Raw genomic sequence first — 72,089 nt, 5'->3', positions numbered from 1 at the left:
AAGTCACCCATTTCTGACGAGATAGTTTGGCGCTCGAACGAAGTGAGAGAGAGTGTTTCAGCCCTTGGTTAACAATCTACTATTGTAATAGCGGCCACGGGACCCTACACTGAGCAAATGCAAACTTTCAATCGCTTATATGTAATACATATATCACTTTCTTGGTTCCATGTAGGTACATAGTTGATCGGATCACAGATTTAATTTCTATCTTATTTTTCCCGTACTTCCCTAAAAGCTCAGGATAATGGTGAAATAAATATGTTCACAATTTTGGTAGGGTTCATTGACTTCTGTACTGATTTAGATTACTGTATTTTTTACATGTGTTTATCATCATATTTTAAGGTCATCTTAGGTCACAGGTAGGGCAAGGTTTCAGGTTAACCAGGGAGCCTAGCCTAGAATCGTGTGTAGAAAATCCCAACAGAAACTTGCTAATGTATGGAAATGATTAGGTACGTGTTAGATATATTAAAACGAGTAAACAGGGTAAGTCGAAGCGAGCGAAACATGTCGAGCAATCTTAATTATATTTAATATGTCTGACTGTCTGTGTCTCATGGAGGTATAGTTGTTAAATGATTACGTGACTTCGTTCGTTTCTGTTATTCCAATATATTTTTACTTTTCAATGGGGAATATTACGCGAAACTCTACGTAGGGGGCGCTACCACCACAATCCATCACAATCTGGGGGTCTACCGCGAAACAAGAAAATCGAAATATCGTTATCTATCACTCTTGCATATTCGAGCGATAAAGAGGCAGATAACTAAATTTCAATTTTCGCGTTTCCGGGTAGGCCCTTGTTAACAATTCGCCTTTATGCATCAATGTCATATTTTACTGTCTGTGAAAACTTGTCAAACAACAATTTAAGGCACAGTATGTATAAGTTACTCTATGGTTTACTTGCTAGCTTAGCGCTGCACTCTGGCGGCAGAACATTGCAGTAATACCCTCTATTGGCGTGTGTCGATAAACAATTCTGCCGTGCTAAAAACATATCCAGTAATCGCAGTTGAAATGTCATGCAATTTTTTTTATCTTATTCTCTTTGAATAAGTTCTTCATTTAAACGATGTTTTTCATGCAAGTACTGCACGTACGATAAACAGGGCAGAATTGACGTCTTGGCTACGGACCCAGAACTTCAGGCTACCCTGAAAACTTGCCCTGCCACGCCATCGCTTGCGCAAGCAATGGCAATACCTTCAGCCCTTTGCATAAATTGTTAAATAAAATGTATGTCGGCGGGCCTTGTAGGCACGCGATTGTTGTTTAAAACGCATGTTTACTCTGACTATGAATGGTACATTTCCATTTTGAAACGGATAATGAGCGAGTGCTTTTGATATTTTGACAATAGGCTATTAATAATACTTACGAGTCATTAATCGTAAAAGTATTGACGTAAACTAATTTTTGTCAAGCAGAATACGTCTGTCCGTCTGCGTATGCGCCTCCAATGAAAATAACCCGGAAAAATACGGGAAAATTTCAAAACGGCTCGTCTTTTTTCAAAATAAAAACAATGCACATTTCAGTTAAAAAGTACAATATTTCCGAAAAAAACGTATAAAGGCGAAAAAACCAAGTTTTTTTGGACTTGTGATTTTATTAGTATTCTGTAGTAGGTTAAGGTTGCATGTCTAATGTGTTAGTTTCTGGGCTTTCTGGCATCCTATGGGCTTTAACACTATCATCACTCATCAGTGGCATTGTGTATGACGTATTTAATTTTTCTGAATAAAACTGTAAAAATCCCAAAAAAAAAACGAAATTTTGTAAAATTCCCGAAAAAAAGATTATATTTTTTCCGGAATTTTCATGCGTCTAATTAGGCATGTAAAAAAAAAGAGAAGGCATGGAGAGATTTGCATACTTCTGGTTGCTTCTGGTAAGCTTCCGTAGCTCACTTGGCCTTGGCCTTCATAATAGTAGTTTATGTGACTGCTACCTATACATAATGAAAGACATTAAAATAAGAGTGTGAGTTTAAAACCTCACACGAGTGTTTTAATGCCTAATTATGTACGTTTACATAAACTCATACATATTTCGAGTTCTCTGTGATGTGTTCAAAAACCGCATGCTACGACTGCCACTGCGGCATTTGATCCCACTGATCTCGACTGACTCTAGAAATTATGTTCGAAGTTTGAATGTCAATATAAATCGATATCGTCGCTGTTTGTATAACACAATAACATTTTCACAGATAAGAAATATGTTGTAACAAAACAGTTTATCTCTATGGTTACGATTTTTGAACGCATCTTAGATGGTTTATGATATGTGTGTAATTAAACATGTAAACAAGTGTCTACTTTTATAAAAACCGGCCAAGTGCGAGTCGAACTCGCGTACGAAATGTTCCGTACCATTACGTAAAAACGGCAAAATAAATCAAAAACGGCAATCAATCAAATACTTGTTGTATGGGAGCCCTACTTAAATATTTATTATATTCTGTTTTTAGTATTTGTTGTTATAGCGGCAACAGAAATACACCATCTGTGAAAATTTCAACTGCCTAGCTTCATGAGACTCAACGGTTCATGAGATACAGCCTGGTGACAGACAGAGAGACAGACGGACAGCAGAGTCTTTAGGGTCCCGTTTTTACCCTTTGGATACGGAACTCTAATAAATCAATGTATTCATATTTACGTAACAAAAGTGAGGTAATAATACAAAAGTAAAAATACATTTTAACTTAAAATGAGTGATAAACAATCTGAAAATACCTCACAAGTTACGACTGCTGAACAGCCCCGATGCCCAACTTTCCAAACTCAATTAAAAAAGCAGGAAAAGTATTACCGAGTTGAAAGCAACAGGCGAGCTGTGGCTGCTATTTCTATTACTACTATAACACTCTTCTTCTTCCTCGCGTTATCCCGGCATTTTGCCACGGCTCACATAGGAGCCTAGGGTCCGCTTGACAACTAATCCCATTAAAACCAAAATATTATTTTGCTAATCCGCGAAAAGATAACGTGCTAGTCAATCAGTGCTAACCCGTTATACTTACTTGCGTATTTTTACATGCAATTAATATTCCCACCCTCCCACCGCAAAAATAAATACGCAAATAAATATAACAAACCACCACCAAAAGAATAAACCTCGACACGTGTTTCGCCTCTCTACGAGGCATCCTCAGGAGTTGTTGACGGTCTGACGCCCGGCAACGGAATGACCTGTCTAGAATGGTCGGCCATATTTATACCTTGACCACTCCCCCTACCGTGCAAGTGTGAGTGAGATGGAAAAATTCGTAATAACGGCGATGACGCAACATTCAATTGTTCGTTAAGAATCATGCCCCTATTGTTGTACCTAATTATTTCCAGTTGTTCCAGAACACCCAAACGCAATCCCTTTTCGCAAACATGTAAAATATCAAAAGAATGATTCTCAGATAAAGTGTGACCTGTATCTAATACACAAAACAACAAAATTTACAAAATTTTGAAGTCTAACGACATTCCTGTGGCCTTTAAGACAAATAATACTTTGCCTCGTAGAGAGGCGAAACACGTGTCGAGGTTTATTCTTTTGGTGGTGGTTTGTTATATTTATTTGCGTATTTATTTTTGCGGTGGGAGGGTGGGAATATTAATTGCATGTAAAAATACGCAAGTAAGTATAACGGGTTAGCACTGATTGACTAGCACGTTATCTTTTCGCGGATTAGCAAAATAATATTTTGGTTTTAATTAGTATGGATTTCCGCAAAGTAACGCCTGATTCTATTCACTAACTAATCCCATGATTTGACGTAGGCACTAGTTTTTACGAAAGCGACTGCCATCTGACCTTCCAACCCAGAGGGGAAACTAGGCCTTATTGGGATTAGTCCGGTTTCCTCACGATGTTTTCCTTCACCGAAAAGCGACTAGTAAATATCAAATGATATTTCGTACATAAGTTCCGAAAAACTCATTGGTACGAGCTGGGGTTTGAACCCGCGGCCTCCGGATTGCAAGTCGCAAGCTCTTACCGCTAGGCCACCAGCGCTTTTTACTACTATACCACTATTACTACTATAACACTAAATAATAAAAATAAAATTAAATAAAGAATTAAGGGGGCGACCATACAGGAAAAAATTCTTTGTTTTTTCTATCAATATTATTATCACTCTTAAGCTTGGTACGATAGTACTCATATATAGAAAGATATCTACCACATAGTACTTTTCTTTTTTGAAAAACTTTTACTTAACTTGGCTTTGAGAGCGTTAGTGAATGTCTCCGTTTCAGCTTGGGCAATAATGCTTTTGTATGTCCGGATGTTCCCTTCTGCAGGTCACAATTCTCAACCGATTTTCGTAAAATTTTGAGAGCAGAATCGATGATTAAATATAAAGTTTTCGTCGTTATTTTTTTTTGAAATCTATTTAGTTTTAAGTTACGAGTAGGTACCTAAATATGCTCGCGACGCGAGGTTTACACCCAACATAGCCACTAGTTATTATTTTCCTCAAGTATCATAGATTGAATACTAGGTATATAAGTGTTAATATAATAACCCTATCAATGTTATATACCGCACAATTAGTTATACATACTCGAATATGGCACATTGTTTCAATTTGGAATTAATATTCCTTACATACATAATACATAATTGTGAAACTTGTGCATTACCTACTTTGTTTAAGATAAATGTCATTTAATAATAAATACTCAATCGGTCAGGGTCTCCGTCTCCGGCGTGTCTTCGTCGGTCGGAGTGGACCCCAAGGGGACCCGCAGGACTCTCAGCTCTGGCTTGCCTTCATTGGCCGTCCAGAGAGGAGTCGCTAGAGCTATATGCTCCAGGGGTGGAAGTGAAAGATGCATAAGACGCGAGTTGGCACAGTGGCTGGTAACAGCCACTGGGTAGAAAGCGGCGCACACCTCTCGACACCCCTGAGCCGCTCACACCGATGTTGCTCCTGGTCGTCTTTACGACGGCAGTTTCAGGGGCCCATCTAGTCAGCGGCGAGTCACCGCCTGCCTCGATGACAGTGTTAACATTGTTATGGCAGGTGTCCGGACCTCTTTTACAATAGCCCAATCTCATTGTCCACCCAAACATCAATCCATAGACCGGCATACTGTTCACTTTTTCTACAATAGTCCCAATGCCTGCTGAGACCGGTTCATGGGTGTCTATTGTTGCGCCTGTGAACGGGTTCCAGCAGGCGTTCTACATGACATTAAAGCTCTCCAAAGGGCCTCTACGTGTTGGATCTATATCCCCACGCAAGCCTATCAAAAGACCGGGATTTATAGGCCCGTGATATCTAAGGAGATACAAGTAATAATACTCAATGTAAAATAAATGCAAACATCGTTTCCACAAAAAGGTTCTCTTTTAAGTTGTATAACACTAACCAACTAACCAATCAACAATGCCGCTCCAAATCAACAACTCACTGCACTTAACTATTCAGTTTACTTAAAGAATACCTACTCGCGCTCAATTCAATAAAGTGTATAAACATTAACAATGATTACGAGTCTCGATAAATAAAATAAATAAAGACACTTTGGGCGTAAAGTAAATAGTAAAAGTTTAGGTGTCGGTTGGGCGGCGGCGGGCGTAGGGCGGGCGGCTGGCTCGCCGCGCGAAGTCGCACTGCCGAGCTTTCATCGCTTTCATTAGGTTCTCACAACCATTCGAGCACAAAACGTAGAATACAATATCGGGGTGAATAGGGACCAAACCTAAAACGTGTATTTCCCTGACATTTTTTTTAATAAATACCCACACAAATTGTATCACACAAAATCTACTATTCCAATCGAATGATACAATTTGTGTGGGTACTTTCTAAGAAACTGTCAGGGAAATCACATTTTAAGTTTTGTCTCTTTCACCCCAGACCTCCCTATTCACCCCGGTTGACGGTACATTTAATTTTAACAATGCTCGTTACATTTACCGGGTTTCATACGAGACAGAAATATATAATTTATAGGTACATTATGTTTATTTCTCAACAATAATAATAATTAGTACACGGGGGGTATAATAATTTCGTGCAGCAAGCGGAAATATTTGGCAGGTCACTGAATCTATTAATCCATGTATTTTCATCAAAAAGCCAACCGAGTGCTTCAACAGTTATTTTCATAACATCTACATTTAATTTACCTATCCATCACAGATCACAGTTTATTATCATAGAGGGGAAGGCTTTGTGAGAAACATAATAAGATTTCGGGATACACGGACTCGAAAAGGAGACACCTAACTATATTTGTATACATACTTTGATCTCCGCTAACGGCGTATTTTGATACGATTATAGTAATAAAGAAATAACTAAGTTACTTAAGTTCAGCGCTCTTACGATTTAGCCCCACATAATATAACCTAACTGGTTTTTAACTTACGTTAAAAGACTATAAGCTACAAAAAAAGCGCTACGACTTTTTTTTTATCCGTTTTCTGAACCTACTGCACCTTAACTAGGGAAAATGCGTTTTAACTTAGAATGGGTTTTTACGGTAACATACCTATGTATATACATGCTGATTATTATTTAAACTGAAACAATACCTATACTGTATTGCGTGCACTTAATAACTTTTATCATTTTTGAACGTGACTATTACGTTTTAGGTCCCATTTCAATTTATATAATTAATGAAAATCGTGTTAATTTAAATTAAATTAGAGAACATTTTTATGATTTCACACGCACCCATTACCTAATCATTTATATTTTATCGGGTTTGAGCCATTTGGCATTCACCGCTCAGCTCTTGATTTGAACACGTATTCAAACAACACTACATTGAACATTTGTACAATAGGGTATTTAACTACTAGTCAAATCAGTTTCATTTTTCGAACTGTCAAAACGATTTTGCTACTATGGAATTTAAATATGAAACACTAGAATGTGACGTCCCAATCAAATTACCTACTCTTTATAGTTTTATACGGGTTTTAAAATAGAAATTATGTCTAAAAATAACTGCTATTTACGTTTCTCTATTAATCCCCTGGTGCTTTATTTCATGCATGGTGTAAAATAGTTTATTTTAAATACAGTTAAATACCCTATTGTAGGTACATATCGCGTAAACACAAGGAAATCGGTGTGTTTTGAAATTAGCCACCGCCGCCTACCTTTTAACTTTGTAGTGAAAACCAATAAGTATTTCAATGCCGCAGAGTTGCAGATTTCAAGGGCGCACTTCAGACATGTTCAAGATGGTCTCTCGTGTGAAGGTGCCAAGTTGCTAACAATCGAGCTGGTTGAATCTAAAAGCTCCACTAAATTGCACACTTCACAACAGTTTCTTCAGCGGCAGAAGAGTGGATAATAGTAACTATATTGAGTTTTTAATCATTTATTTACATACAATATATATACAGTGGTACTACTAAACTAAATTAATAACTAGCTTAAATCTAAAATAGGCCCTTGAGGCATTGTACCAAGGATGCTGGCAGCATTTCCTCGCTGTATCGCAATGCTGATACGTTGTGCGAGGTAGCCGCCAGCTCTTCGGTCACCAGTTACGTCAACCAGACGCTTCGCGATTTCTGCGAACAACTTAGATTGAGTTTTAGATTTTTTTATGTGTTACACATTAAATTACATTTGAGACAATTTTTAATATCCCATATTTTGATTGTTAACAAATTACATAATAAATAGTAATATTAAACACCTTTCTAATAAAATAAAAAAATACATTCCAGTACAAAAGAATAAAAAATGTTAACGTACAGTATGGTGGCCCCTAAAGGTGAACAACCCTGGAAGATGAAACATTAAAATCCAATAAATTAAATCCTCCTGATGTAGGTACTTTACACGCTTATGTGTATTTTTATATTGGCGCGAGCGAGATACACGATGTTACCTTTTACAATTAAACCGCAGAATTTAATTTAGTTAAGACTGGTAAGTGATAGTTATATACAAACGAGCAGACGAATCGCTTGATGGTAAGCGATTACCCTGGCCCATGGACTGCAACACCAGATGGGTTGTAAGTGCGTTGACGGCATTTAAGATGGGAGTACGCTCTTTTCGTGAAGGTTTATTTTAGTTATACTTATAGTGGTATTCAATTTATTTTAAATAATAATTTTATTTAAACATATGGATCTTCAGGAATCTGAAATAAATGTGTTTTGATTTCATTATGTACATAACTACTAACAGTACCTATGTGTTGTGCGATGTAATAGTGCGAACAGAAATTCACGCTCTGAAATTGTTACACTTGTATCTTAATTTCGACAAAAGATCAGCAGCGGCTTAGCAACAGAGTGCCTCTTATCACCGGGCACGGAACCCTGAAAACAACTACGTCAGTGCACTTACAGGCAACAAAAACATGTCTATTATTTAAGGCGCTTACAACCTTGGCTACGCGACACTTGAGTACCGGAATATATTAACCTTTTTAAGGAAACCGAAAGCGTTTCATTTAACACATTGCTTGTACGGGCTATGAGCGTAACCGATATTTTACACGGGAAAACCTGTAGGTACATAAGTACGGCTACCACCAGTTTTGACATTGACATAACGCTCACGTTTACGTAATTTACTTTCTGTACATCTCGCTTGCACTAATATGCCAGTACGGGCGAGATGCATAGAAAGTAAGTTACGTAAACGTGAGCGTCATGTCAATGTCAAAACTGGTGGTAGCCGTAAAGGTAAACGTAATTGTAGTTTCAAGATGACATGTACTGGGACCGCATCGAGCTCCAGTACGTTTACCTTATGTAGCGAAATTATCAAATTACGAAACCAATTAAGTTGAGCTACGCATAAATGTATTTAAGTCTGTGTCAAAGACGAGACGGGCGTACCTACGATCGGCGGGTAACGTAAACAAATGAATTTTAAACATACTTTTGGGGGTAAATGAGAAAGTTAAAAAAAGGTTTGCAAACTATTTCGTGTTATACTTATATCAAAGAAAAGGGCTCATTGTGAAAATGGAATTTTAAAAGTGAATACTTTAAAGATTTATTGGATACAATAATACATTATAAATTCGCTATTCTAAATATTCTCAAATTAATAAATTACATTAAAATTAACTTAAACTAAACTAGATATTACTAGAATTAAAAATTAAATAAATAAATTAGTACTAATTTAAACTACCTATAAATACAGTATAAAAAACCTATAAAGGACCCAATCATAAGAGAAATGCCCCGTCTAAAAGTTCGGCCTGCGGCATGGACCCCATTACACTGGCGGCGTTACCTCTCTGTGCCGCTAGGGCGATACGCTGAGAGAGGTACGCGCCAGCCCTACGGTCCCCTGTGGAGTCGACCAGCCGCGCCGACAAAGCCTTCATGAATGCCTTCATGTCGGATGACCAAGGTCTCAACTGCGAGCGCCGCAATAATTAGTTTAGAAGTCATTAAAAAAATAGGGTATAAATGACCTTACTGGGACCCTTTCGGATACAACTGAAAAACGGGAGAAGGATGATGATGATATTATTTTCATGCCATTTCAATAACAAGTATTTTTTGCTGCTGAGCCAATTTGAGATTATTTAAACTCTTCCGCTTTTAGATAGAAAGATTTTGCGAACTAGTCGTTTTGATACGAAGCCATTAATGAATGCCTTCTGCTTAGTGGTCGTTTTACTACCATGTCATTTTGAGATATAAAGTTTCTGGTATTGTGGTCGTTTTGCGATCTAGTCCTTATACATAACAGGCCATGTCGTTCAGGCCAGGTCATTTGATTCAGTCGTTCCGACCCAGAAAATGGTATAAGTATGGAACCCTCGGGCCGCAAGTCCGACTCGCACTTGCCCGGTTTTTCATGTCAAGCTGCCCAGCGACCCAGCCATAAAAAAGTCGACTTAATAATTTGTAATCGATACCTTGAAGACTATAATAAGTGGTCGTGTTTACACGCATCCAGGGTCGACGTTAACTATTTGTGAAGGGCGAGCGGCCATCATTTACCCTTTCACTAAGAATATAATATTGACACAAATCAAAGATAATGATGACAGCCTTGCTTTGTAATGCTATCTAGTACTTCAATATATTATAAGTTTATTTTGTTTGCTGTAGGTACCTGTCTCGTACTTTGCTGTAAATGTGGATTAGGCTTACTTTTAACGTACTTATACTATTGTATCGGAAAGGTTACCTACCAGCTACCGGTAACAAATCGCTGGCCCAATATTACAGGGTTCTATGTAACATTTTCCAGATAGTTGAAATTCGACTTAATGTCACTATGACAATGTTCAAATTTCAGTTCGATAAAAGTGAAACATAGAACCCTGTAATATTGGGCTAGCGAAATGTGTCACAAAATTAATTAAATAGTTGTCGCTAAAAGCAAACAATTTTATTACCAGTGTCCCCCCAATTCGCATAACAACCGTATGTCACATTGGTTAACTCGTTCAATTATAAACCGTACCCTGTGTGCTGAGCCGCGTAACGTGCATTTTGCTCACTAAGGATGTATTGTTCAGAGCTTAATGCTTCGAAACAACTGTGGCATCGCATCGCATCGCATTTGAGAGCTAAATGTTGAATTCGCCCAGTTGTATACGCAACCTGTATTAGGTAGTTCACTTCTTTTAGCTTTTATTCTTTCGAAAATGCTTGCACTTAAAATTCCTCGTGATTATAATTATTAAAAAAAACTTCTTCTTGGGTAGGATAATTGTGTTCTTCAAAAAACGGAAATTCCCTTTTGTGAAATATGTATATCTTTATGAATACGCATGACTATGAGTGAATATTCATTGGTAAAAAAACTAAATATATAAGTAAATTAATGACATACATTATATATTTTCATTTCTACTCACAATCACGAAAATAATTAATTAATTTAATGGTATATAAAACTACCTAAATTAAGATACATCTAAATAAGGCCTCCTGTGCCAAAGATGCTGGCAGCATTCCCTCGCTAAATGGCAATACATGGACACCGGTAGTAGCGACGAGCTATTTGCTTAGTTCCTTAAATAGAACAAGTGCGCTTGGACCCCACGGCCCAAGTGTGTCGATACCTAATGCCACAAAGTGGTATTGGGGGCCGAGACCTCGATATTTGGCAAACTTTTTGCTTTCAGCCACCTCGGCAGCTGGTATACCTATTATATACAACACAACACAACATTACAGCCAATGCGCTGTATAATAAAAAAAAAACACTTTGAAATGAAATGAAATGAATGAAATGAAATGAAATGAAATGAAATGAAATGAAATGAAATGAAATGAAATGAAATGAATGAAATGAAATGAAATGAATGAAATGAAATGAAATGAAATTGTTTTATTCCAGAAAACTTCCATAGAATTACAATAAAATTAAATTAAAATTAAACTATTCGACTGTACAATAAAATTAAAATTAAAATATTCACGTCTATAAATAATACCTAAATACAAATTAAAACTTAATATTAACTAGCCCAAGGGGCGTATCACCCCGACCCTATGGTGACCGGTTTGTGGTAGGTCCTCCAGCGCTCATGAAGCGGGCTACCGTCCCACTCCCTCACTGCGGACAGCAGCGTATTGGCGGATGCATTTATCGCCTTTCTGGCGGCGGCGCTCTTCGCTCTCAGCAGCGCGCCCCAGCCCGGCGCGCGCCCCTTCGCGAACATGGCGCTCGCGCTGCACCAGCGCGGCAGCCGGAACAACGCCCGCCATGCGTTATTATACTGTACGCGCATGTCTCCCACTGCTGCACAGGTGTAATCTGACCACAACTCCACTGTGTAGACACAAGTACAAAAACTTAGGAACAGCTGCCGTTTCACGTCGTCGCTGCATTTGGCGAATCTTCTGGCTAGCATGTTCGCTCGTACTGCAATAGCTCGTCTTTGCCTTTCAATGTCCCTGTGGTCTTTCAAACTAGACAGCAGGATGTGGCCTAGGTATTTAACCTCGTAGACTCTCCGCAGTTGAACTCCATCAAGTAACAGTGGCGGTACGCTCAACGGCATATTTGCCGCTTCCATGACCATAAACTCTGACTTGTCCGGATTATACTTCATGTTGTGCAGGCTGGCGTATTTTCCGCATTCCGCAAGTAAGTCTCGCATAGCGGCTACTGATGGAGCAAGCAGGACCATATCATCGGCATACGCTAGGTGGTTGGCCATTATGCCGTTGATGGAGCAGCCGACCCCGGTTTTAGTCAAGGCCTGTGAGAGCCCATCCATGAAGACACTGAAGAGTGCTGGTGACATGCATCCATTTACCTAACTAGTATTAAGCAGGTGTTTCGCAGAACCGTGACGTTAAGTTTGTTGGGTTTATTATCCGCAAACAAATATATGAAACCCGCTCCCTATCTACCTTTTGATCAGATTTCTGATGGGCCGGAACATCAGGTAATCGGCATCGGATGTGGGCGAGGTCGCGGTCGGGCCCGCGGCATTATTGACTTGTACCGAATAAACAACTACCAGATCGGCTATCATTATTTTATAATATCTGGGAGACCGAGCTTTGCTCGGAAAACAAATAAAAACTCAAAAATGCGTGTTTTCCCTGAGATGAGACCTAGATCGATTTTTCGCCTCCAAAACCCCCATATAGCAAAATTCATCGAAATCGTTAGAGCCGTTTCCGAGATCTCCGAAATATATATATATATAAATAAATAAAGGATTACACATCGTTTCGTTCAGAAACCCCTATTTCTTGCATATCGTAACATTAAAATATAAAAAAAGGATTTTCTCAAACATGCAATGAAATATTGATGTTATGTTCCTTATAATAGGCTGCGAAGTATGACGTTTCAGGTGCGGCTAGGACAAAAGGTCGTTAATGGAATTTCATACACATCTTGCAGGCCTAGGCCGGCAAAGTCCTCTTTTTTAATTTTCATTTCACAGATATTAGTGACACAGCATCGTGGCATTCATCCATTAAAAAAAATTAGAGGCAGTATTTGCTTTAAGGTTCGTAATGACACTCTGCCACTACGCCTATAAAAAAAAAAAACAAAAAACAATGTTTGCTATAATTTGCAGTTTTATTTGTATAAAATCAACATGAACTTAATAAATAATACATTCTATAATTTTAAATTATAAATTTAACTACACAAATAAAAACATTTAAAATATTTCATCTAAACGTTAGCGGTAAAAAGGTCTACTCAAACACGCGTAGTTATATTTTTTAAATTGTTATGGAGGTAAAGTTAAAAAATATTCATTCTGTTTTATTGGATTTATGGTGCGTTGTTGATTTTTTGACTTTAATATGAGTTCCGACGAAATAATGAAATTAATATTAATTGTAATCGTAGGCGTTGGAATTGGCAGCGTAAGCAGAATTGATTTTAATAATAGACCGGGAGATAGTGACACATTTTACTGGGTCATTTGTACCAGTATGGCGGTTCGTCAGGGGTCTAAGCATGTAATGAAGGAAAGAAAAATGATGGTCATAGCGCTGGTACCGGCGGCCCAATCGCATGGGCGTTAGTCGAACGTGTCGGATAAAATACGAGTGTCGAACGATTTGTTCCACAAAAATCCTCGTATATTCCGATAGTCCATAAAAAAGAAGTAGGCGGTAGCGTAATGCCATACTTCTCCGGTGTGACTTACAGGACGCCATACTGAGGCGAACACATTAATTAAAAAAAAACAATTCAACCATTTGTGCCAAGCTAATTTTTGCACAGGTGATCATCGTCGAGCAGCCATTCATGGACATCACCATGCCATACTCTTCGGACGGTTCCAAATGGTCGCTATACCGCCGCAAGGGAGTTAATTTTTTTTTTTTTTGTTAAACAATTGTACCAGTATTGCATTTAAATTTTTGGAAAGTATTTGATAAAATGTGACCGTTATTATAATTGCCATACTTATAGTAGGGGGATAAAGTGCTGCCATACTTGAAAAACTTATTTAATCGCCACGTTTCAAAAATATGACTATGTATACGTAAAATATTTTTTTACAGCATGGCATCATCATATTCTGTTTGTTTGGATACAATTGTACCTAAAAAAATATATTTCAGATTATAACTACGGGGCGGACGACTGTGAGACTTAAGCCAAGACTTAAAACAAAAAACAATTTTTTGACGATTTGTACCAGTATGGCATTTGGATTTTTGGAAATTATATGATGCAATGTGACCATTATTATATTTGCCATACTTCTAATAGGGGGAAAAAGGGGCACCATACTTGAAATAAAAAAAAAATATTGTACACATTTGCCACCTCCTACAGGTATGGCATTATGAGATTTCCATTTATGATCACACAGAGAGTCTTGAAAAAAAATTACAAGATGGTACAAATCGTTTAGCAATAAAAAAAAAAATAACTCCTTTGCGGCGGTATGGCGGCCATTTGGAACCATCCGAAAAGTATGGCATGGTGATGTCCATGAATGGCTGCTCGACGATGATCACCTGTGCAAAAATTAGCTTGGCACAAATGATTGAATTGTTTTTTTTTAATTAATGTGTTCGCCTCAGTATGGCGGGCTGTAAGTCACACCGGAGAAGTATGGCATTACGCTACCGTCTACTTCTTTTTTATGGACTATCGAATAATACGAGGATTTTTGTGGAACAAATCGTTCGACACTCGTATTTTATTCGACACGTTCGACTAACGCCCACGCGATTGGGCCGCCGGTACCAGCGCTATGACCATCATTTTTATTTCGTTCTTTACGTACTTAGACCCCTGACGAACCGCCATACTGGTACAAATGACCCAGTAAAATGTGTCACTATCTCCCGGTCTATAACTTGCTGCCTCTGCCGCCAAGTCAAAGACGAAGTATGTATATGGTTGCTTATGGCAATTTTATTATTTGAGAAACTAAGAAAAATGGCTTACAGTTTATTAGAAACAGTTTTGTGGCATATTTTAAATGGATGTAACTACAAATTCGTCAACACTGTGGAAATTATACTTATTTATTCCGTGCATAAAGCAACGATGTATGTGAAACATGATATCAACATGAAAGACTATGTAAACTTATGTGACGAAAACGACAGTCAGACGGATACAAGGCGAAAAAATCAAAGATACATGAAAATATACGGTTAGTAAAAATACACGACTCGTGTAAAACATACGCGTGATAATGATATAGGTACCTACGTGTTGGTTATATTTTGGGTGTACTTTACTTTTAGTTTTTTCTATAAATAAAACTTGGGTTTCGTGGATTTTTTATTTTATTTATTTCATTGCATGTTTGAGAAAAGCACTATACATACCTCGGCGGGAAATGGGGTTGCCCGCGCTCAATGTCTTCGGCCGGCAACCCCTTTCGTCCCGGCCTCTGTAGTAATGTACTATTAATCAACAAATTAAATAACAAAACTTAGGTATAAACTATTATTAAAATTCTATATCATTCATTTATTATTATTGGAGCGTTCGTTCGTAATGTTGCAGGCAGTAGGTTGTAGCTCTACTAAATATGTAATTGTTACCGGAAATGCCATCTAAATATACCAACATAAGTAAGGAGTCTTCGCGGCACGTGTATTCTTTGCACGTGGAGGTGTGTATTATTTAATTTGTGATTGAACAATGTGTTTAAGTTCATCAATATCACTAACTGCCGTATTCGAACTACAAGATATTCACAAGAGACGACACGTACTAGATCCATTCTATATAGATACGTTATAGTTTAGATATCAACTAGTTCTCTTTTGCAGCGCAATTCGGGCAACCAATGTCACTTTTACGTTAGATAGTATAAGATATCTATTAATAAACATTTATTTACATACAATATATATACAGTAGTACTACTAAACGAAATTAATAACTAGATGTGAATTGGAACTCTAAGTCATATGCTGTGGAAATCGTTCAAGAGTATCTCCAGAATCGTGCAAATGTCAAATTTGACAGGTTAGATCTTAAACATATCGTTATCGTATCTTGGTGATGTCTAAAAGATATCTATTTCAAAATCCGAATCGGGCCCAATGTATATTGTAAATGAAGGAATAAATGAATCGAAATGAATGAGCAAGACTTATAGGCCAATTCGAACGTACACTGAAATCAGAATGATATTTGAATCATGTTATTTTTTCTCGTACGCTTCGGCCCGCTTCAAAACATGTACGGACAAGTACGAGCGACATGCACGATAACTGAATGACATCAGTTAGATGTGATTCTGATATCACTGCAATATCTGTACAGAGTAATCTTGGTCCGAGACTAAAGGTCGGTTGCACCAAACTGTTCGTATCGTTAAAGAGTTCGCTAAATTTTTATGTATGGAAAGTTTCATAGTAAAGTGCCGGGGGCGCGCCGGCTGACGTTGATCAGTCTGTCAAATGTGGTTGGTGCAACTGGCCCTAACGGCTCGATTCGGAAAATGAATTAGATTTCTACTAGACTTCAACAAGTTACGATACGGATAATTTAAAGATATTTGTAAGATAGATATGTCCTAGTCGATATCTAATGTAGATCTAGCTGATCTCTAAATCGTCTCAAGATCTTGTGATTATCTCGAAATCCGAATAGGCCTGTTAGATATCCAAGTCACATCTAGTCGATATCTAATGTAGATCTAGTTGATCTCTAAATCGTCTCAAGATCTTGTGATTATCTCGAAATCCGAATAGGCCTGTAAGGGTCGGTTGCACCAAACTGTTCGTATCGTTAAAGAGTTCGCTAAATTTTTATGTATGGAAAGTTTCATAGTAAAGTGTCGGGGCGCGCCGGCTGACGTTGATCAGTCTGTCAAATGTGGTTGGTGCAACTGGCCCTAAGTTACGGGATCTACCTACTCGTACCAGCTACGGGCTACGGCGTAGCGTTTCGTAGCGAAGCTACATTCGTAGCCGCCGTTAACGAAAATAAGTACTTAACTGTAACTTAACACATTCAATACCACTAAGTGCTACGGGTTACGCTCGTAGCGCGTAGCCACGGTTTCGTCGTATGTAGCGCGTAGTCGCTACGAACAGTGTACCCGACAGTCGGGTTCTTGGTGTTGAATGTGTTAAGGGCGGTATTCCACCTGTCCAATAGGTACTTGATCAACAGGCCTATTCGGATTTCGAGATAATCACAAGATCTTGAGACGATTTAGAGATCAACTAGATTTACATTAGATATCGACTAGATGTGACTTGGATATCTAAGTCATAACTTGTCGAAATCGTTCAGGATGACCTCCAGAATCGCGGAAACATAAAATTTGACATATCTATCTTACAAATATCTTTAAATTATCCGTATCGTAACTTGTTGAAGTCTAGTAGAAATCTAATTCATTTTCCGAATCGAGTCGCAAATGTGCATTGCATCTCACTCTCTCATTAAGCAAAACGTGAGACGCAAATACACATTGGACCAGTTTATTGGACAGATGGAATACCACTCTAAGGAACAAGTAAAATTATTTAATTAAACATTTAAATTTATGTTTCTTAAGTAGTCTCCGGCCGGCCAGACTGTAGTGGCCGGGTAGTCTAGATTTCTAGGGCATTAGCCGAATACGCGGGTTGGAATCCGGCCTCCGCCACTGGCCTTTGTCACTTTTTCTTTTATAGCAGTAATAAATCTCATACTTTACGATGACCAGTAATAGCTCACGTGTTCTGATTATGTGGAAAACTCCTCAACTGCCTATTGTGACTAGAGTCTGTGCGGAAAGAGAAGAGTCGTGGAATGTATTGGGCTCCATACATTCCACAACTCTTCTCTTTCCGCACAGACCTTAAAGTCTGAAAATATATACACGGTGGCCTAAAAATAAGTGCATTCCCGTTGCCAGGGAGGTTTTGGAATTATATTGAGCAACTTTTACTATGGGACCACCCCGAAATCGCGAAATTTTAAGTCCATATATTTTTGACATTGGAAATGTCTTTTCGTTCGCTCCAGTCTAGGGTCCGATTTCACGAAAAAGTGCGATCCCCTTATATCTCGGAAAGTTGTGAAGATATGATATTAAAAAAAGGCTCAAAAGACGCATAATCACGAGAGCTGTAAGTTGCAAAAATAATTATTCGAGAAAGTCAAAAACAAAAAAAGTTATGGTCGAAATAGTGAAAATAAAATTATTTTTTTTCCGAATTTTTGATTTTGGTGCTCGATAATTTGGAAACAAAGAATGATATCAAAAATTTGAGAAAAACGGCTCTGGACAATTTAGTCAGCTACAATTTGAGCCTAAAACAAAGACGATCGGGTTAAGGGTTTGCCCTGTAGCCTAACCTTAAAATAGTCAAAAAGTCAGAAGAACGACATTTTTCACATGACATTTATGACTTCATGTTTCGCAGAGTTCGTTGTCGGTGTTTGTTGTGAATTATCGGGATTATGACGGCAGAATAACACTTGCACTGCGTGGGCTATCAAAATCGCTGCAGATTTTTCTTGGTCTAACTCTATCTATCCTGTTTGAGACGGGCGTAGATAACGTGTTCACTATTCGACAATCTATGCATTCTTGTGGTGGTGGAAATAGAAATAGAGATAGAGGTAGAGGTAGAGGTAGAGGTAGAGGTAGAGGTAGAGGTAGAGGTAGAGGTAGAGGTAGAGGTAGAGGTAGAGGTAGAGGTAGAGGTAGAGGTAGAGATAGAAATAGAAATAGAAATAATTTTATTCGTGAGCACAAACACAAAATAAAAACTTATACAGAGAGACATAAAAAAGAGAAAGTGCCACGAAATGGTCTCACCTCAGCATGTTGCTAGCGGCTGCTAGCAGATAGCTGATGCTGAACCCTGGCAGTACCTAGTGGAGCTCGGGTTTAATACAACATAAGCACACGCTGTTTTGGTCATCGGACTCGTCTCGATGAGCACTTAGGAGAGTAGTACCCAAGATAGAGCTGATGCTGAACCCTGGTTGTACCTAGCGGAACTCAGGTTTGGTGCAACATAGGCACGCGCCGTTTTGGACATCCGATTCGTCATGATGATCACATGGTAGAGCATTATCCAAGATAGCTGATGCTGAACCCTGGTAGTACCTATTGGAACTCAGGTTTGGTGCAACATAGACAAACGCTGCTATGGTCATCTCTCGTCGCGTCAAACTGCTGTCAAGAAAATTTCATATCTTGCAGCAAATGGGCCGCTGCCGATCAAGACTCGAGTGACGATAACGGCGATGTGGCTACCACTTCTCGAGTTGACTACGGATTTGCCGTGTAATAATTTTCTTGTACTTTGAACATTAATATATTCTGCTTATTAATCGAAAAATGAAATATGTACCTATACTTATGCGCCACGGCGACAATTATTCAAACTTCGATACGCGTGTGGGAATTTTGCAATTTGTTTGTTCACATGCGTTATGTCCAGGATACTTGTGTTAATTTAAGAATAAAATAATTATCATTCAACGTTGTAGTTTTATTTTGTAACTTTTTCCTTATCCAGACTTTCTCGTCGCTCAGCGACAATATTTTTTCGAATTCCATAGATTCATTTCCAATGTGATCGATAGTCGTGTGAGGCACGAAATCTGTGAATTTTTTCTACTAGTCGACTGTAATTCTTGAATTAAGATTTCTTATACCAAACTGCAATTGGGTATTTTTAATGTATGGGCTCCCAACTCAACTATAATATTCATTTTGATACAGTTTAGTCAACTATAATGAAATTGACCAATCACAGCTCGCCGCGATCAAGAGGACGAAACAAAACCATAGCTCAAATTAATTATTTTAGGTTGTATAGTAGAAACAATTGGTTCATAAGTCAGAAACGGGCATGTGACACCCTTAATATAGCAACATCCATAGACTAGGAAAACCACTTAGTGTTGCTTGTTAGTCTCCATCATGGTCTAATAAAACATGGTCTTCTATTCCCAGAGTGACACGGGCCTACGTCACAATAACATTGCCACTTTATTTCAACATAACATGTTACATGGGTACATTATAGCTATGGTTAATAAGTTAAAATATTTCTTTATAATTTTATAATTTTCATTTATAATGTATTTTATCTTAAATTTTACAATAACGTCATTTTTAATTATTCGTTAGCAATATCTTCCGATTCACGAAAGAAATTTCAGACGTTCGGGTAATTCTGTTTACATTACTGGCAACACAGGATAGCGCTGTCACATTTGACAATTCGGATCTAGATAACTTCATGCCCTGATCGTCATCCTTGTCGAACGCGTGTTAATTGTTATTTCCTTCTCGCTCAGTGTCAGCAGTCGCAGTGTTTTCCAAACTTTTCACGTCGTAAGCTTGGTAATTAATGTGTAACTGTGAATTAGTTTTTTAAACGTTTGTCTTGTATAGATCAATAAAGTTTAATTTAATACATTAGATTTGTTTTATTTTACTATGTTTCTACATGAATAACTTAAAATTAATGCCGTTAAAATAATTTTCACCGTTGGTTAAAATTCTCCCACATTTTAAAGTTTGAGAACCTGTAAACAGCATGATGACGTAGGCCCGTGTCAGTTAGGTCATACGCGAATCTCGGAATAGAGTACCAGGCGGAGTATATTATTATACCATGGTCTCCATAGGCTACGGTGGCCAAAATGGAGAAAACAACTGTCTAAAAATTGAATTTAGCGCGGAGCAAGTACCAGGGCACCATAAGTTACGAGAAGGTGTTGACCAACCCGCCGGGCCACGGCGGCCGGGGCGGGGGCGCGGACGAGTATGAAGGTATCTCGCGTATCTTAGATGTATACTTTTGGTTTGTTTACCTAAATGATTCTACTAGTTTAAAGAATTATTTTTGTTAACTCGTAGAAAAAGTATTGTATACAATAGTGATATAATCAAGCTTTTCAATCTCGTACCTTACTTAGGCAACTCAGCAAGCTTCGTTGCCTAAACACGGTACTCGACTGAAAAACTCACTATTATATCACGATTGTATAAAATACTTGTTCACTGAATATTATAATATAATATGCTGTATAACTCAATAAAAAGTTCCTCAATTGACGTTCAAATGGTTTGTCAGATATCTACTTCAGTTCTTTATCGAACATAATTCATTATACACTTAATAATTGGCCAAGAGCATGTCGGGCCATGCTCAGTGTAGGATTTCGTAGTTACCATTCTGTGAAAATAGGCCAAACGTGGGATATTAGTAAGTATCATAAGGGAGTACCTTTGCAGCGCTTTGTACTTACGTCTTTTTACTAAGAAAAAAAGATTTTTTGCAATAACTCAAAAACGACTAGACCGATCATGTTTGCTATAGTTTTCATTGAAAGTATTTATTAACACATTCAATACCACTAAGTGCTACGGGTTACGCTCGTAGCGCGTAGCCACGGTTTCGTCGTATGTAGCGCGTAGTCGCTACGAACAGTGTACCCGACAGTCGGGTTCTTGGTGTTGAATGTGTTAAGCTCTTGTTTCACGATTTTTGTCATATTTTTTGGACTAGTAGTTCACAAGTTAGAGGAGGGGGGGACATATGTTTTTTCTTTCGGAGCGCATATTTCTGAAAATATTAAAGAATGGTTTTAGGAGACCCTTATTCGTTTTGAAAGACAAAGGGACAAAGAAAAAAAAAATCAAAAAAATATTTTGCATGGGAGGTACCCTAAAAAATTTTTTTTTTATTAGTACTTTTTATTTTACCGTTCTGTCGCAATGCATGATTTATGTATTCATGCTAAATTGCAGCTTTCTAGCGCTAACGATCACGGAGCAAAGCCTCAGACAGACAGACACAGCGAAACTATAAGGGTTTCTAGGTGACTACGAAACCCTAAAAGGGTCCCGACAGAATCAAAACGTTTTTCTTTTTTAATTCGGCTTAAAATAATAGACATCAGTAAGTCGCACCGAACCTACTCATTATAGCTTGGCATTATAATGGAAATAAAACTATACGACCCACCTCTTTGCCTTCACATTTATCATTCATTCACTCATTCAGGACAAGGTCGGGGAGCGTCGAAAAATTTACCTTTTCTGTTTAGTTAAATAATAAGGCTTTTATCGTTTTTATACGTTTACTAGTGTTCTTTTTTACCTCGACCAAAAATTATACGTTTAGCACTAATTGATTAACGGTATAACTAGTAATTTGGTACACAAACAGAAATATTAAATACTAGTAGTTCGCCCCGAACTGAGAACTCGCAGTTAACCAAAAATTATTATAGAGCGATTGACTTTGTTGCACCTTTACTTAGGTATCGTATAGTGCGTCATAAAATAGTAGAAAATCTCGGAGTAATTAACAATGGAGCCGCCATTAACAGGCGTTCCCCTCTGTCGAAAATAGGCGGCCAATGGTCAACCACATGTCAACCATATGTATGGACTGACGTTTATCTGACATGACGTACCTATACATTTGATGTGCCCCTCCCCCGCAAAAAACGGCAGACTATTTTGTACCGAAAATTTTAGACATGGCGTCTCCGTTGGTTATATCCTCTAAGTAGAAAATAAATGAGAGCACCACTTTCTACGTAACTGTCACATTTTTGACGTAAAATGCTTACACATGGCAACAATTTAGTATGGACATTTTTGAGTTCCATTTTATTCAATTTCTACTATTTCATGTCGCACTATAGGCTGCAATGGATCAAAAATCGCCTGGATTTATTGCAAGGTCTGTGGAGCCCTTAACTGATAGATTTAAGCAAAGAGTAGTATGTATAATATATAGGACAAAGAGAGCCCTCTCGTGGAACTTTGCATCCATTTTGAAGTGCCATCTGTAATTCTTAACCAGAAATATCAACGTCAATATCAGGGGGGGAGAGGCATAAATAGCGTCTATGTATGTTGCGAACGTAAAAAACTTTGACTTTGAAGAAAGGCTTCAGGATATTTATTAATACACGAAAACAGATTAGATACTTTTAACTTGACTGTTGATGTAAATAAATTATCTATCATACACGGCTGGAATAAAGCCCCCTCCTCACTCGTGCGCGAATCGCGGCGCAAAGCCGCGAACGCGAGTGTGGCGTCGATTTTCGCAGACAGCGAAATCAACTCCACACTCGCGTTCGCGGCTTCGCCCGCGATTCACGCGCATAGTCTGGAGGGGGCTTAACACACAATAGACCACGAAACACAATTACACGCAGCAGGTTGTGAATCTACCCGCCATAATTTTTCAAAATTTTTTGGTAATAAAGTACTCAGCAACTGTGATGGCGTATGAAAACTTTGTTTCTTTTAACATTGTAAAACTGAAAGTATTTTTACTCATCTGAATTATGTCGTAGTACAGACAATAAATGGGGTGTTTTAATAACTAAACTTCCGTGAGTGACCCGTATTAATATATTTAATAAATGGGGTGTTATAATATTTTGAGTTTTATTTGACAAAGTTGTTTTTTGTGACAATCGCCTCCATGGCAACCATTTCCATAAATAATCTGTTCTAACAGATGTTTTTTTGTTTGATCCATGCCTTAGATACAAGACTTTTAAGACGTTCTGAAGAATTAAGTGAAGCGATATTTAAAAAAAGTTTAGCGTTAAGTAATATAGATGTCGCTATTTTTTTGAATAAAGTGCTTTATATACGACTGTCCCTCCCCTGGATTTAAGTCATTTTAGAATCATAGAGATTAAAATAAACTGTATCTGTGCTAAGCCGAAATATTTCCTGTCAAATGTCAAATACCTATAGTATGTTTATATGATTTTATTTTTATCTTGCTAATTATTTCAAAAAGGTAAATTTAAAAACGATATTATAAAAGTGCAAACCGAGCACTTTCATTTGATACTAAATTCGACCATGTTTTTTGCAAATAAAATGACCAGAATAGCTAGGCCTCTCACAAACAGCTTTTTGGCCTTCTAAGCTCTTCTACCTCAATAATCCTTTAATCGAGCCTAATCATAATTTAATCACTAAAATATAATGCCCTCAACTACACGTTTACCCAATTTCATTTAAATTAGAACAAATTTACTTAAGTTCTTGAGTATCAAACTATCTTCTGACAGTTCAGCTTAAAAACATCGAAATGCCGGGACGTGCCGCTAGCCAGCCGCGTGATCCAAGTCGAATGTAAGAACTTCGCTTCGCTTCGCTCGCTCGTTCGATTAATACAGTAGAACAAGAGATAGTCCCGAAAAATGGTTAATGATTTTACTTCTTTATCGTACCTACTCTTATTCTTGTGACGACTGTGCTGTGTCCCGGCCAGGGAGGTTTTGGGATTATACTGAGCAACTTTTACTATGTGAACAACTCCGAAATTACGAAAAAAATACTAAAACAAGACCGAAGTGATCCCATAAGTGTTCCGTGAACAAAGTTTTGTACGGAACACTAAAAATACCTCCCGTAGATAATGGACCAGCCAAAATGTATGAAACAACCAAGAATATTCCTGGCAACGGGAATGCAGTTATTTTTTTAGCCACCCTGTATCTTAGGTACAGTCGGCGTCATATAGTAGGTAGCATCCAAAGTATTCAAATAGTAGTAGTATAGGTAGTATGTAGTAGGTACACCATATAATATGCTACCTATTATATGACGCTGTCTGTACTTACCTACCTCAGTGTGGCTACTTAAAAACACAAATCAAAGTAAAAGTTAATAAAAGTTGCAGGACAAGGCATACTAGTTTTACCACGCGTAGGTGCCTGTATTAACATGACCATTATACGCGCACATTATACGGCTTATAAAGATGAAGTGGTTTTGCGACCTTTACAACAAGCCTTGATATTTTCTGACATTCAGAAAAATTGGACGTAACTTCGTTTATTCCCTGTCGCGTTGTCAAGGACCGTTGCTCACAACCATGGCTATTATGGCAAACGTACATATAATGCATTGTCTCTTTATGAAGTCGAGGGTATATGTGCTTGTGTATAGTGTAGGTAATCTACCCCTTTATCTAGTAGAGAATGTTTTTTGGCAAATAGGTGAATTGCAAAAACACATGCTTAAGAATATAATTACTTAGTCTTAATTTCATTGATTACATTGTGTTATGTATGAAAATTCGTCAGTGTTAATATGAGTTACATGTAATTAGTAAACTAATGTATAAGTCGTACATAAATGCAATAGAATATAATTTACGTTATGATAGGTTAGGTCTTAAGTAGTTTTTTTGCTATTTATATGTAAACGGGCTTCTCTTAACAAGAAAGTTGTGTTCAGATCATGTTCGCCCACTCAGCTACTTTTGCTCCTGTCTATATCTAGTTACATTATGTATTAAAATACTTATTGCGTTTTTAATTGATCTCATAGGTACTTAGATATTGCCGCGTCCTAGCACTCTTACCAAAATACGAGTAGATACATGAACTTATTATAAAAAACAGGCCCAGTGCATGTCGGGCGTGTAGTACTTACATTATTATAATAAAAAGAGAAGATTTTGGAAAAAACACTTTTTTGTACCTACGCCCGGTTCAAAAGATACAGAGGGCGGGGGAAAAGGATTAATATGGTGTATATGTCGTAGTCAGATCGTATAATCCGCCGTATTACATTACGGCTAGCCGTTATCAAAAACAGGGGCGTTTTGAAATGCGGCGGTTCGACGATTAGCCGGATTGTCATTGCGATACGTTCTTCAATAAGGCGGCCAACGTTTAGCCGCATCGTACTACTATTTTAGATTGTAGAGTGACCAGTTCTTTCGGTCGCCTACGTAACCGGAGTTTGACAATGTTTGCAATTTAATTTATTTTTACCATGGTCCCACCGCACTACAGGTGTTTATTTTCCAAAACATTTCCTTCGCAACTTAAATAGACGGAGCCCCGCAAGCGGGGCTCCTATTTCTGGGCGGTTTGCCCTTCGGGCATCTGAAGCTACCTAACGAACCTAACCTACTTACCTACCTACGCTTTTTTCCCCAAAGTGTAATGTTTTCACGGACGTCTCACTAAATCAATAGGTAGGTAGGTTAGGTTCGTTAGGTAGCTTCAGATGCCCGAAGGGCAAACCGCTCAGAAATAGGAGCCCCGCGAAGCGGGGCTCCGTCTAGTTAAGTTGCGAAAGAAATGTTTTTTGAAAAGAAACAGTCCGACAACTCCAGATTTGATGGACACCCCAGCGTTTGTCAGGCAGCGCCACGGGTGTTAAAAATGGGAACTAAAAACTGTCAAAGCGGCGGCTAATGACTCGCTGTATTACATTACGGCTAGCCGTGTTGAAGAACGTATGGCGCCGAATACATTCCGGCGGATTCTCATTCAGCCGCATTCAATCCGGCTAATCGTTAAACCGCCGCATTTCAAAACGCCCCTGTTTTTGAAAACGGCTAGCCGTAATGTAATACGGCGGATTATACGATCCGACTGCGACATATATTTCTAGACGACGTGACCAGCTTTCAATGCTTATGAGCGTATTTTTCCCGTTATTCAATTCAATTCACGATATATTCAACGTTTTTCAATGAACGCCGTCAAAAGTTTTTTCTAGGAACGAGTGGACCCCGTTTCGCAGAATACAGTGTGCGTATGTGATTCAAATGAAGGAGATTTAGATTAATTAGAGTAAATGTGTGCTTCCATATTTTAATTCGCGTGACTAATTAGAGTAATTAGCATAAAAGCTTTAGAAATATTCCTAACCTGGTCACAAAATTCCACGATAATCGGTTCAGAACTGCGACCGGTAGAGGAGAATATCCGAACATAATACGAAAGCAGGTTTTCCCAGGTTAAAACGGAGACCTTTGCTGACGCTTGGGCAATAAATGTCTTTTTAAGTATGTAAAAATATTGCTACCTTAAAAAGCATTTTCTTTCCTTTTTCTTACCAAATAGAGGTAGGCTAGGCTTTTTAAGTGAGCTAGTACCTACTGATTATAGTAAATGCCGGAACGACGGAAAATAAATTCCACTCTTTTAAAGAAAACAATCCAACCGATAAATGAAACTGTATTAAGCAGAAGGGGTAAGTAAACATTGGTCCGGCGCGTGTCATTGGGGACGACGTTTGGCGACGCCTGGCGGAAGCTTTTAATAGCGTTTACACTGAGATTAACGAAGGCTTGTCATTAAAATACGGTTTTTTAGGGTTCCGTACTACTAAGACTCCGCTGTCCGTTCGTCCGTCCGTCCGTCCGTCTGTCACCAGGCTGTATCTTACGGACCGTGATAGCTAGACAGTTGAAATTTTCACAGATGTATTTCTGTTGCCGCTATAACAACAAATACTAAAAAGTACGGAACCCTCGGTGGGCGAGTCCGACTCGCACTTGTCCGGTTTTTTATACAATGGGTTAGTGATACCAGAGTCTAGTAAATAAAGAATATTTACGGCCTCATACTACGCCGCGAGAATCGACAATGTTGTCAATAATAAACTTAGGGTCGGTTGCACCAAACCGTACTTATTTCATCGTAGTACCTAGTGTTTGCAAAATTTTATTGTATGAGAAGTTTCATAGTTCACTGCTGACTGATGTTGATCAGTCCGCTCATTGCCGTTAATATGCACCTGGCCCTTAGTCTATAGGTTTACTAGGTACTTATCTCAGGCGAGGCGGTTGGTTAAGTAAAATTTCTAGTTCTAGTAGGTACTTCTAGCGGCGCCTAGTGACATTGAAGGCCTTGCTACACGGTCGCCGACAAGCCTTCTAACCGTCTGACCTTGGTCAGTTTTGGTCAAATTTTGTTGGAAACAACTGTACACGGTCCGGGACGGACCAAGGCCACGCGGTCTGGGGGCTTGTCGGCGACCGTGTAGCAAGGGCTTTACCGTAACACAAGGGCCGGTACAGACGGACCGCAACTTGTATGGGAACTGCACGACAACTGCAACGTCAGCGTGCAGTTCCCAAACAAGTTGCAGTCCGTTTGTACCGGCCATTAGAGTGCTGTAAGAGACTAGTATCCAGAAGTCGCGAGTTGAAATCCCGCTGAGTCAGTGATTTTTTTCACTTTTCCCTCATTTAAATATTGTAGTTTCGTTTACAGAAGTTACAATATTAGTTTATATATTGTTTATCGTATGACTGTGTGTATGTACCTATGCCTTCTGGGCGAGCTCGCTCCATCGTAGGCCACGTCTACGCCTCGGCTAGTCGGTGGCCATGAGTAAGCCCATTTATAATAAAAAAATGTAAACAAAACAAACTAACCTTTAATCACTTGGTACTCGCTGCAGCAGCCCCTCCATCGCAGGAACGACGCCGTAAGCGCTTCACAAATACACTTGCACTCACGTTTCGTCCACATTGCAAATCCAAAGCTTTTATGCGGTGGCATTCCTCGGTAACATGTAGGTAGGCACAGTTACCATCATAGAACAACGCACCAAGCATATGACATCCTATTGTACACAAAACACAATATACAATATTTTTTTAATTTTTACAAAGTTAGAGTAAAATCAGATAATTTTAGTCCACAACTTACAACTATGGTCCAAATTCAAGTTCCAGTAAAATAATATGTATAAGTATTTTTCAAACGATGTTGAGTATACAGGGTGATCAATCCAAATGGGTCAGTAGGGAGAAGTCAGAAACTATAAGAGATACCGAAATCTGTTCTTAGGAACCATGGCGTCGATTTTAGATTTAATAATAATGGCATTCAATTTTTTTTTTAATCTATCATACATAACCGGGATTCGAACCTGGTCAATATTTTTGTTGTTTGTTTGTATGGCAACTTTTAAACGATGCGTGATAGGTGGGGGGTGCTCGACCAAATATCATAGAGGGCCCCGAGACAAAACAAACTACATTAAAAAAAATCAAAATGGCCTACTTTTTTTTTATTTTTTCAAGTTGGTCCGAGCGCGCTGAGATTTGGCATGCGGCGAGCCTGGGGGCCCAAAATTACCATGTCAAAAAAAAAATTGGAAAAATCCAAAATGGCGGCGGACACGGGCAACGTCAAATTTCCAAGTAGGTTAAGCGAGCCCGTAGGGCGAGCTTCAGGCCGGGAGGCCGAAGGCCGACCCCGGTGGAAGGCCCGGAGCCTCCACCCCGACTCCCAAAACGCGAGGCCGAAGGCCGAGCTGCGCGAATGCGGTGCTTCCAAGCGTTCTACCAAGTCAACTGTCTTGATGAGCGAAGCCGGCGGGCCGAATGCCCGACGGCGAACCATCGAGGCTTGCGAAGGCCGAAGGCCGAGCTCCGCGTAGGGCCGAAGGCCCGAAGCGTCACACGAGAGGGGGAAGTTGGAGCCTAAACATGACCCAACACTTTTCCTATTGGGAGTCCCTCCCGGCCCTCCGCCGGGGTCGGCCTTCGGCCTCCCGGCCTGAAGCTCGCTCTTCGGGCTCGTTTAACCTACTTGGAAATTTGACTTTGCCCGTATCCGCCGCCGTTTGGGATTCTTCCAAAAAAAATTTTTGACATGACAATCATGGGCCCCCAGGCTCGTCGCATGCCAAATCTCAGCGCGCTCGGACCAACTTGAAAAAATAAAAAAAAAGTCGGCCATTTTGATTTTTTTTTAATGTAGTTTGTTTTGTCTTGGGGCCCTCTATGATATTTGGTCGAGCACCCCCCACCTATCACGCATTGTTTAAAAGTTGCCATACAAACAAACAACAAGAATATTGACCAGGTTCGAATCCCGGTTATGTGTGATAGATTTAAAAAAAAATTGAATGCCATTATTATTAAATCTAAAATCGAAGCCATGGTTCCTAAGAACAGATTTCGCTATCTCTCATAGTTTCTGACTTCTCCATACTGACCCATTTGGATTGATCATCCTGTATAATACCTATAGAAAGAGCATTCGTGAATCAAGGCTCCAAAATAAATGATACAAATCATAAAGGCTCGAATCAACGTTAAAAACTGGCCCATAGTTGTACTTAAGGATTATAGATATCTGGATTTACGGTACAAATATATCCTCTCCTCAATAGTAAAAAATCACCTAATTATTCTCTACAGCTCACGTTCAAAAGTACTGTTTTTTGTTTTGAGAGATCTCATTTTATTTGTTATCGATATGTAAAAAATATTATGACTACGCGGGGATGTAGGTACCTACTGCAAATATGCTAGTTATCATACTTAACAATTACCTACAAAGTACCCTAGTAGCATTTTCGTTGGGGCCCACGGTGCCAACGGTAGGGAAAACGTTGGGATGAGGTTCGTTCCGTAGCCAACATTAATTTTGTATTGGCCCACCATCGCATTTACCAACATTCGCTGTGGCACAGATGCCCAACAATGGGCCTTTGTGTATTTTGGTACCGTTGGCTAAACAACGATAATATTCGTTGGCCCAATGATGACATATATCGCATTTACCAACATTGGCAGTGGCAGTGATGCCCAACAATGGGCCTTTGTGTATTTTGCTACCGTTCGCTAAACAACGATAACATTCGTTGGCCCAATGGTGACGAATACTGCATTTACCAACATTGGCTGTGGCACGGATGCCCAACAATGGGCCTTTGTGTATTTTGGTAACGTTGGCTAGTCAAGGAAATCATCAGATGGCCCAATGATGACAAATATCGCATTTACCAACATTGGCTGTGGCACTGATACCCAACAATGGGCCTTTGTTTATTTTGGTAACGTTGGCTAATCGACGATATCATCCGATGGCCCAATGACGACAAATATCGCATTTACCAACATTGGCTGTAGCATTGAGGCCTAACAATGGGCCTTAGTGTATTTTGCTACCGTTCGCTAAACAACAATAACATTCGTTGGCCCAATGGTGACGAATACCGCACTTACCAACATTGGCTGTGGCACTGATGCCCAACAATGGGCCTTTGTTTATTTTGGTAACGTTGGCTAATCAACGATATCATCCGATGGCCCAATGACGACAAATATCACATTAACCAACATTGGCTGTAGCATTGATGCCCAACAACGGGCCTTTGTTTATTTTGGTAACGTTGGCTAATCAACGATATCATCCGATGGCCCAATGACGACAAATATCGCATTTACCAACATTGACTGTAGCATTGATGCCCAACAATGGGCCTTTGTGTATTTTGGTAACGTTGGCTAATCAACGATATCATACGATGGCCCAATGACGACAAATATCGCATTTACCAACATTGGCTGTAGCATTGAGGCCTAACAATGGGCCTTTGTGTATTTTGCTACCGTTCGCTAAACAACGATAACATTCGTTGGCCCAATGGTGACGAATACCGCATTTACCAACATTGGTTGTGGCACGGATGCCCAACAATGGGCCTTTGTGTATTTTGGTAACGTTGGCTAGTCAAAGATATCATCCGATGGCCCAATGATGACAAATATCGTATTTACCAACATTGGCTGTGGCCTGACCCCTAACAATGGGCCTTTGTGTATTTTGGTACCGGTGGCTAAACAACGATAACATTCGTTGGCCCAGTGAGCACAAATATCGCATTTACCAACATTGGCTGTGGTACTGATGCCCAACAATACCAGTTGAGTTTGCTTGTGGCGTCACTAGATGGCGTTACTGTCTCCAAACATCGAAGTTATAGTTATTTTCTCCATTATTCCGGATATAATCATAATATTTTTTTAAAGTAACTTATAAATCTAATAGCTATAACTATAAAATTTATACATAAATTTAAAAAATTGTATATTACCAACATTTTCTCAATTTAAATCTCAAAAAGCATAAATCTCGCTTACGAAGTTTCGAAGTGCGGTTAGTATATATACAAATTAGAGTGTATAGTAAGTGTACTTGCTTCGGCAGTACATATACTAAAATTGGAACGATACAGAGAAGATTAACAACAACTGCTGCCTAGCCTAGGGCCTTCATGTGGATACAACCAATGCCTACCGTAGTGTAATTGTAATATTTATCAACAAAGGCCCAACGTCGTATTACACAACCACTTACTTAACGTAGGGTAACTGTAGGATTCGTAAACAAAAGCCCATTACATAATTAGACTGTAGGCACACTATAAATTACACAACTATTTACCTACGGTAGTATTGTAAGAATCCTACACAAGGCCCAACGTTAAAGTTACAATGTTGGCCCTTTGTGGGACAAGCTGTGTTGGGCCTTCAACCTGGTGCACGACTACTTACCGACCTACCTGACTTGCCGTTGGGTAATTGTTGAATTTGCAAACAGAAGCACAACGAAAAAATTGCCCTTTTTTATTTTTTTGCAGTTGGCCCTACAGCAAGCCATACGGCCAAATGTAACAATTAACCAACCATCAAACAAATGTGTATAGGCCCAACCACGGCCCAACCAAAACCACCACCGTTGAATAATTGTATGATTTATTTAAATAGGCCCAACGAAAAAATTACTCTAATGGCCCTCTGTTGGGAATCTTCGGGAGGGCCTTTGTCGAGGGCCCTCCAGCAAATCGTACGGCCAAATGTAACAATTAACCAACCATCAAACAAATGTGTATAGGCCCAACCACGGCCCAACCAAAACCACCACCGTTGAATAATTGTATGATTTATTTAAATAGGCCCAACGAAAAAATTACTCTTATGGCCCTCTGTTGGGAATCTTCGGGAGGGCCTTTGTCGAGGGCCCTCCAGCAAATCGTACGGCCAAATATAACGGTTGCCCAACTAATACGTAAACAAAGGCCCAACAAAATCCCTACAAGAAAATGCTATTAGGGTAAGTAGCAATTTTTTTTTTTTACATTTCTATCTTCAACAACATCAGAGTCCATAAGTTTAGTTGTCACTTGGTTGGTAGGTGAATATAGAAATTCACACCAACACCACATACAGTCGAATTAATAACACCCACTGTCAAAAACAAAACTTCACACATTTATCACTCCGTCACTTGACACAAGCACTCGTTACTTTAAAACACTTTTCGAAATCTACACTAACTAGAAACCAATTTATTCTATACTTTGACGAGGAATTAGTAGAATAACTAAGTAGAATGATGCGACGCGACGCCAACGTGTTTATAAATGACTGATTGTTTGTTGGGGGAGATAACAGGGTGTTATCAAATAAGTGACAGTAGTTACCTATAATCGTTTGCTAATGGGTGTATCTGTAGGTGAATGACATCGTTTTAATTTTTGAATGCTTATGAATAATAAAAATTAATGCTTATGAATTTTAAAATGTACCTACTTACCGTAAAACCACCCAATTATAGTCACTGAACTATGGTCCGAAGATGACAGAAACAGGAAGACGCAGTTCTAAAGCAAAGTATATTCATAAATTGAAGAAAAAGCTGAACTGAATGTATTGATAGGTAGGTAGGCACCTATTAATTAATTACGTATTGAAGCTTTGGACATAGGAAGTAGGTATCTTATAATTTTCACAATAACAATAACGAAAGCTTATAACTCTTATAAGTAATTGAATGGTCTTTCGTGAAATCAATAATCTATCTATTTAAAGGGCATAGTCATCTTCGACGTAATTGATTTCATTGTGTAAGTCATCCTTTTGTACAACAGTATCTTTGTTCCACCAAGTACCTACACAAAGGAATCAATTTAAATGTAAGCGGGATTACCGCTTAATTAAGGTCTTCATTTCTTATAAATATTTTAAAATTCACCCAAGGGGCATATTTTGCCATATCATGGGGCATATAAAAAAACAGCCAAAACTGTACGAGTAATTTAAATCTAAAATATCAAATGATAACTTGCCAAATACCAGCGTGTTAGCATTTATTAGAAGTTTTAAAAAATAGCCTCACGTAAGTTAGTAAGCCTAGGTAAGTAAACACTTTTCTGATTTTAAACCCCATGAATTTTTCAGTGTTAAATGCAAGCTATCGAACCTAAGCTATTCTGGCGGCTTATCTAAATTCTTCTTCGTAGTGCATAGAGCTGGTCATACGATCGCTTCTTGCACTCATGCACTGTAAACACATAGGTACACTCAACACACACATAACACTTCACAACTCATCACGTACTCTACACTACTTACCTAAACTAGAACAGAATCTGATATTTGGGTTGACATTAAAGTTCGGAAATTATGGGTCAATAAGTTAAACAATAAAATGAATAATTTAAGAGTATTTATTTGGCTCTTAACTATTTATTAGGTTAACAACATTAACATCACGCAATTTTTCGTCAATGCATTTTTGGAGATAAAAAACTACATAATTATAAGCATTTGTTGTGTAGGTATCTATAATCTACCTAAGTATATCACGATAATTTTTCACTGAACTTCCGTCTTCAAATACTTTTCAATATGTAAACACCACAATTTTACTGTAAGTTGCTGTAAGTACCAAGAACACAGATCAAAGTGCTTTTCCACTGGAATATTCCTATTAGCTATATCAAACACTCGGTGGAAGTAATGGGACTTTTTTCCATTAATTAATTCAACTGGGATAAAAGCGGACATCGGGTAAATGCGCTTTCTCTCTCTGTGTGTAAATAAAATATTGGCTCGATTCGGAAAATGAATTAGATTTCTACTAGACTTCAACGATATGGATATCGGCGTATTCCACATTTTGATACTTCAAAATCTGCGCAGAGTAAGATAATTTGGCCCATTACGTAGCCAAAGGTAGGCGTACCTTAAAATAACACCGGTAGGTACCTAATGGCGATTACGATTTCCGGTGTTATTCTGAAGGAAGCCGAATGTCTTTCCCATGGACGCAATTATCCCGGTTCAGCTAAACTAATTCTGAACTTTAAACTGTATTTTTACAGAACGCACCAACATTACTATAGTTAACAATGAGAATAAATCGTTAATACATTCAGGGCCAAAAACCCGGCTGTCGGGTACACTGTTCGTAGCGAGTACGCGATACATACGGCGGAACCGTGGCTACGCGCTACGAGCGTAAGGCCCCATTCGCACGACAGCTTAAAAAGCGTTGCGTTAAAACCCGACGTTGGCGCTTTTTTACCGTTTCCAATATTTGTGTTCATATGAACGCTTAAAAATCACTTGTGTGTCGTACTGCCACGTACGCATCTCAGCAAAGCCATACTTTATTTGCTATTACGACGTATATTTCAGGAATTAATGAGCATAAGTTGACATTTTTAAGGTGAAACTAATAATAATTTTGACGATTGACACCAAAAATTGACACTTGACAGCCAACTGACAGCAGCGCGGGCGCTTTTTTAACGTTTGTGAGAACAGATACACGGAGTTCCGTATGATCAATTCAATTAACGGCCAACGCTTAACGCCGAAAATCGAACAGTGCTCGATAAAAAAGCGCCGCGCTTAAAAACCGCTTTCGTGTGAATACATACATGGTTATCCATTTGTGTCATTCAAACGCTTTTTTAACGCGCGTTGAAAAAGCTGCCGTGCGAACGGGGCCTAACCCATAGCACTTAGTGGCAATGAATGTGTTAAAGTGTAAAGAGCAGTACAACGAATTGCGGATATCTGAAATTCACTCGCAGAATGTGTTTCTACTTAATCAAAATATCTACACATAATAGGTAACTCAGGGCAAGCAGAATAAATAAAATCTACAATTAGGTATAAGTTGCTAAAATATTGTTATGATTTACTAATAAATGGATGTTATAGGTACAATCGTGTAGCCGAGACCAATCATCGTCATTACATATAGAAACCATTTTATTAGTACCTATAGCACCCATTCCTATTAAGTATCGTAAAAAATACAGTCGCAGAAGTGAGAACAGAAAATTGTTTGATAATCCACCGAAATAAAAAAATATAAAGTTACCTAGAGTCAGACCGTGAAAAGTCTGCAGCGATTCTGATAGCCCACGCAGTGCAAGTGTGATTTATAACGTCAAACTACTATGAAATTATGACGTATAAATAACACTTACACTGCTCGGGCCATCAAATCCGCTGCAGACTTTTCTTGGTGCGACTCTACCTTTAATTCCAAGCAACAGATACCTACTTCATAAAAGGAGCATTCCATGAAATTGTCTAGGTACCGTTTGTCCCGTACAAACGCGAATTTTCTGAAGATTCTACGACAAATGGTCGAAAATATGCACAGAAAAATAATCGCCTGCGTTAAATGCCGAAAAAAATGTCGCAACACAGGAAATAAAATGCGTTTGTACGGGACAGCCCGTGGAATGCTCCAAAAGTGGCTTAATCCTTTTTTGTTTACAAAATCTTCATGGAAATCAAGTAAATACGATTCTGTTGTAATAATATGTATAACAATTTGTTACGATTTTAATTTTGTGTTTTGTTTCGTTGATTTTGTTTTGATATTGCGTTGGCAACCTCGCTCACGCTGTTAATTTTGTTTTGATATTGCGTTGGCAACCTCACTCACGCTGTTAATTTTGTTTTGATATTGCGTTGGCAACCTCGCTCACACTGATTGGTCCCCGCGCGCAGTTGTCTTCGAGCTGTATCTAGGTCGTATCATAACAAGATCAAAACTACAACAAATTGATAATTAGAATCGGCTATAGAGAGACTTATATCCATAGACTAGGAATCCTCTAGACGGAGTTTAGAGCAATTATTTCATGAAACCGATGCTGCCAAAAATACTGGGGTACGAGGGACGAGGTGAGCGAGTCCCGTGCCGTGATTGGTCCGTTCAAAGACACGGACGTCACACAGACACTTTGAGTTGAAAATGGAGTAAAACTACCGTATATTTGTGGCAGAGGGGGTAGCGCTACTATGCTCAGTCTGGAGGATGTCTTGTCTGTGCTTATATCAATGCAAATATTTTATCGCTGCCTGAAGGGAGTTTTAGCTAATAGAGTTGTTGTTTAAAAGTGGCGCCGAATCCTCCGATTCCGACTTTTCACTGTCACTCGTCACTGGAAAAATAAAAAATACTATAAAAGTAAATGTACATACATAAAACTAATTATATTGATTAGTAAGCTCATGCAATAGAAAGTTAATAGTCATGCAAAAATAAGCAATAAAACTACCTTCAAAAGAAACCCAACAAATAAATATAGGTACTTAGTTACAGTCATACGTATGAAGTACTCGTGTGACAAAAATAAAAAGCGTTGGCTCAATACTGAAAAATTTCTCACACGTAGGACCTACTTACTAAATTACTTTTTCTAACTTTAGGTACTTTCTAACATCATATTTTATAGAACGTTACTAGAATTGCTCAGTATAAACATAAAAATTCCTGTTCCATAACAAACAGCATCCGATCAGTCGAAAAATATGACCGTATATATCTTTTTTTTTCTTAATTTTAGAAATGGTGGATTTTCATGGTTTTACATAAGCCTTTTCCCAGCTGTGGGATATCTTAGGCAATAATAAAGTAAATCTAGTAACGTTCTCAGATTAGATAGCTGTCTTAGCAAAGTTCAAAACTCAAAACACGACGTGCATAGCGATAACTCCACTGACCTTGCCAGTCGCGTAGTCAACAACCATCCACTGGGATGTGCTGTATTTGACTACTATTTTGGGGTTTTTCTATATAAACTGTACAAATATATTATATGTTTGTTGTGTTTGCTAGCATAAAACACGCTGTAAGTAAATACTTTTTTAAATAATACTCTATTGTTCTGTACAAAAGTAGGAATTTCTGAGGGCAAATTAATGTTAATACGCTATCATTGCTTGTTATCGCGTTTGTCATTATACCTACTTCAATCTCGAAATATTGTTCTGCTTGGTGTGTTTGTGAACATCGAGTAAACATAGACACAAATCACATACAATTGTGTAAAATATTGGTAAGTAGTGTTGTTAAATAGAGGACTACAATGAAACAAGACTTCGAAATGTACATTTGCTTATATTTCACATAAAAAACACGTCATACGATACAGCCGGCTCGTGACATTACACAATATATAACATATGTATATACATTCTCCTACCCTACCGGAAACTTGAGCGACCCTGCCAAGGGATCAGATTTTGTCTGTACATAACTTAGCAAACCTAAATGTCTTGGCCGTACAGAAGACATGTCAGTTATAAAGTAACAATACTTTTGAAAACAATAACCAATAGAACCCTAACAATGTGATTCTACTAAAAATTCTCACAACAAAAAGCAATAGCCCGTGCAGTGCTATTGCCACAACTGCGGTGGTAGCACGGTTGCATTTATCGCTTGTCACCATGCCTGTCACGTTCTAAAGTGCGAAAGTGACGGGCATAGTGACAGGCGTTAAAAATGGAACCATGCTGCGCCCGCTGGTAACACAACTTTGATACATTAACTATCAAGTAAAACAGACTTGGACAATGCTTGGTAAGGTAAGCAACCGACTAACCACGAAATAAATATTGTAAGACTAGACAGAGAATGGACTGAAGACCTCATCGCAAGCTGCAAGCATACATTGACGCTGGCCTCGATAATATAGCGCTATACATAATATATAGAAGTGATAATAAACACTTATAAAAGCAAAAGCTGTTTAAAGATTATTACACACTGCAGTTGAGCAAAATATCCGAAAAAATAACGAGATTGTGTGGCAACCTTAACGTTTAATGCCAGGGACGTAAAAGTAGCTTCGCTTCTATGCGTGTTTATTACGAGGGATGCAGCCAACACCAGTGTCTTCAAGTTTTAATTAGAAGATAGAATAGCAGAAAGATGTCCGCGTCCTCATTTTATTCATTAACACGTTCGATGCGGCTATTAACTGCAGAATTAACATTATTTATACGGGGTCGAACCGACCCCGTACCGCAGTGAACGTTACTGGGATTAGAAAACAAAGCGAGCGCGAACATTAATGTTAGTTTAGCAACTTATAGTCTAGAATTAGATAATTTACAGGCATTTTCCTAGGTCACTCTCGTGAAATTATAATTACCTAGATAAACACTCTACAACAGGGCTCAACCTATTTAGGTAGCTTTTATAAGAATAGGATGTTACTAGAGTTAGCGTCTAACTAGCCAAGTGACTACATAGAATTAGCTAGAATATAGACAGATCTGATGTTTTATTTTGTTCTGGTAGCAGTTTACCTATACAGTTATGTCTTATGTCTAACAATACGTTAAGTTTCAGCTAGATCACACGCACTTACTGCTCGTAGCTCCCTATGAATATTTCGCAACAATTACTACCCTCTACCCGCTGGATATCTAAAACAACCGTGTCTTCGTTCAGTGTCAAAAGCTTACAATAGTCAGCATATTTCTCACGACTACGTTTTTTTTCATCTCTTCGCGGGAAAAATGACTTAAATTATTGCACTTCAAGATTCCTTGGTTTTCCTTGACAATGAAAACTAAATAGACAATTCTCAAAAAGTTTGTACATTTCGATCACATCTTAGACTTCTATAAAAATTGGTATGCTGGTAAAGTACATGAAGCTGAACAACTTCCACCATATTTCCCAAAATGTCCCAGAAAGTTTCTAAGAAACATCCCTTTTTTGTTACCAGATTTCCTTACACATACAGCTTCATGTACTTTACCAGCATACCAATTTTTATAGAAATCTAAGATATGATCGAAATGTACAAGCTTTTTTAGAATTGCTTGCTAAGGCTATTATCGTCTGAAAAAGAAGTTACTTATAACGCTCTCTACGTTTAATAAAGTAGGTATTTACAGCTAATTATACAAAAACAACAATGTAAACATCAACCTACGCTGGTTCGGCTCGTAGCAAAAATATTTGGACTTTTTAATGTATCGGCTATCTAATATACTTATGATATGATATAATATACAGGGTTCGGTCTTCCGATCTATTGTGGTAATATCCGTGGATATAGCACTCAGAGAGCATTTGTGCGAGGTAGTTCACTGAGTTGCTAGCTGCTATTATTTTTCAGCATTAATGATAAAGTAATAACGTATCGTATCACTAAGTTCATTTTAAAATTTTATTTAATAACTTGTCTTCAAAAGGAACAAAATATTAAAGTGTTTACGTTATTCGGAATCAATTATAATGAAATCTATAGATTTGGCAGAATTTCCAAACGATTGATAGATTTAAACTACTTCTCTTTTCTTTTCCTAAGTACGTCACTAACATACATCGGGTCTAAAGATACGAAGATACACGTAATCTTATATTTTATAGCTAGTTATTGCTATAGAGTTGTGCATAGTTTGAAACGTTCTCCGTCCCCTGTCATTTCAGCTTAGGATCGGAACGAGCAGCTTTTTTGGTATTCTATAGGTAATAAATTAAGTATTATAACTAAACACCAATATTGTCGGGTGACATGACCACCCTAGCCTTAGATCAAGAGACCAAAGGTCGCGACGACAGCTAATGTATTTTTTGCGTATTATATTTTTGTCTCTGATAACACGATATAACTTGGCGGTTTTTCTACCTGCATATTTTATTTTGGGACTAAAGATTATTAGTTTAAATCGACGAATGATTTTTCCATAATGATTTTGGCTTGGCGTAAACGTGCAACTGGTGACTGATGGTTTTATAATAATTTTTCACGATATTTATACATTCTTACATTTCTCCCGTGTTATTGAAATAAGTTCAAATTTAAAACTAGTTTTGATGACAGATTATAACGATCGAATGGAGTTCGTCTAAGCTAACTCTGCACTGACTTCGTCCACACACACTATTACTACAAGTCTGTGCTTGGCTTCCGACTTTAGTCTTCAATGTCATATAGATCTTTAGGTTCGGCCGATTACACAATTAGCAATGTCATTAATTCAAAAGTACCGCACCGCAACTTCTATAGTACAAACAGCAACACTCCTAACTGTACATCGGTGGACCAAAAGGCATAAGGTCCACCGACGTACAGTTAACAGTGTGCGATGGTACAGTAACTACCCCAGGCCGATATCAGCTTTATTTCTAACAATAATCGACGGGCGAGACAGCAACGCTCATCGCTGCGGCGTGCGGTATTGTTCAAGGCATGATTTAAGAACTTTTAAATTCGACAGGTAGACCGGAGGGCGGGTGAGTGAGTAAATGTGGGCTTTGCAACCAGCCTCGGACGGATATTATCGTTTTTAACCAGTTTTAATGGTTCTATCAGGTTCATGTGAGGAATTAAAAAAATACTAACACTAGTGCATGTCATATAAAATTATATGTTTAAATTTGAATTTTAATAGCTGTCAATAGTGTCAATAGATTTGCATTTTATAACTGCCATATATGGCTTCGTATCACCTAGCCAGGGGCTTAAAGACTCAATGGCATTTTAAAAATACAAAAATATACTTAGGGTGGTTATTTTTGCGTTACAATACAGATTGTGTCCTACACAGGGTTAAAATAGTTTTAATTAAAACGGAAATGAAATGTTTTACATGAAGCCGTGATAACGAAAATTAATGTTTGGCATCCGAGGCTTATTGAGTTGGTCAAACCAATTTGTCAGTCAGTAAGAACCAGGAAAACTATACACATCCTTTTCTTTTGGGTGCTAGTACTAGTGTTCTTACACTAGGACTTCTTCAAAGATAGTATGATTCTCTCTGTCTATGATTGGAATGAGACAGTCCTTTGACAAACTATATTTACCCCCGCACACCGCAGCGAGCGACGTCAATATCAGTTCAACACGAGCCTAGAGTGCGTCCTACGAGTGTTGTGTTCTCTTACGCGCGGACACGCGGCGGGCCGTACCGTTGGCGGGCGCGGCGGGGGCCGGCGCGGCGAGGGCGGGGGGGTGCGGGATGCGGAACAGCGCGATCTTCAGGTGCGCGCAGATCTCCATGCACACCTGCCCGCAGTAGCGGACCAGGTCCACGCACACCCATATCTGCAAACGAACAGTTTATTTTAACTTTAGTTATTTACGTTATTCATAAGCGCGTTACAAACCTCAATAGGGAATATTAGGCAAAGCTAGGTGTCACCACTAGCACATACAGTAAACAAACCTCATTGACACATTATGCGTCGCTAGATCAATTACATGGCCTACCATGAAACACGACAATCGAAAGTTCGGTTTCTGTCTCTCTATCACTCTAGCTCAGGGGTCACCAAATGGCGGACCGCGGACCGGATGCGGACCGCCGACCTATATAATTTTAATACATATTTAATAAACTCAAGTAGAAACGGACCGCGATGGTCACATTATTTTAATAAATCGGATCCCTGAATAAACTAATTGGTGACCCCTGCTCTAGCTTATTCGATCGATAGAGAGGCAGATAAAGAAATTTCGATTTTCGCATTTCGCGGCAGGCCACCTGGGTCTCCGCCCACTACAACGTATCATACCATGACCGTGCTGTTAACGTATCAGGCACGGAATGTAACGCGATACGGACTACTATGCCCACTACACCGTGTCCACATTGTTTCATATCCGTACATAACGGGTTTAATGCCCGTAGTAACCGCGTATCATCCCCATAGCATCCGCCTATAATCCCCGTAGCATCCGCTTTTCATCCCCTTAGTACCCGCGTTTTATTCGCGAGGGCAAGATTCGTCAGAAAGAACGAATAGTTATCAGACTGGCAAGAGCGAGCGAGAAATATGGCAACGCGTTTACTCGTATAACGGTCACCATAAGCGGTTATAACCCGTATGCTCACCGTTTCGCCGCCTGCACGCACCGTACTGGCAACGTTGCGTGCCGTGCACGGAGCGTTTCGGCACCGGCAAAATATTCTCGCCAACTATTTTTGACGGTCCGTGCATGGCACGCGACGGGTATGGTCGGTGACGGAACGGGCTAGTGGGCATAGTCTCATACTTTTTAATACAAAGAATATTTTTTTACCTGAAACGTTCCTACTACGGTCATGGTATGATACGGTGTAGTGGGCAGAGACCTTTAGCCGAAGCCAGTCGCGCAATGTCGTGGCCAGGCCGTTAGGCTTCTTATTAAATCCGAAGGTCGTGCGGTCCTTGCTTGTACCAGTGAGTTTTTCGGATGTACGAAATATCGTTTGATTATGATGAAGATTTTTAAGGTGTATTTGAACTCTACAACCCGCTTTGGGTCAGCGTGTGTAGGAGGTCCTTCTCGTGTATGAGAGGTCTATGCTCAGCAGAGGGACGTATATAACCTGAATTTGTTAGCTTACCGTGCAAAGCCATAGCACGTAATACTCGGGTATGGCGTTGTTGAAGTATTGGTTAAGGAACAGCATGGCCGGGCCCAGCAGCGACCAGTCGTATAAGTCCATCTCGCTTTTCGTCATATGCGCCACCTGCGGTAGAAGACGGAAGATTAACATGCATATACACACGCGTGCGCAAAAGTACACTACAACGATTCGCGTAATACCCTGCTAAGGGGCCCCACTGATTAACAGTCCGCCGGACGGTATCGGCCTATCAGTTGTTCGGAACTGTCAAAATTTTGTTCTAACTAACAGGCCGATACCGTCCGGCGGACTGTTAATTAGTGGGGCCCCTAAGGTATGTTAGGTAGGCCATTGTACTATTATATATTATACTGCAATGTAATTAAAATAGTTAGGTATTTACGATACAAGTGCGGAAAAGAGGAAATTCGAAACGAGTGGCGATAAATTAAAACACGACCGAAGGGAGTGTTTTAAATCGACACGAGTTGCGAATTACCTATTCGCACGTGTATCGTACAACGTTTTACAGTACATATGGCCCTTTAAACTTTTGACATACGCACGAAAAGTGCTATTTTACGCACTGTGCGGGAAAATAGGACCATATGTACCTACTGTAATAGTATTTTTCAAATACGATGGGTACGGTGACACATGTAATTAAACAATTACTGGGCTGTGACAGTACACATTTGGAACGGTTTTTTACGATTCTCGATTAAATTTGCAACGGCATATAATCGATTATATCGGTGATGATTTATTTTTTTAATTAATACATACCTTCACACTTGGACGCGACTGAAACGATTTGACACGATGGCGGAATCGATCCGGTCGATAAGTAGAGTCAAACTATATTGCAATTGAGTTCAGTTTTACATAATGAAACTCAACGATATTGTAAAATTTACCATTTTTATTCTTATAACATAATGTATTTTTGGTGATTTGTGTCTATTATTATGAAACATTATAAACTACGAAGATATGTAGTTTTCGTCCTTTCGGGATTCAAATATATTTTTTACAAAGCATTGGTTTCAAACTTCAATGGCATGGAATGACATAATAATCAAATGTCACCATACCTATCTTTGAAAAATACTATGTAAACCATTTTCAATTGTGACAGACTTTCATTTCTTTTATTTCGTTCGATTTCAAAACAGGAGAAAATCAATTACATTTCCTTTCCTACACTTCAAATTCAATTGTTAATATATCTTGACTGTAGGTATGATCAAATAACTTTATTGATAAAAACGAAGAAAGAAATAAACAAACATAATAAAACTTAAAACCTACAGATAAAAAATTTGGCCTAGATCGCCGTCAATGGGCAAGGTGCCCAGAAGGCTGGCCGTATTTCCCCGCTGTATGGCTATACTAATACGCTGGGCGAAATAGTGGCCAGCCCTCTGGACACCAGAAGCCTCTATTAGGCGCGCCGACAAGTCTTTGTACAGTCGACGCGTACTTGGCCCCCATGGCCCCAAAGTTTCGACACCAAACGCCGCAAATATGTAGCTGCTTCCCAGAGCGGTATATTTGCGGCGCTTGAGGCTTTCGGCTGAGGAAGCCGCAGCGCCAGCAGAATCTTTGGTGCTCGGAACATGGGTCGGTGCCAGGGTAGCGTCCCAAACTAGCGGCCGACCCATGCTCCAAGGCACCAAGGTATGATAGGCCTTAAAGTGTCATTCTACGGAACTTGCTAACTGTGTAAACAAACCGCCACATGTCTCTGAATGATGAATTTACTAGTGACTTTTGTTTACATAGTTAGCAAGTTCCATAGAATGACACTTTAGGAGGCTATTGCGTGACCTCTAATAAGAGTAAAAAGTGACTCACCACCAATCTATTAGTGACCTTAGCAGCCACCATCCCAAAGGCGAGTATGTAGAGCGCGGGATGGTTCTCGTAGACGTGCGACTCCGACTTCTGGAAGATGATGAAGGCAGGCACCACCACCAGCGAGAACGGTATCACGGGCGACAGGATGCTCGTGCCCTGGGGGGTGGCAGAGGTGTACCGTGGCCTTTGGAGGGGGGAGGGGGCGACGTAATACTGAGATGATCATCTTTCACAGATCTTAACCAATAATTTAGTATTGGAGCGCGAACGCTTACAAATATCAGTTGTATAAGGCTTTAAAAATATTTGTGAGATATGGAAGCATCTGTATTTAAGGCCATTTGGGTATTATGCTATTTTAAGCTTTACGTTCATCTCATGTAGGTATGTTTTTCTGTGTTATATTCTCAACAAATAAATAAAATATATTTAATCTTCATTTTAAACAACTACATATACATTGCGTGTAACTTTAAACTTTAAAGTTAAAATACATCCTATTTCACTTACAATTTAAAATGCAATACATAATTAAATGTGCAAATGTTTGCACCTGGGAAAGATTTATCAGCTCCAATATTACGTCAACCAAGAAATTAAAAACTGATAGCAATTTTAAAATCAGGGGATAAATTAAATAACTTATATCTAATAAAACCATGCATTACTAAACATAATCATGCAATTAGAAGCAATGGCGACGGCGAGATGAGTAAGCGAGACAACGTTATAGACGACTACACAACGTACTATGTTCTAAGAACCATGGTTATATGTTTGCTATGAGAACTATAGTCTGTATCTTTAGGTATTTAAATAAAAGTAAACAATTTGTACCTTTTCAGGTAGTTATAACATTTATTGGTTAACCATCGCGATCTGGCACTGACCGACCTGACTTTAACCTACATTATTTGATCGTGTAATGTTTTCATCTACCCTCAAATGGCTTATTAAGCCAGTTGAGGTAGATTTTGTTTACTTTTATTTAAATACCTAAAGATACAGAGTATCGATACACTAACAACCTACTCACACATATGTATAATTTATTACATGTCTAGAAACAAACTAACTTATTGTACGAATTCATCAATGATTACTTACAGATATTATCAGATATTATCTACCAAACTTTGGGTAGGTATGAGTATAAAATAGAATCATTATTCTTGGTTTTGTAGGTATGTAATTCAAAATAAAATGCACGTTTGCCTCAAAAATATAAAAAAAACGCTAGTAAATTTATTTAACGATGGTAACAGGCTTTCCAACTCGTATCATGCAATGTTAGGGCGAATTGGCAAAACCGTCATCAAAATAATATAACCATGGATCCTAACCAAATTGTACGGCAGGAGTAGCAAAAACAATGGAAAACTCGTGCCGTGAATATAGCATTTTTCCTATTATTTACGCATTTTGATAGTAGTTTTTTAATGTAAGAATTCATAACAGGGTATTATGAAATGAAATCTTCACGGCACGATTTTCATCTTGTTTTATCAGACCTCTCCAACCTCGGCCCCCAACCGAAGCCCCAACCCGACCTGACACACACACACATGAACACAGCACAAACTACAACTAGCCTCGATCTTCGCGCGGTAACAGAGACGAGCCAATAATTCAGACTGCTAATCTTCAGACATAGTTGCATCCATTGTAATTGTAGATGGCATCACTTTGGCTGGGTCTCAGCCGTAGATGTATACCTATTTTATATGGCGCTGTAATTGCTTTGATTCATATAACTATATATAAAATGCTATATTAAAAGAGTTTTAATAGATGACGTTACGTTAAAAGACGGATATGGAATATGTGGAATCAAGACTCACTAAATTAAAAACGTTCAAACTCGTAATTTGATGATTCTCACCACGCAAGGTGCAAAAACACAAAAGTTTTATGACCAAGACTTAAAAATGCCTTCTGGTGTTTAATGTGTTTCATTACATTAAAATCGGACCTTCCTGTTAAAAAGTAATATTAACATGATCAAAGTTTAAGGACAGTTTTAAACTACATATTTGTATAAAATTGTAAAATTGTTAAAATATGCAATTGATGAGAGCCTCAATATATTGAACTGGTAACAATTCACATCTTATTAGCCAATCACAGCACTGACACTACTGACAGTTACTGGCATTAAATCAATTTTGACAACTCAAGGAGACAGAGCTCTGATAGGTTTAATGGAATTTAATTGAAGATTTTGGCTATAATAATGAACGCAACTATGTACGGAGATAGCCACGGTTTTGTACGCACATGGCTTTTAGGCTTTGGTCTTCCGTTGACGCTGTGCGTACGTACAGCGTTCCTTTCTATAGTAATGTTGTCTTCCTATACAATGTGACGCTCTACGCAGCGTACGCATCAATAGGACACCGAAGCTTAAGACCTGTTGACACTGTCTGCTGCATACGCCGTCACACTGTGGTCAGCGTCACACTGTGACAGCCCCAGATCTACAATGACACTTACGTTGACGTGTGCCAAAGGGAAGCCATCACGTATATGTACACTTCATGAGTGCAAAAGAGGCAGACTACAAATAAAAAAAGTAACCATTTTTGAGCATTATAGCGGTTGATTGGCAAAGGTTAGAAAATACGAAAAGCTGTGTTCCGGAGATAAATTGGGTAATCATATCTTGGAATATACTGTTACAAAAGCAAATAATTTACGAAATTACATATTATTCCTGAATTCAATGATTCGAATGGCACTTGACATCATTCCAACTTTCGTCGCACTTTTGATATTTGACAGGCAATCTTGTAGGTACATTGTAGATCTGTCACATTGTAGTCAGCGTCACTGGAAGACCAAGCCCGAATTATTCCTCGAATCTGGCGTTAGTAAACAAACTGTGCGCTGTTATGATCGTGTTAACAAGGCGTAGTGATTAGTCTTACTGCAACGGTGGAGCCGTTTTTCCCCACTCCGCCCCTCATAATGACATTAATGTATCCCAGTATGAGGTAGAGAGACATTAGGACGACCGCGATATTGGAGGCCAGACGCACGTCGAGACCCAGCGGTAACTGCGCCATGCGGCCAGGACAGAAACAAAATATAGAACATGCGTTAATTATTGGGCCTTTGACTTCTCGGTGTGGAATCGGGGGGTTTTCAGAAAAAAAAAATCCAATAACTTTTTTCGATAAACTATTTACTTTTGGGTACCTATTTCTATCAGAATCACGAAGACATTGATTCATAAAGAGTGTCCAAGTTTTCCATACAATTTTAGGTGTCAGTTTTGTGACTACAATACAAATACAAAATGTACCTATGTAAAAATGCGTTGCAAAACCTTCCTTTAAACACTTTTTTTGTCCCTTTTCAAGTCATTGGTCCTCGTGATTCTGAGTAGAAATAACCTAAAAGGTCATAGTTTTTCGAAAATATTTAATGGTACCTTTTTTCTACAAAATGTCCGTCGACACAGTACGTACTATTTCATGATTGGGGCGGATGCGTTGGAGTACTGCATTAGCGCCAATCAGGTAGCAGTACTGATAACGAACCGATTCCTTACTGCCAAGTCAGGGAGGTCTGTCGTCGGTACAATGTGCTGTCTTCACTCATTGTTCGCTTAAGGTACTAATGAAATGGAGGTAAAGGAATCATAATAAGAGCCCGTGCACAATGGTTTCTCTCCAGTCACCATGTTTAAAACACTGATGATCGATTTTGCATGGAAACATCGCAGCGCCGTCATTGAGTAATGTCACTCACAGCATCTCAAGAGCCTCAAGACTCCTCTACCTCTATATACAAATCTGCGTTTTTTCAAAACTTCTGTCTGGCGTTATACCTTGCCATGCCATCTAGCGAAAACATTTTAACATTTTTGACTATGTGCCACCTTGATAAAAGAGATCGTGCAATAGTATAAGGAGCTGAGAACTCTTATAGTGGCGACATCTCTACTTCGGATCAACGCAAATTTATGTACAGATTAGCAGTCTTCGTTTCTTATTCGTCGCGTAACAACCGTAATGTATTTACATTATGAATTTCCCCCTTGTTACATGATTAAGGTGTTTTAATAACTTGCAAAACATACGACCGCGTGTCCTGTCTGCCATGTTCATTGCGCTACATTTTCGCCCTCCATGTATTTAATACTTTTCCCAGTATATTACATATGTTTTTGTACAGGGCTTGGTATGTACAGTCAGCAATACTATTCGCTTAGCACCTTTGCATACAAACTTCTATGTACCTTTTCTCTGCAGCTGATAGTCCAGTCAATTATATCCAAAAAACCGACCCTACCCGTGAATAATCAGTTCTTGGATTTTTTTTTCGTGGGTCCCTTGAAAAAAGCTACAAATTCAAAATTTGATTCTCTACAGGTTTAGTCCTCTTCATTTATGCCGTAAAGTTGAAAATATACGAGCTGATGAAAATATTTTGAATTTGTCGCTTTTTTCAAACTTAATTTCCAAAATATCGATCCTAGAAGAAAAATTGTAAGGACCAAACTTGTAGAGAATCAAATTTCCTACAATTTTTGTCCTCACGGTTTTACTGTAAAATCAAAAATGGCCGAGTTATTCAAGAAAACCGTTTTTCGAATATACACAGGAGCCTGATTCAGTCTACTTTTTGAATTTACACTCCCAGTGACCCCCCCGAGGGACCTACGAAAAAAAAATCCAAGAACTGATTATTCACAGGTCAAAATCTATAATGACTGAACTATGACAAGTACAAGGATTGCACCGAAACCACGCGGGCTACTAGTGTACATAAATATGTATAGGTATATCTACCCAAGCGCTCAGATTACATTATCGCTTACTTCTCTTGCGATCACGGCAAGGTTAAAGTAAACGTTTCACCTTGATGGAAGTTTTTTTTAATTAAGTCACAAGAGTTTTTTACTGCCACCGGAAAGAAATGGATTGTTATTTTGCGGGGTTGAGCTAACCTAATTGGTATATTACTTAACTAGCTAGGGCACTTATACAATTCCCATCGTATTCGTTTTAAGCATTTGTGGATAAAGAAAACAATACAAAATACATAATAAAATATTTATTTAATTACACTAACGGGTCAACCGCGATATAATTTCATTGTTTTACCTCAAATTCCGACGTTATACGCCAAATATGTGTACAAAACGCGAGAGTTTAAACTTTAAAGTGTTATAATTATAATAAATTATTTTATAGAAAACAAAGCGGAACTTAGCGAGAGGTTGAAATAATACCCCTTCAACGACTGCGTCTTTTATTTATTTATGTAAAGTAAACGACGTGCAATACGTGCATATTATTAAATATCTGCGAGCCGCAACATATACCTAGGTCAAAAATAAGTGACCATGGTTTAATATTGTTTTTATTAATTTAAAAAGAGTTAGAAAAGGTGAGAGCCAATTATACCTCTTATCTCACCGTGCTTTATGGCCGAATATAGTAAAGTTATCGGTAGTTTTCTCGCGTAACATGTTTCGGAGAGCCTAGTTTTCCACTGATAGTGCTGAGCCGAGGTTCACGTTGCCCGCGCGTCGGCTACCGTTAAATTGGTTTAGTGTCAGTGTTCTTAATAAAATTTTCAATAATTTGTATTGTTTCCTTTATCCGCTATACACCGCACCCCCAACTCTCCCTTGCCTGTCCCTTACAGCGACGGTGGATCCGTTTTTCCCCGCGCCCCTCACGCGGAAGGTGGCACCGAAGCCCAGCACAAGGTTGAGCTGCGCCAAGAAACACGCGCTGGTGACTATCAGCGCACACGGCACCGATGTATACGGGATCTGCGTCGACCAATCACATGATAATACGTCATCTTATTGTCTAAACTGCCATTGGCAGGTAGGCTCTCGCAGAGGAAATAAATAAATAAATATAGAGTTTTGTTGTATATTAATCATTGATGGGCGCTGGCATCTCAAACGAGGATATGAGATTCAAATGATTTATGTTTAACGGACTGAGCTAAAAACTAAGTTAGGATTTTATTGTATGGTTTGTTTTATTGCTGAAAACTGGGCATGTGAATAAATTTTTAACGCCAAATTTATGTTTAAGGCCAAATATGCAAACACAATCGAAGTTTGTGCTCACTTCTAAGATATTTTAGTGGCAGTTGCAGGAAAAATGTACGTCCTCCGGGGGGAATACTAAATAATTTCGGGCATCCAAATCCTTCACCAAATTAAATGTTACCACATGATAAGTGCAATTGCAAAATGCATTGATATCGTGTGTCGTTAGCGCCCTATAAGGTTACTTATTTGACACTTACGGATGTTGTAAAACCGTTGTCAATATTATAATTCAGTCACATACTATATTACTTGTGAACAGCCACAAATACCTAACCATGTAAGTACTAGTGGTACGGTATTTGAATTATGATGTACTTTCATACTTTGTCACAGTAACAATAATACGATATGAGATCTCTTAGCGATTTTTATATTGATTGTCACTGTGACAAGGTACAAAATGGTACAAAACTCAAATTCCTAGACTTTACCACAGTTTTCAGTTACAGTTAATCCATGTGTTCTCAATGAGTGAAGACCCACAATACAAGAAAGGTGAGATCAAAACCGGCGACGCGTAATTATTATATAAATAACTAACACATGACATTTGAATACCAGAACCTACATATAACGAGTACTCAGGCATGCCACTACTTTTGACACGTGACAAAAACTGATGATGATGATGATACAGACGCAATTCGGTCATGAATCCGCAAAACAGATTCCGAAACACATACGTTTAGTTTTGATTTTAAAAGACAGATGTTGTCACGTTTCAAAACATACTTCTATTCAAAAGAAAATGTCTATTAAAAAAGGCACTACTTTTCGTTTGAATAAAATGTACAGGCTAGCCTGCTATAGTGAAAATTCAAATTGTTACTTATCATTAAAAACAAACAGGATTAATTTCAACAGTCGACATTTGAATTTTCCCTTTAAGTATCTTATACTTGCTCATGTTAAAAATCAAAATAACAGGAGCGCTAGTAAACCAACTGTTGGACAAAATGAACGGGACATGCTATTAAAAAAACCCACATGATAAGAAGCGATGAACTATAATCTTAATCGAGAAATAAAATAAGCGATTCCTAAGATGCCGTCTACACACGAAAAATATTAAAGTAAGAAATAATTAATATTAACTACCTACTAACTCAGCATTAAACTTAGGGCATGCTCCCGGGAATTCCCGGTTCTCAAATTCCCGGGAATTCCCGGGAATTTTATAGTGTCAAAAGAACCGGTACTGAAGACCCGGTACCGGTACTTCCCGGTTCTCATCATATGACTATTTATTCCCATTTCAATAGTAGTAATGTTTTAATACTTTAGCTCGGGACATTAAATAACATTTAATAATGGTGCTATTTCATAATAGCACCCCACCGGGACCCAAATAACCCGACAAACTAACCTGGTAAAGTAGGCATTTCAATATTTCCAATCGATATTACGGATAATGGTATTGTAAAATTTCACCTAATTTATCTATTTCAATTTTATCTGAAACATTGCTCAGTACTTTTATGCCGGTTACATAGACGGACTATGTTATTAGCAATCTATTCGTTCTCGGGTCGAAATTTTAAATTATGTATGCCGTGCCGTCATAGTGCTGAGTGCATCGACTACGCTACGGCCGTGTGGCTCGGCCCAGGCGGAGGCAGTGTGCCGGTTAATTTAGTAAAAAAGTAAAATAGGTTGGAACGCCAAATTAAATGTTTTTTTTTTTAATAAAATAAGTCATTTATTAATAGTTATGCAATTATTTATATGAAAATAAGTCTATCATGAAGATTGTACGCTAACACAAACAATTTCTTTAAAATAATCATATGATGCCTTGAGAACCGGGAAGAACCGGGAATCCCGGTTCCGGCCATGCCCAGAACCGGGAAATGAAATTCTTGGTACCGGGACCGGTACTGCATGCCCTAATTAAACTAGATTATCACTAAACGTTGCCGTTTACTTCGTATTTTCACGGAAACGTACGAACGTGTCTTGCTATTTCAGTCAGTCTCGGTACAAAAAGTACTGAGGTTCATGGAAGTAGCATGACAAATACGAACGTTTCCGAGAAAATACGAAGAAAAACAATTATGCGCTACATCTGTACCATGTTTCGTGTGTAAGCGTCAATACATACTAACGTAACTATCCTGCCTAGCTACCAATTAATACACTATGTTAAATAAGTATTTAAGAAAATAGATTAAACCCAACGCATTCTCGACCTTAACTGGTTGGTGGCCTGGGAGATACATGACTTTACAGGAACCATATTCTCGTATTTATATTCCGTCTATAAACCGTGTATTTTGATATATAGTGTCCGTAAGTGCTGTTGTCTGTCTGTTAGTAAGTGGACTATCTCCCTATATCTGTAAGAGAGTTCGTTTATCCATAACTGTCAGTTGCCAGTCCGTAAGATCCATGCATCCGTATATCGATACTTAAGTGAACCCCTCTACTCTGTCAAGAGTTCGTTCAACAGTGTCTGTGAGCGCCGTTACCCGTAAGTTAGTTCGTCCGTAATTGAATTCACTCGTCAGTATGTGAGTCTGTCTATTTCAACGCGAGTTAAGTGTCACAAATAAGTCCGTGAGTGGCCGTAAATTAGACCATCCGTCTGGATCAGTCCATAAGTAAATCCTTCTTTTCTAAGCTAAGTAGTTCGTAAGTCCAAAAGTATCAGCCAGTTCGTTCATCGATATTAAGTGTAGAGGTTGTTCGTCTGTAACGTCCGCAACTGAATCCATCCATTCGTATCAGTGTCCATCTATTTGTTTGTAAACTTGTTTGTAAGCCGTCTTTTTATGCGAGCTTTAGCCTGTTTACCGTATGTCAGTCCATCTATTACGAACGTACGTCTGACCATCTATTTACCTGCCTGACGGGATTATGTGTTATCATATCCAAAAGTATAACTTTCACTATAAGTAGTCGCAAGTTCAATGTATGCGTCAGCGTGCTTTTCGTGAGGTCATGTATCTCCCTGCGCGAGTCCGGAGTAGACAGGAGATTATGCTCACAGCGACGGTGGAGCCGTTCTTGCCGACGCCGCCGCGCAGGATGGCGGCGGCGAGCGCGGCCAGCGTTAGCGCCACGCCCGCCACCGCGCACAGCGCCAGGCTGTAGCGCAGCTCCACGCCGCCGCCGATCTGCACCACCACACCGTCGTCTCTCGAGTCACGAGTCACCGCTCACAGTGACCCCGCGCACCGCGCTCGGCGCGCGAGCACATCCACACTTCACGCACCAAGTCTTAGGGCCAGTTGCACCAACCACAATCACTGATCAATGTCGTCAGAAATTCCAATTATTGTGTACTAGTTGTACCTACTTTGTTATTATACCCTGTATGCTTTTAATGAACTTAATAGTGCATTAGTACCTGTACCTACTTACTGTAATGTAAAAGAAGTACTATGAAACTTCCCATACAATAAAATGTACCGTAATACCTTTTAAAGGTCACAGACGGTCTGGTGCGACCGACCCTTATTAGGATCCTTCCTGTGGAATTTCTGACTTCAAGCGAAGCTACGATACCTGGGTCTTAGTGCGTGAACTGTGGGCATTTAACCATGTAAGAACCGAGGCTCGGAACCGGCGTATTTCGAATTCGCTCCAAACTTTATTTGTAAACGCGCACATTTTAAGAATTTAATTCTGACCTAAATTAGTAACTGATTTGATCTAAATTATGAAATAAAAAAATATGATACAAAAGGCGAGCTTAAGTTTAGAAATTGTACCGGTATCCGAGCTTACCCCCTTATTCATAATCGTCTACTAAAGTTGACAAGCCGATAATAATCGTTTGTCCTTTTCCATCATACCGATACGTCGGAAAGGGACAAACGATTATTATCGGCTTGTCAACTTTAGTAAACGTTTATGAATAAGGGGATTAGTCTTTAGTCTAAACGCGTTCTCTTGAAACGTACGTTTTTCATTTTGTAGACTCTAAGGCTTATTTCGTAGACTCTATTATTTCATACATGTGAAGGATCATTTTTTACCCCTTGGAAAATCACAGACAATGTTGCTTTTGGGCAAAATTGGAGGGTTCCTTTTACAAAACTTCAATGTTCTGAGACCTAAAGTACGGAGAGCTTCAAATGTGAGTAGGCACATATCTCTTACAAAATAAACGTACGACGCTATTTGTCTTAAGCTTATGATTTCATACAAAAATGCAACGCTATTAGTAATCACAGATATTCTGTAAATATACATTTCTAACATTGAACGTTTATTCTCGGATGATAATACATTGTTACAATAATTATACTCGTTTAGATTTCATAAATACTTTTCACCCAAAGACAGAAGAGATAAGTAAGTTATTTTAGAAATATTTAAAAAAAGTATGTCGATCCTTGCTTACATGTAAATTTTAATATCATTTCAATACATTTTATGTCAATTATGTCAGTTTCTGACACATCTCATCGAAGGAGTCTGAGAGAGATAATAAATTAATAATGTATTGTTAGCCGGTACTGTTGCACTTTCTGTGTGAAATGTTACATTTCACCTTTATTTCTTTACCTATCGATTGTTACCTAAAATAATCTTTTAGTTGTCTATGCTAATTGAGATCTATAAATTACTTAAAAGTGTTGCCTAACTTTTCATAAAACACTTTTCCTACGCAGTCAGTTCATATTACTTTATACACACATATTAATTTAAGATAGTAACTACTTACAATAATATATGTATGTATGGTTAGTCCGACTGAGTACGACAATCGTCGTGAACACAAATATTAACTGATCTCATGTGGGTATTTTTAAACTAACCCTATTTTGGATAGTTATTATAAATTAACATTTTTGATACACACTTTTGTACTATATTAAGTACATATTAAATTTAATAAATGATAAAAAAATTGAAATAAAAACAAGGACATTTCACAAAACAATAATTCATTGGTGACACTGATGATGACAATGAAACTATGTAAGTGAGGTTGTCAGCATCTATATTAATGTCCGAATTTTTATTCCTAAAAAAATAATTGCCAGATGTAACATTACCATCGCTACCTAGTCATGGGCTCATGGGATTTCGCATGTATGGCTGGAGAATGACATAGGACTTTATTTTTTGAAATCCACCCCATCCTTTTGTTCTACCGCCATTTACACAAACGACATCCTTACAAGCGGAGACGTGGGCACAACTAGTGACTTTATATTGCTAAGTATACCCTTTTATTCCTGACTCATATCATATAATAAGTAATTCAGTTTTTACTAAGGATTTTTTTAGAAAGAACAATGTTCGATATTGTTTTAACGGAATTTTAAGTATGCAGTCATTATTGTTATGATATTTTTGAAAAATTAAAAAGTAAAGTTACATCCAGCAACAATATGAAGATAAATGTCTAACACGAATGATGAAAAAGATCATGAACTTGTTTGTTCGCTGTTTCATGTTGACAATTTGTCTCTACTAAAGATGTTCCGAGACGTCTTAGTTACCTACTTGTGAGACAGTTATCTATATTCTCATACATATAAGGTATAGTCTAGACTGAACCGATAGAATGCATAAATAGTATAAACAAATCAAGTTAGGTACCTTCATTATATCGTAATCTCCAGTTTTTCCAAGCAAATATTACGCGATCATTAATTTATTACTTGCATTCAACTACCTTATACCTAGTTAAAAATTATAACTATAAATATTTCATAAAAAAAAACATTTTGCGAAAATAGGTTAAAGCGAATTTGAGTATGCTTGAAGCTCATTTATTATGGTTAGGAATAAAGATGCAAAAATAGGATCAAAACTTATGTTAGGTATTCCTCACCTACGTAATTCCGTAATTATTTGCTTACCTATTTTAAACTTTCTATCGGTCCAGACTTAAGAGTCAGCGAGTGGTGTCACAAACTATTTTTAACTCTTCATATCGCAACATTTTCGCCTATCAAATAAGCTGTCATTTCACTTCATCATAATTTTATTGCCAGGTAAGCAAGGCTTTTTTTAATGTCAGGTGTATTCGGGTATAGTAATTTCCTATGAGCGATTTACGAAATTACCCGAAATTTTGAAGTGCTCCTGACCCGAATACCTACACCATTTTTAGTGACACCACGAGCTGGCCACTTTACCAACATTCAAGAACATGTGTAATCCGAGGGCCACGGAACGCACGTCGACCTGCGCCAATCTCTGGCGGCCGGCGTCAGCGTCCAGCCTATGTTCCGTGGCCGACGCGTGAGTGACGTTAGATCAAAGATGTTACATTACCTGCGTGGACCAGAAGCGGGCGCCGAGCGTGGCGGACACGAGGTGGATGGCGATGATAGAGTACTGCGCCTCCGTGACGTCGACGCGGCCCATGCGCAGCGTGCCCGTCACGTACGCCTGCCAGTGCGCGCAGTAGAACAACGTCATTGCGCAGAAGCACTGGAATAATCATAATCATCATTTATTAATAAAACAAAATTACATGTCAAATGTAAGTACCTACATATTACATAATATTATTCTTATTCTACGACCTATCTATTTTCTTGGAAATACGTCGAGTAATTTTTTCTTTAACCCTCTGGACACGAAGGTCGTCGTAAGTAAAGTAAGGGAGCCTTTTTAATAGGGTATTTTATACTGTATTTAAAATAAAATATTATACACCATGCATGAAATAAAGCACCAGATAATTATTAGAAAAACACAGATAGAAGTTATTTTTAAACACAAGTTCTATTTAATAAATCGGATAGAAATATAAAAAGTCGGTCAGTTGACCGTGACGTCACGATGTAATGTTTCATATAAATTCCATATTAGCAAATCGTTTTGACAGTTCTAAAAAAGTAACTGATTTGACTAGTAGGAAAATATCCTATTGCACAAACATGCAGATGTGTGGCGTTATCACTCTTGTCTTTATGATTTTGATAATGTGGCAAAATCATCGTATAAGCCAAACTTCCTATGAAAATAAACTTAGACGGACTTTATTGCTCAGTACCTGTGTGACGACTATGTCGAATAGCTTCATTATTTAATTTACCTACGTAATCTAGAACATAACAACCGCCATATAAATAGATAATTCCGGTTTTGGTAATAACCAAACACTGACTAATACATTTGGCCGCCAGCCAGGCAACTTTCCGAAGCACAGTGATTTTATACCAAGCAGGCTTTTATTTGAATTATATTACGTTTTTTTAGATTATAGATTCGTCTTAAGGCCTGCTTAAAGATTTAATATTAATTAGTGTCTATTAGTGCGAGGTCTCATACATTTCGCTGGCCCAATATTACAGGGTTCTATGTTACATTTTCAAGATAGTTGAAATTCGACTTAATGTTACAATGTTCAAATTTCAGTTCGATAAAAGTGAAACCTGATAAAAGTGATAGAACCCTGTAATATTGGGCCAGCGATTTGCTACTAAACGTAAGTAGAAAACCATTAAGAAGTGGTTTAGGTAAACACATTTTTTACTGATTGTGCAAAATCATATCAAACATACTTATTGGCGTGAAGCGTTATTGAGAACTTTTCAGGTACGTCCAATTCGTCCTGCCACAAGGTGGCAGGCCCTGTGTGCACTGTGCAGCGTGGCAGAACAAATGCTCTCGGGCTACCACGTAAGAAGTGAAATAATATAGTACTATAGTAATACTTACTTATTAAAAATAAATAAGGTTCATAAAAAGTAAGTCAAGAGTTTTGCTGTTAGTTTAGAATTTTATGAGCGCGGTTGCTAAAACTGAGCTAACTCCTGTGTTTATACATGTTGGAATGTTTTACGTTTTTTGAGTTAAAATACTGGTTGATGCCGTTTATACCGCGGCACTGGCATCTGTGCTTGGCACTTGGCAGCAAGCCGCTGAGAAATTTCCAAAAGCGCTGTATTGTGTAACGATCATGCTTGCTAAACTGTCTTGAAATACGCTGATATTTTGTCCAAATCCCTTGTAACGTAGCGTAGGGTTAGGGTTTAGTTTATTCATTAGGTAATTACATCCATCCATTGAGCGCTAATCACAACACGTCGTCGTTGCGGTGTGCTCTACGAAGCATTTTCGCTACATACCGGGAAATCCATGTTATATAGCGATGAGTATGGTAAGAAAAACCTAGCTTACCATTTTTTGACTTATATCTTATAATAATTATATTTTAGTATTATTTTATGTGGACGTAAATATTTTTTATCTAAGTATATTACATTCACGACTGTGTGGAATTTTCTTTAATAGGTACTTTAAACTTTTTACTACCCGTTAACTTCTCACATTCGCATTTTAGCGATTTGACTGCCTGTTATTATGTAATTCTAATTCACTGTGCAATTTTTCGAAACATTTTTGTATAGATACTTTAAAAAGATAAAGTTTTAACCTACCTATTGTTTATTGCCCGAACCTACTTATTATATTAATGTACTTTGAACAGTTTTTTAGATTCCTTGTCATAAGCCTATTAACGACATGTGGAAATGTCTGGCATAAAATAAATACATTTGCTAGTCAAACTTGCATGCTATTTGCGCCTTCGCATGCCTGTAGCTATAGTATACACGGTGTAACATGAGGAAACCGAATAATTTTAACAGCGTATTCCTGATCATATTTAGAGACAAAAATGTCCTATAAACTTTTTTGGAATTCGCCTAGTTTCAGAGATAATATTAATTAAAAAAAAAAACAAGTTTTTACTGTTACATAGTGTAAAAGGCCTTTTTGATGGTAATGTTGTTGCAATGGAACGTAGTCTAAATATCCTTATTGATAGATGTCGAAAAGTGACAAGTAACACTTTGCAAAAAGTTGGTTCTACGAAAAAAAATGTAAAAATCAATTTTAAGTGACAAGTTTACAAATAACATTTATTTTTTATGTACAAATACATTCAAAAAATTTAAAAAACAATACAAAAAAAAAATTATTGGCGAAATTTACCTAAACTCATATTACATTTTTTCCTTCTTTTGACCTCAGAAATGCGTGGTTAAAATTATTCGGTTTCCTCATGTTACACCGTGTACTTGCAACTAACTAACACAGTGTAGAACTCCAGTCACTTAGCTTAAACGGCAAAACAAGAAAACAATGTAACACGTTTTTAGGGTTCCGTAGCAAAATGGCAAAAAACGGAACCCTTATGGATTCGTCATGTCTGTCTGTCTGTCCGTCCGTATGTCACAGCCACTTTTTTCCGAAACTATAAAAACTATACTGTTGAAACTTGGTAAGTAGATGTATTCTGTGAACCGCATTAAGATTTTCACACAAAAATAAAAAAAAAAACAAAAATTTTGGGGGTTCCCCATACTTAGAACAGTTAGAACTGAAACTCAACATTTTTTTTTTCATCAAACCCATACGTGTGGGGTATCAATGGATAGGTGTTGAAAAATGATATTGAGGTTTCTACTATCATTTTTTTCTAAACTGAATAGTTTGCGCGAGAGACACTTCCAAAGTGGTAAACTGTGTCGTTTCCCCCCCCCCCCCCCTGTGACTTCTAAAATAAGATAATGATAAAACTAAAAAAATATATGATGTATTACCATGCAAACTTCCACCGAAAATTGGTTTGAACGAGATCTAGTAAGTAGTTTTTTTTTAATACGTCATAAATCGTAAACCGCAATTTTATTATGTTACTTGCTGCTGCTACGGGACCCTTCATGGAGTCCGACTCGCACTTGGCCGCTTTTTACCCTTTGGGTCCGGACCCTAAAAACGGGACCCTATTACTAAGACTCCTCTGTCCGTCTGTCTGTTTGTCTGTCTGCCACCAGGCTGTATCTCATGAACAGTAATATATACAGTTGAAATTTTCACAGATGATGATGATGATTTCTGTTGCCGCTATAACAACAAATATTAAAAACAAAATAAAATTAATATTTAAGTGGGGATCACATACAACAAACATGATTTTTTTGCCGTTTTTTGCGTAATGGTATGGAACCCTTCATGCGCGAGTCCGACTCGCACTTGGCCGGTTTTTAAGTTTGTAGCGTCCTTGCCGAACTCGGTGCCAAGGGCTTAAGGACATGAAACTGTCTAGACAGCGGGTTTATTTATACCTAGCTATCGAGGGCACGAAACATTTTAAATTAGGTTTTAAACGGTTTTCTAGTTTCTGTAGTTTATGAATGTACTTCATCGAAAGTTCCTAGTTAGCTAGCCAATTAATCGTATCAACAAGTAAGTAAACTCCCGTGTGTACGTAATTTTTTTATAGGTAAATGTTTTATTCCCATATATAATACGTTGGTATGTAGATTAATATAGTGCCAATGGGACTAATGGGAGTGTAAAGGACATCTAACTTGTTTCTGCAGGGTGATTATGTTGAATCATCCTGCAAAAACAGCCAATTTCAACGGTATCGGTAATATCTTCAACATCAATATTTCGCTCTCATGTAACGACGAGAAATCCATGGAATGTAATATTATTTTATCTACATAGTACTACACACATAGCATAATCCCTAATGCGTTCAAAAACCGTAAATTACGACCAGCATAAAGATAAACTGTTTTAAACTGAAATATGTAAATGTCATATATTAAGAAAAAGTGACCAAGGCCTCTAGTGCCCCAGGCTGGAATCGAACCAGCGTCCTCTGCTAACGCGGCACGTGCCTAAGCCACTCGGCCACTGGGCCACAGCGGCATTGGTCAAATTTTCCAAGTATATGCACTTCTAATAAAATAAATAAATAAAAATAAATAAATATATAAATATTTTTCTGAAATAATTTAATTTGTTCAAATACTTTAGTATAAACTGTTTTGTTAGAAATAATAATAATAGTGTGATCTTATTATCAATACCCACTTTGTTAATTTCCTAAACCCACACTCGTATTTTAACGCCTTTCATTATGTCTTTCATTATGCTCTTTAGCGATAAGACCGCCTGTTGTTGCTTAGTTTTTTATTTATGTTAATTTGCTGTATTTAATCATGTTTTCATTGTGCACAATAAAGAATATTATTATTATTATTATTATTATGTAGCAGTCACATAAACTAAAGGACTTGTCCATAAGTTTTAGCAAGTTATTGCCATCACCACGTGGGTGACTCAAGGTCAAAGGTCATGTGCGAATGAATGAAACAGGCTGGTCGTGGCCTTGCTACCGTTCGAATTACGACCTTATGAAAAGAGAAATAAAGTGTAGGTTACTAGAGGCCGCGTTTTAGTAAACACAGTTGAAAATTTAAGCATGCTTGGCCATGGAAGTATGTTGAAGTATGAAATAAAAAAGTTATGCTGATTTCCATCCATTGAACCTGTCTCTGACTGAAACGGATGAATTAGAAAGAGTCATTAGGTGTGCATGTACATATTTATTTTAATCACAATACACGCGCTCAACAAATTACTGTAATGTATAGGTATATATATATCTCTCTCTCTTTCTTTAGCCTTTCTCTACCCTTCGAGTGTTGGTCGCTACTCTGAGGACGCTCCTCCCCCCATGGTCGCCGATTGAGTAGGCGTTTACTCCACGAATCGGGCTTTCGTGATATATGACCAGCCCATTCCCACTTCATAATGTATGTAATTTACTATATTCCACGTTATAATATACAGTAGCGGAAAAAAACCTATCATATTTGTGTTTTTATTAAATATTTCTATATGTGATCGACTAAACCTACTTTAACTATTATCATATGAAAGCTCTTTAAATGGAGAGTATAATCATATATTACATTCATATGATATCATAAAAGACACTCGTTTTGCACAAAGGCCATAGTCGGTATTCCATAGTAAGTTGGCCCTTAAGTCAATTTGATTCGGGTTTTTTTTTGTGAGTACCTCTTATGGTGAAGGATATTTTTGCTGAGTATCAACATCCTACTAGTGACAGTTTTTGACTTATGATTTTATTTAATTTTTTCTTTAATGTATTGTTCTTCGGGATGTATTCAAGTGATTTGCTTCAATTTTTTAAATAGTGTTCTTTATTTAGGTATGCATCGATACTCAAAAAACGAATACCAGTTGTCATATAAAAAGAAAAAAATAAAACAAAATTAAAACTTTCTTTTTATGTTGTGGTGAAGTAGTGACACCTCTAATTTTTTTTCTAGTTGTAAGCCAGACATTGGCCTACTACTTGCCTAAATATCAAAATTTTCCAAACGGTACTTCCTGTCAAAAATTAGCAATGTGTGTGGTCAAGTTCTGTACTCCATCGGTGTTTTTCAATGTAGTATACAAACATTAAGTTGTCATTGGCATTTTACTCTTAAATACGACAACCTGATAAGAAATCGCAAACCGAATCGAAGAGTTTGTATACTACATTGAAAAACACCGATTGAGAACAGAACTTGACCACACACATTGCTAATTTTTGACAGGAAGTACCGTTTGGAAAATTTTGATATTAAGGCAAGTAGTAGGCCAATGTTAGGCCTACAACTAGAAAAAAAAATTAGAGGTGTCACTACTTCACCACGACATAAAAAAAAATGTTTTATTTTTGTTTTACTTTTTTTTTCCTTTTTTTTATATGACAACTGGTATTCGTTTTTCGAGTATCGATGCATACCTAAATAATAAACACTATTAAAAAAATTGAAGCAAATCGCTTGAATACATCCCGAAAAACAATACATTAAAGAAAAAAAAAAATAAAATCATAAGTCAAAAACTGTCACTAGTAGGATGTTGATACTCATCAAAAATATCCTTCACCATAAGAGGTACTCACAAAAAAAACCCGAATCAAATTGACTTAAGGGCCAACTTACTATGGAAAACCGACTATAGCCTTTATTTAAAAGTACCTAAAATAACTAAAACGCAAAGTATAGGTAAAAGTGGTTTATTAACAAAAAAACAACAAAAATAACAGATTCTTGACTGATAATCAAAATATATGATTAGTACTCGGTACTGAAACCCTTTGCATCAAGAGCAGCTTGGCATCTTCGGGGCAGTGATGCAATCAGCTTTGCGAGGAAAGAATTTGGAATGCGTTCCCATTCTTCCTTTAATTTCTCAAATCTTTCATTGATATTTCTTGCTTTTCTTGCACTCACACGACGTCCTAGCTCCTTCCATAGATTTTCTATCGGATTCAAGTCCGGACTTTGACTGGGCCATTCCAAATTCCTCACTCTACGTTTTTTGAACCACTGCTTAACAAGATTCGATGAATGATTCGGGTCATTATCTTGTTGAAATATAAACGCCCTGCCGAAATTTTGGCGTGCCCAGGGAAGAAAATCATCTTGTAATATTTCTTCATATACTTCCTTTGTCATAATCCCGTTTATTCGATGTAACGGACCAACGCCACTTGCACTGAAACATCCCCATACCATAAGGGAGCCGCCGCCGTGCTTGACTGTAGGGAGCTGGAACTTGGGGTCATAGCGAGCATTGTCGGGGCGTCGTACGTACGTAATTCCATCTGTTCCAAAGAGTAAAAACTTGGATTCGTCGCTCCAAATTACCTTTTCCCACATTTCGGCAGTCCAAGAAAGATGTTCTTTCGCATATTTTTTTCTAGCTGTCCGATTCTTCTTGGAAATAAGTGGTTTCTTAGCAGGGCGACGAGCACGAAGTCCACCATCAATCAGACGATTTCTTATAGTACGTACGGTCACAGAAACTGAATCTCCAGCCGATATTTCTCGCATAATGTCGCTCGCCGTGAATCGTGGATTGTCTCTGGCTAATCTCAAAATGTTGCGGTCAACCAAATGTGATGTGCAGCGTGGGCGACCAGGTTTGTTGGGCTTTTTACACATCCGTGAAGCTTTTCGCGTTTTAAAACCTTCGATATAGTCGACTGATGAAGTTGAAATTGCTTAACCAGCGTCGATTGCGTTAAGCCATTTTTGTACCCCATTACAATTGCTTCTTTTATAGCTACTGATAAGTTTTTATTTCCACGAGGTCTCCCCATGACGGAACTGATAATTCTTACAAATATTGTTACGAATTAACACGATATTCTGTTTTTTATCGACTTATATACTACAAGTGACGGACGTCATGTTCCAGAAATACGAATTCAAATAGATTTTTGAAATATGTACCGGCCTGTTAGCATATATTGGGCCTAGAATAAATCAATACAACCTTTTTTGATTAGTTATCAACAAATTCAGTCCCTGGTTTCATCTATTTTGATATATTTTATAGAAAAATCACAATATGATAGATTTTTTTCCGCTACTGTAGATCCAATACTTTTCATGATTTAAAGATACCTACTTTAATTTTATTTCCATGGTTCTACCTTCACAGGAATGTATTATTTTATTTATAATTATTTACCAATCGCTATTTGGTGAAAGAAAGCATCGCGAGGAAACCGGATTGTTCCCAAAAAGGTCTAGTTTCCCCTTTGGGTTACAAAGTCAGATGGCAGTCGCGCTCGAATAACGTTGCCGAGATACCGGACCAACGCTAGGAAGATGATGATGATCTATCCCATCATCACGGCTCACGTGGGGAATTGGGGATCCTGGTATTGGGAAGATAATGAGATAGATAGATGACTAATTTACCTGGAAGAACATCCACGTGGGGTACTCCCCCAAGTTGACGGCGGTGCAGGCGCCGAGCGCGATGAACACCGTGGAGATGGAGTCGCAGCCGTGGTCGAACAGCTCGCCCAGCGGCGACTGGCTGCCCGTGCGCCGCGCCTGCTTGCCGTCGATGGCGTCTAGGCTCTGGTACACGAACACGCCGAGCGCGCACAGCAGGCACGCCCACCGGGGCGGGTCTGTGCGCGCGTCTGGGCTGTACCTGCAATAGGGCAATGAATTCTATAGTAAAGGCTCATTTAGACGGTGCGAGAACTCGCATGCGAGTTTCATTACATTGCATTTGATTGGTCGGCTGAATTGGATGTAATGAATAGTCCTCAATGTAACTAAAATCGCATACGAGTTCGCGCGCCGTCTAAATCAGCCCTAATTTAAATTGAACTTTTTAAGTTAATAAGATGTAATGTTTTGAAAAGATGGGTCCCGAGTTTCTTGCTGGTGCCATATTGGGATACCCTCCTACAATTTAGGAGGGATTAAAATCTTCTCAGGTCAGAGGTGTAGGGATAGAGGTGGCGTAGCTTTATTTGATGTTCATAAGCACATTGTAATAAGCCAACTTGAGAAATAAACTACCTATCTTTTATCTTTATGTAGTATTTAACTCCAAGCACCTATCACTAAGTTATATGTATACCTTCTTTTAGTGAAATCAATAATCCTGATCTGATTTCATTTTTTTATTCTATTTATAAAGACAATAAATTTAATCTTATCTTATCTTATCTTAAAACCTAGACTGATTATAGTAATCAGATTTGATGCCTAATCACATTGATTTTTTTCTTTTGTAGATAAAATAAAATAAATAATATACAAAATATAATAGGCAAAAAAAAAACGGTCACCCATCCACCCGACCCGACCCCGGGGTACTGACCCCGCCCGACGTTGCTTAACTTCGGTCAAAAATCACGTTTGTTGTATGGGAGCCCCACTTAAATCTTTATTTTATTCTGTTTTTAGTATTTGTTGTTATAGCGGCAACAGAAATACATCATCTGTGAAAATTTCAACTGTCTAGCTATCACGGTTCGTGAGATACAGCCTGGTGACAGACGGACGGACGGACAGCGGATTCTTAGTAATAGGGTCCCGTTTTACCCTTTGGGTACGAAACCCTAAAAAGGATGGTTGGTAATGAACAGTCAAGCATGCGGTTTCAAAACCAAGAATTAAGTATTCAAACCCGTCACACCAATGAGTTTCTGTAAAACTATACGTACCATCAGCCGCAAAAGTGCATGGTGACTTTATCAACGAATTCATTCATAATTTCTGTACAGTCAAAATTTTAGTTTGTCTAACTAATTGGAATTGCAAGATGTACTAAATTACCATTAAAATTACTTGTACATAAAACCAAATTCTTTGTATGTTTTGTTTCATAACATTATACTTGTTTGTCTATTAACAATGCTAACAAACACATATTTACTCTTTTGTTAATGTAAATAATTGTTTTGACTAACAATACATTCTTAGGAATGCCTAAGAGCAATACACTTCAATACTCTTCTTAGAAATCTTAATAACCCTTTAGGGTTATGCCAAATGACTAATATCAATTCTAGTAGGAGAAACAAGTTAAAGCACACTTAATTTATTGACAACTGTACTCAACAGTCAACACATTCACTGCCAATGTTTTCATAGTGCTACGCTCGTAGCAAATTCGAGCGTTTTCTGCAGAGAACCTGCTGAGAGGGTTCCCGGCCGCCTAATACACTTTAGTGGACCAAGTGGCACAAAGGTCTTTGTGTCAGCTTGGAGAAAAATGCTTTCATATGTCTGAATGTTCTCCTCTACAGGTTACATTTCTCAACCAATTCTAAAGAAATGTTGTAAGCCGGTTTGATAATTATGTAAATATTTATTGTTGGATTGCTTTTAGGAATGTTTTCAAAATGGCAGAGCCATGGGGATTTGCAAGGTCTACAGCTCTCAGAGCCACTAATTAAAGTTGCCTTACTCAGTAATAAAATACAAGCATTAGCCATGATGTTGCAAACATTCAAAATCATAACTACTACATTCCAGTATATGTCTTAGATAGACAACAAAATATTCATCAACAACTTGAAATTATTAACCATCAAGCCTATTATTATGACACAAAATTGTTGTTTTAGTAAATCAACCACATATTTCTTAGCCCGTCACCTATCACCTAGACATAACCTTTAAAGTCAAACATCTGATAGATTCAATCTAATTACTTTTGCTACCTATATCAATATAATACCCCAAGAGATATATCTGGATTACTCATGTACACATTCAATTACGCCAGACACATGAGACGTTGTCTTGTAGTGTCTTATCACGAATGGTCCGACACAACCGACCAATCGTAGGGACACGATACCACACAACCACCTTGTAAACAATAATCGAAAGCTCAAATCAATGAAACCAAGATATTGGCACGCTAATAAACCACTTAACGTGCCAAATGAAGACCTAAGTAGGTTAATAGAAAGTGGCCAATGCAAAAACGAAAGTCGTTCCGCTAGCTTGACGCTAGAACTTCCTCGCACTTACCAGATTAATATGAGTGTAGTGACGATATTAACTATTAATCCTAATATTGTAATGAGATTCGGCGCTAGCCATAGCGGTGTCTTCGACACCAGCCAGCACCACCAGGGCTGGAGCCATGCATCCAAAATACTGCTACTCGTACACGAATATTTGTGTTCACTGAGTTTCTTTAATTGTGCGGCATTTAAAATCCTCTCCTTATAGAACTGCATTTTCACTGTCACGACATTAAAACCTAAAACTGCACTGAACTAGTTACACTTAAACTTTGTCTTCAACGATCACGATTTTTTAATAAAAGCGAAAACGCACGACGTTCATTATCACATCACACCACGAGAGAGGTGAGTGAGTGGCATAGACACAGTAGAATTACTTTTTTTAGTCCGCGTTCTGCAAGGTTTTGACGTTTGCCATAGACAGTAGGGAGAGTACCTACACGTGTGACGTTCTGACGTTTGGAGTAAAAATGTTGCTAGTTAAAGAAAAAAACTACATCAGTGGGTAATTATAAACTCGTCGTACTCTGTACCAGGTATCAGAGGCCGTCATATGGGCGTAAAATTGAGGGCGCCACTTTCTAAGTAACTGTCACATATTTGACGTAAAATGCTTAAACATGGCAAGAAATTTGTATGGTTTTTTTTTGTTCAATTTTTATTTTTGAAGTGAAAACTTCTTTAGCGGCGCTGTGCACTTTTTGTGATGGGGAAAAAATGTTAAACTCGCGACAGCGTAAGACGGAGACGTGACCTGATCGAAAAACTGTTACAATGTCATTGAGTTTTCACTTCTGCCGGCACTCCCGGAGTGCAACCCGTTGTTTATTTTTCTACTGGTTTGTGTCGCACTATAGCCGTGACCTTGGTGCGGTGTGGTAGTGTGTTACGATTTTTAGACACGTGTCTGACGTGTCCATACTGTCGGGGAACGTAGAACGTATTTTATTTTTATTATAATTGTTGGGCTATGTCCAGCAGTGGACGTCCTCTGGCTGATATGATGATGATGATGATGATAATGATAATTGTTTGACTCTAAAGCCCCCTCCAGACTATGCGCGTGAATCGCGGGCGAAGCCGCGAACGCGAATGTGGAGTCGATTTCGCTGTCTGCGAAAATCGACGCCACACTCGCGTTCGCGGCTTCGCGCCGCGATTCGCGCATGAGTGTGGAGGGGGCTTAACAAGTAACGTACACTACCACAGAATAAATAATAGTAGGTACTAGGTACAGTAGGTTCACTTTCTAACAAAACGCGTCTATTACGACAGATATGACCGCCAATGTGGCGCAAGCGCAAGCAGCCGTCCGTTCCGTAGCGGTCCGCGGCAACTACAACTACTAAGTACTGCTAGACACCAAACGTGGTGTAGGCCGCATGTACTTGTAGCGACGCGACGAAATCGCGGAGTGAGCCATTTAATATTGTTTAAAATATTAGCAAACATTATCCTTTATAGACGACCAGTTTTCATAATAAATGTGACTCTAAATATCATCATCATCATAACTTAATAAGAGCTTTTTTCTTGTCGGTGGAGTAATCGCCAATCATTTCTTTCTTGTGCCAGTCTTTTAATTTCCTCATACGTCATACGAAGCATTATTTTTTATTTGGCTGAGATAAGTGATTCTAGGTCTCCCTTCTTCTCTTGTCTTTTCAATCCAGCCTTCCAGGATGTTTAGAAAAAAGTTATCATGCCGTATAAGGTGTCCTAACATCATGCCTCTCCTATTTCTTATTGCGTTTAACAAGCATCGCTTTTCTCCTATCATACTCAGGACCTCTTCATTCGTCTTCCTTTCAGTCCAGCTATTCTCTCCATCCTCCGCCAACACCACATTTCGAAAGCCTCCAACCTCTTTCTATATCGTTGTCTCAGTGTCCATGTCTCACTTGCATACAACGCAATAGACTCTAAATAAACCCACACAATTATGTTTTACCGGAAAATTGTCATGAAAATAACTGAATACTCAGAATTCGGTATTCGTCCATTACCACTGTCACCCATTTAATTGGTAAATTCTGCCTGGAACTCAATAAGGGTCGGCTGGTTTTTTATATGTTAATAGTAAAAAAAACAACGGGTTGCACTCCGGGAGTGCCGGCAGAATTGAAAACTCAACGACATTGTAATTCAAAATATTAATAACAGGGCCATATAGTGCAAAATGTCTGCAGCACTATGTATAATAATTGAGGTTAACGCCATCTAGCGTTGTATCGTCGCATTACTTGAAACCCCTAAGCACATCACTGTGATTACTACTGGTACTACCGTTATATGAATACCAGTTTGAGGGAAACTCACTAGATGGCATTTAAATAAATAAATAATAATAAATAATTTCTTCATTCAGACAAATACAGTCCACATTTGTTAATCTGCTACTTATAAACTAGGTTAATTGTTAGGGTGATTCATTTTTCCGAATGAATCACCCTATTAATTGTACGTACATAGGTACTTATACTAAAATTATACAGATATTTTATTTAACCCCTTACCGCACACGAAGATAAATAAAAAAACAATGACATTGTCCGTCACACATAACATAAGTCACGCAAGCTCCCTGCGCCGCCTACATGAAACAGCAGGCTCAGGCATACATTTTCGCGGTAGAAAGAGAGGAGAGACGCCGTACGCGTTACGCCTTACGCTGTCTCGAGTTTATAATTTTTTCCCCACCTCAAAAAGTGCACAGCGCCGCTAAAGAAGTTTTCACTTCAAAAACTCATGTTTCATTCAAGTTTTGGGTTAGAATAAAAACTCAATCTAAACATAAAGCTTTATTTCAACAATAATTACACTTTTTGTTACAGACTTACAAATTGCGTTAAATATTATTATTTTATTATGTTTTTTTTTTCATGTGATGTATAATAATTATGTTTAATAGTAGGTACTTGTTCCTTATAAACTACTTATCTACAAAAGTCTGATTACAGTCATTTGTGTTTTTGATAAAGTTCTAAACCAAAAACTAAAAGATAAAGGTATTTTTTAAAGACGTCATTAATTTTGCAAATCAAAAATGTTGAAAAGGTTTAGAAAAAACACAGTACGGATTTAACCCTTAATCGAACGGAACACTTTTAATGAGATTTTTGAAAACTAAGAATGGTTTCTAGGTAATTTGGGTGAGTAGATTACGAAAACATATATTTAAAAAAATAATGGGGGGGGGGGGGGGGGGGGAAGGGAGTTTTGTGGTGGGAAATAATTTCCCGTTATCCGTTACGGAATAGCAAAATTTTAATGAAGTGGGAAATAGATTCCCATTGTCCGATACGGTTACGAACTTTTTACCAGTTAGTAGCTGCCCCCGGCTTTGCTTGGAATTCAAGTATGATTTTTTAACGTTATCCTCAAAAATCAAAGAAATAAATAAAAGAAAGGGAAAACAAAAACAGGCACAGATATTTTTGTGTAACAGACAAACGGGTATATATTTTTATATATGGAAACAAATTAAAATTTAGGTGGAGAACAAACACTGGGAAATAATTTCCCACTTGATAAAACCTACCAATTTTTTGTAAATCGTAAGTTCAGGAACAAACAATGGAAAATAATTTCCCACTTACTAAAACCTTAAAATCTAGGCTAAATCATATCGTTGTCACAATTCTTTTCAAGCAAAACTCAGGGAAAATAATTCTTGTTTATGATAGTATTCAGTGTATGCACTTACCAGATTTTTTTTCGCATTTAACCTCAGAACACTAAAAAAATTGTTGTTATTGCAAAAAAAATCACGACAACTGACATTGACTTTGACGTATGGTCACAAATAGCGGCCATTAGATAATTGTTGCCATTTTTCAAATTCAAAATGTTACTAAGATTTTATCTCTGCATTGTTGGTATCGCTGAGTGCTGCCATTAAAAAGATAAAAAATATTTCGTAAATTAGAATGAAGTGGGAAATAATTTCCCGATATTTGATTAAGGGTTAAAAGTTAGAGGGGCGTTAAAACATTATGTTGTACTATTTACTGTCAATGTATGTTGTTTGTCAATGTTACCTTACAGGATCTTAAATGCTCAATACTATTTTACATATTAGTTTTCACCACACCAGCTCCTAAAGGGTCTATTCTTCTAAAACTGATGAGAAAGTTGCATTTAAAGGTCACT

The 72,089-nt window shown here is 38.2% G+C and overlaps 1 protein-coding gene across 6 annotated transcripts; it reads right to left on the bottom strand.

Annotated features, from left to right (window-relative positions):
- Positions 1 to 35,251: 35,251 nt before the first annotated feature.
- LOC134806841 (cholinephosphotransferase 1) lies at positions 35,252 to 68,299 on the bottom strand. 6 transcript variants are annotated; one of them, XM_063780238.1, is made up of 8 exons: positions 67,939 to 68,299; positions 65,353 to 65,593; positions 57,080 to 57,238; positions 53,830 to 53,958; positions 44,758 to 44,916; positions 42,898 to 43,023; positions 41,453 to 41,612; positions 35,252 to 36,704 (listed from the first exon to the last, which is right to left on the bottom strand). In XM_063780238.1, exons 1-8 carry the CDS (start codon positions 68,148 to 68,150, stop codon positions 36,634 to 36,636), a joined length of 1,257 nt encoding a protein of 418 aa, XP_063636308.1. In that variant the 5' UTR covers positions 68,151 to 68,299; the 3' UTR covers positions 35,252 to 36,633. The 6 variants fall into 6 exon arrangements, with proteins under 6 accessions (XP_063636308.1, XP_063636306.1, XP_063636309.1 ...); XM_063780236.1 differs by lacking the exon at positions 53,830 to 53,958 and adding an exon at positions 50,417 to 50,548; XM_063780239.1 differs by lacking the exon at positions 53,830 to 53,958 and adding an exon at positions 50,417 to 50,548 and having other exon boundaries at positions 41,477 to 41,612.
- Positions 68,300 to 72,089: the final 3,790 nt, after the last annotated feature.

The sequence above is a fragment of the Cydia splendana genome, chromosome 3 (genome assembly GCF_910591565.1).
Source record: "Cydia splendana chromosome 3, ilCydSple1.2, whole genome shotgun sequence".
Classification (NCBI taxonomy): Eukaryota; Metazoa; Arthropoda; class Insecta; order Lepidoptera; family Tortricidae; genus Cydia; species Cydia splendana.
Note: the sequence above shows the minus strand (reverse complement) of the source record. Positions and strands in the feature narration are given on the sequence as shown.

Bases quoted from the DNA above. Each gene is read 5' to 3' on its own strand.
- LOC134806841 (XM_063780236.1), bottom strand. From the start codon at position 68,150: ATGCAGTTCTATAAGGAGAGGATTTTAAATGCCGCACAATTAAAGAAA. The intron at 57,239-65,352 runs GTAAATTAGTCA...TGATTATTCCAG, and splicing joins CCACGTGGATGTTCTTCCAG to TGCTTCTGCGCAATGACGTT. The intron at 44,917-50,416 runs GTAAGGGACAGG...GCCACCCCCCAG, and splicing joins AAAACGGATCCACCGTCGCT to GGCACGAGCATCCTGTCGCC.